Source organism: Rousettus aegyptiacus, unplaced genomic scaffold (genome assembly GCF_014176215.1).
Source record: "Rousettus aegyptiacus isolate mRouAeg1 unplaced genomic scaffold, mRouAeg1.p scaffold_m13_p_15, whole genome shotgun sequence".
NCBI classification, from domain to species: Eukaryota; Metazoa; Chordata; class Mammalia; order Chiroptera; family Pteropodidae; genus Rousettus; species Rousettus aegyptiacus.
The window spans coordinates 50,510,716-50,582,519 of NW_023416290.1; the positions used below are offsets into that span (position 1 = coordinate 50,510,716).

Consider the following 71,804-nt stretch of genomic DNA (forward strand, 5'->3'; position numbering starts at 1 on the left):
TCCAGAAGGAATGCAGCCCTGCCAGCCCATTTTAAACTGTTGACCTGTAGACTATAAATAACATCATAAGTATTTGTTTGCTTTTAGCCAATAGGTCCGTGATAATTTGTTGTAGCAGCCTTGGAAATGAATACAGGAAACTTCATAGCCCATAGGCCAAAGGAGTGAGAGAAGGGAGGCTGTGACCAGAATCCACTGGGAAAGCCACATGGAGAGGGTCAACTGACCACCGCCATGGCCTTCGGGAGAGGGCGGCAGCTAGCTGGTGGCCCGGCAGGGAGGTGTCAGCAGGAATGAACGGTCTTCCTCCCCTCGCCTCACCCTCCGGATCCCTTGTCTTCCTTCCATTGGCCAGACCTAACCAGCAGCCACAGGCAAGGGCCCCACAGATGGTGTCCATGGGTGTCAGCCTCCCAGGCCACGAAGGGGATGGAGAAGGGTGGAGAGCAGATCTGGAGCAGCAAATGGAAAATATCCAGCCTCATGTAGTTACCAGGTTGAGCGGTTTGCTCTGTATTTGGAGCTTACAATAAAGTAGCAAGTTTGGAGCGCTGCCCTTGCTTGCCTTTGCCCTCTCTTTTGTGAGTTATGTAGCCTTCTCACCTCTTTTATAGCACAGATAAACGATGTCAAGGCACCTGTTTCTAATATCTAATTCACTCCTCGGTGCGATGTAGCAAGTTTTCAAAGTAAATGACACAAATTGAAGTTAGTTCATCATTTTCTATAAAAATAGATGACCAAAAAGCACGTGGCATCACAGTATCACAAATGAACTCTCTTCGACACTGTTTTCCCCTAAAGTAGATGTCCCAAACCATTTATCAACTACATCAGGATTCCCAAGGATGTTTTAAGATTTCACAACTTTGGGGATTTCACTTTTGGAGATTCTGATTTAGCACGCCTGGAATGAGGACTGTGGAGCTGTTTTCTTTTTAACATGTGCCCCCAGAGATGATCGTAAGCAATAGTTGCCTTAAATCTAGACCATTGCTTAAGGCAAAATGACTATAGACTTCTTAGTTACATATTGTGTGAAAGCAGAATTTTTATTAATTTTAAACCTACCTTCTACAAAAGCTTACCCAGTTCTACCTCTAGTCAGCTCGATTGTGATTGGAATTAAACTCACCAAATAGAGTTTTGATTGAGCAGAAAAATCCATTTCGTTAATGGTAGTTATACTGTTTATGTGATGAACCACTGTGATGTGGCAGCCACTGAACCCCATGGGCACTGTGGATACAAAAATGAACGTGTCATAATACAGGTTTTCAAGGATTTTTTCTTTTGGGAGGGACAGCTCTGCAAACAGATAATTATAATACAGCAAGATCAAGTCTAGTGTGAACACGGTGCCTCAGGAATTGGGGGGCGATGCTCAGAGAAGTCTTTACAAAGAGGTGACATTTCAGCTGGGCCTTGTAGGTTGTATGGGAGTTTACCAGGCAGACAAGATGGGAGAGGTCATTCTGGACAGTGAGAACAGAGCCTGCAACAGAGGCATGAAGTCAGGGGCTAATTGAGGGAGCTGCATGTGCTTTGGATGAGCTAGAGCAGAGGATGCTATAGCTCTTGATGAGGCTTTGAGAGAGGCAGAGGCTGGATTATAATTGGCCCTGCTGCCGTAGGGGTGAGCTTGCATGGTAGACCAGTTAATAGGAAGCCTCAAAATAATCTGAAAAATTATTATAAAATTGACAAAAGTAACTCTTGCCAAACCTTCAAACAACCCAGAATTATTTTACATTGAAATGTGAAAATCACCTTTCGCTGCTCTCTTCTGAATCCATTTAAACTGGTACCCTGCCCCTCCGCCCCAGGCCGCCCCCCTTGCCAGAGTTGGCCACAGTCAATGGTCTGGGGTGTCCTTGTTGATGTGTTACAAGTTTTATTATGTCAGTTTTCAAACCTACTGCTATAGACTGAATTGTGCCCCTCACCAAAGTTCACATGTTGAATGAACCCTGAGCCCCAATGTGACTCTATCTGGAGATAGGGTCTTTAGGAGGGAATGAAATTTAAATGACTTTATGACAACATGGATAAATCTCGAGGGGCTTATGCTAAGTGAAATATGTCAGACAGAGAAAGACAAATACTTTATGATCTCACTTGTCTGTGGAATCTAAAGAAAAGAAAGGAACTCATAGATACAGAGAACATATTAGCAGTTGCCAGAGAGATGGGGGGTGCCGGTGGGGGGTAGGTAAAATGGGTGAAAGTGGTCAAAAGGTGAAAACTTCCAGTTACAGCATAAATAAGACCTAGGAGTATAATATGCAGCACGGCCACTATAGTTTTTAATGTGTTGTGTACTTGGAAGTCGCTAAGAAAGCGAGTCTTGAAAGTTCTCATCACCAGAAAAGAAAATGTAACCCATGCGTGTTAAATAGACTTATTGGGGTGACCATTTTGCAGTATACAGAAATATTGACTCATCATGTCGACGTGAAGCTAATGTAATGTTATACAGGCATGCCTTGGGGATATTGCAGGTTCTGCTTCAAACCACCACAGCGAAGTGAGTCGTAATCTTTTTGCTGGTGGAGGGTCTTGCCTTCAATTTGTAAAAAGAATGCAACATCTGTGAAAGTACACTAAGTCAAAGTGAAGTAAAGCAAGGTATGCTTGGATGTCAGTTATATAACAACTGACACGTCAGTAAAATATAAAGATTAAATGAGGCAAGGTGGTCTGCACCGTGAGGCCACAGAGAGACGGCAGCTGAATGCAAGCCTGGAAGAGATCTCACCAGAAACTGAACCCTGCCAGGCTTTGACCTTGGACTGTCCAGCTTCCAGAACTGTGAAAAAATAAATTTCTGTGGTTTAAGGCTGCAGTCTATGGCATTTTTTTTTTTTATGGTACCTGGAGACTAAGACATCCACCAAAAATAGAAAAAAATAGTAAAAAGAATTTTTATTTAGCTATTACTCAGATGCAACAATTATTTATTGAATGATTTTAAGCAGGGGAGTGATATGATTAGATATGTCTTGTAGAAAGACTTCTTGCGCAGCAAAGTAGGTGTGTTGAAGGGATTTGGGCTGGAGATGAGGGGGCAGGTTAAGCACCTCTTGCAAAATTCGAGGCAAGTGATGCTGAGGGCTCTCATTGGAGAGGAAGCAGGGGAGAAGGAGAGAAGCGGCTGATTAGGGAGAGATTTAAGAGTAGACTTGATAGGTTATATGTGTGGCAATCATGAGTCTGTGTTTCATTAAGTCTTAGATGCCAGGGATTGTAAGATGTAGCCCGAATTCAAAGACATTAAGAATGAAAAGAATGTTTATCTTAGAACTGATAAAATGCATTAGAATTAAAAGCTGGACCGCTGACCCCACCATGGGAACAGTGGACACGAGCTCACAATTTATTAGCGTGTAAAAGAGAAGCACAATTTTGGTATCCGAAATCCTGATGCACAGTGTGGATTGATGAATATGCCTTTTATTTATTTATTTTTTTAAGCTTCTCAAATTGAACTCTTGCTCTCCTTGATTAAAAAACTCGTTTTGTGGGGGAGGGGATTTACGTGGCTGGGAACTTTATAGGAGCCTCTCCATTTAATGAAATGCTACCCAGACGCGATGATGTCATTTATGAGACCACAGTCACGCTCAGTTTGTGGGCAGCCAAACTCTGTTTATTTAATAAAAACGGATGTTGTGAATGGTGGCGCTAGGGGACCTGGCTTGCCGCTTTCTTTTCCAGGAGCTTTCCTGGGCTTCCGGAGACGGAGTGGATTCCACAGACAGATGGAGCTGTTATCCATGTTTTCTCTCCCCAGCGACAGGCCTGTGAGTCTGTGATTACAGAGGACCAGCATCCCTTGTTTGGGAGCTGGGGTGGTTACATAAACACTGAGAGCAGGCATAGCTCGCCCAGGCTACACTTTAAGGGCTCAAAATTCCCCTTAGCGGGGAGTGGCATCTAAAACCAAGCCAGACGCTTGGCTGAGGGGCAGGGACAAAGCTTTCAGCAGAAGACTGGATGTAGGGTTACAGGATCTATATGCCAGCATAAGCCCCAGTGGCACCAGCCAGCAAGCTGATGTCTGTGTGCCCTGGACGTTGCGATGAATTTTTATCTTTTCTACTTGTAATTGGATCGAAAAATTCATGCGAATATTTGTAAAAAGTTTCAGAGCCAGACTTTTGGGTTGCAAGTTATTTTAGGACCACATTTTATTGGTCACTGTTTTGGAAAAAGTATTTTTGCCTTCCCATTCTTGGAAGTGCCCCCAGAATTGGCCATTCTAACCCCTACACTGCACAGCGAGTGCCCACTTTGGGTTTAAGCAGAGTCTAAGTTTGAATCCCACCTCTGCTCTGTGTCCCTGGGCAAGCTGCTTATCTTTTCTGTGCCTGCTTCTATATTCTGTGACATGGGAACAATAGTACCCATTTCATAGAATTGTGTGGATAATCAAGCATTTAGCATGCTTAGAGCAGTGCCTAGCTACGTGATATAACGTAACAGCAATAACTATAATATTGAACACTAACAAGGATCATGTTTATTCTGTGCCAGGCACCGTTCTACATAAAATAGCTCATTTAATCCAACCAAACATCCTATGAGGTGGGTACTCTTATTATTCCTATAGTATAGATGAGGAAATTGAAACACAGAAAAGTCTATTCAATATGAGTATCATTGTGTCTCTGCCGAACCTCATGTGTACTTGGTTGTAGAATATGAAAATTATTGGTTTATACGCCTGGCTCTCTCCCATTAATGTGTGGCTCCTCAAATATGATGATTCTGTCTTTTTTGATTCAATAGACCTAGGGCCAGGCACACAGTAGTTAAATAATATTAAATAAATTGGAACTAGCTTACTAGGAAGGCTCAGTTTGAGGTATAAACATGAAAATATTTTTTTCCAGTATTGGCTCCCAACCATCTCATATGGCTTTGTGGGAATGGCTCCCTGGATGACCTTTGGACTAAATTCTGCAGCTTTTCAGTGCCTGTTGGTTATTAGCTGGTCTCATTCCAGTATCTGAGCATCAGTCTGGTTTATTTTATAACGTCTCTCTCTGATCTGATCTGTAGCTCTCCTCTTCATTGGCTGCAGTGTGGGGTTAAAAACAACAAACAATAAACTAATGAGATCTGACCAAAAATTGGACAGAAAGTTCAAAAGGGTCACAACTATTTGAAATTTATATCCATCATTACTAATGATGACTCTCCTAAGTGTTCATTATGCTTTGAAATATTGGTTAATAAAAATAGTGCTTGCCTATACTTCATAGATAAATAAATACACGTATATTGGGTTTATGCTTTAAAAACATTTACCGATGGGATGGATGGAGGCTACTGGTTTTAGTAAAAAGCAAATGCTAGCATTTGGCGGGTGGTCATTGATTTACTTGTTATGCTTCTCTTTATAGACAGTGAAGTCGCCATGGTTTTGGTGCCTGGGGCACATAATGCGAAAGCAAGAACAAGATCCATACTGATGAATGCTTATATAAAGCGTAGTGTGTGTTAACCATTGCTCTAAGCACACACAATGACTTCATCACATACGAAGTGTATCAACTCGGTTGCTCCTCGCAGTAATTCTGTGATGCTGGTGCTGCCATCATTCCCATTTTACAGATAAGGCAACTACGGGGTGTCCAGGTTTAGCCCTGTGTCCAGTACAGCTAGGAAGTGGCGACGTGGGGTTTGAACCCAGGCGGTTTGGCTTCAGCTTCTTTGCTCTTGATGGCTGTGCTCTGTGTGCTGTGCTGCCTCTCTGAAGGAAGGCGGGGCTCTTTGGAATAATTTTGGAATTAAGAAAAAGCTAAATAGTTAAACATAATTAAAACGACTGAATGCAAGATTACAAAGTCCTAGGAGAGGGAGCCACTCAGACACTTGTGTGTGGGTTGAGTGACTATTTTGTTGCAGTCTTTGGCATATGCCACGTGAGTTTTCGGGACGTGGTAGTTGGCCGACTGCCTCTTGCAGCCACTAGATTCTGCGCTCCCTGTGCTTTTTCTCCCTTTCCCTCCTGCTTGAAGCCTCCTCTAGATTCTCCTTGTCCTTATTCTCTTTCTAGGAGCTTGTGTTAGTCAGGATTCTCCAGAGAAAGAGAACTGATAGGATGTGTCTGTCTGTCTGTCTGTCTGTCTGTCTAGTATCTATCCAGATGTAGATATATAATATCTCAATAGATTTTATTCCTTAAAATTTTAAGAAATGAAAATTTTATTCTTTAAAATCCATCTAGCTGTAGAGAGTTATTTAAAGAAATTGGCTCACACAATTGTGGAGCTGGCAGGCCCGAAATTTTCAGGCAGGCTGGCAGGCTGCGGACTCAGAGAAGAGTCGATGTTTCAGTCTTGGGTCCATAGGCAGGCTGGGAGCAGAATTCCTTCTTTTTGGGGAAATATCAGTCTTTTTTCTCTTAAAGCTTTGGCTGATTGGATGGGGCTTCCTCACGTTATGGAGAGTACATGATCTTTACTCAATGTCTCCTGATTTAAAGGTTAATCACATCTAAAAAATACCTTCATAGCGACCTCTAGACTGGTATTTGACCAAGTATTTGGGTACTGTGGTCTTGGCAAGCTGACACATAAAATAACTGTGACAGGGCTCCTTGGAGGGACCTGGGGTTCATTTGGGTTTCTGATAGTTTTCTAGGACACTGGTGGACTCAGGCATTGGGGTCCCAGGGACACAGGGAGCTTCAGTTCCTTCCAAAAGGGAAATTTACTCAAACTTCAGTGTTTCTTTCCTTTTTTTTTTTTTTTTTAAAACCCTATCGATACCACCATTTGGGCCCATGTGGTAAGTCTTGGTCTCTGGTGCTTAAGCCACAGTCCCTGGCTCCCGGACCCCAAAGGAGGAGGCCCTGTTCCCACTAGTTCAGCAAGAGTGTGTTGGGGGCTGGTGTCTTACCTACATCCTTCTCCTTTTCAGAAGCACGAACTCTGTCTTTCTCCGGCTTCCTCTGGTACCTCCCTAGGGCCCTTGGAACTTTGGAGCTTGTGTTGTCGTTGACATGCATGCTCTTGTCCCTCTCGGTCCCCCACCGGGTCAGTAAGTTTCCTTGGGACGAGCGCCAAGCTCACACTTCTGAATGGCTGTTCCGGTGCCCAGGGCACTGCTGCTCCGTAAACATTGCTTATTGGAGAGAATTTGAAATGCTGATTCTCTGCGATGTCTCGTGGGCATAACTGTGATTGACGTCAGCCTCACGTAAAACGGGAAGGCGACAACTTCACACCTGTCACCGACGGGCAGAGCTGCCCTGTCTAGTTTTTGCAGTGCACTTACCTGGGCTGTCAGAATAACTCTCGCTGCTGAATTAGGCGATAAAGACAGTTGTGCCTTTCATTTGCGGACAGACCTTCGCTCAGCATGGGGTGGGGACAAGCAGCAGAAGGGGCAGTGGGAATTTGTCTGAAGGGGCAGAACCGATGGTGAAGAGCTTTGTAGGGATGGACTGCTGGTCACATTAGAGAATCTGTCAGGCTAACTGTTTCCGCTGTAGCGAATTACCACAAATTTAGCAGCCTAAAACAACACGTATCTGTAAGAGGTTCAGAAGTCTGACATGGGTCTCACTGGGCTAAGGTCAAGGTGTTGGCAGGGCCGCGTTCCTTGCTGTAGGCTCTCAGGGGGAATCATTTCCTTGCCTTTCCAGATTCTAGACGTCGCTCTAATTTTTTGGCTCAGGGCGCCCTTTCTCCATCTTCAAAGCCAGCGATGGCGGGACGAGTCCTCTTTTGTCACATCAGTCTGACCTCATCTGCCTTGCTCTTCCACTTTAAGGGACTCCGTGGTCACACTGGGCCCACCCAGAGAGCCCAGGGTAATCTCACCATTAATTACCTTAATCACCCCTGCAATTTCCCCTTTGCCACTTAATGCACCATTTCACAGGTTCTGTGGATTAGGATGTGGACGTCTTTGGGGGCCTTTATTCGGCCCACCTCAGGAGCCTTATGATTTCCATTTAAAATAAGAAATTAGTGTAAGGTATGGCTTTAGATGGAAAGATATAATAATTTGACTAATTTTAGTAATGTTAGAGTTGTTTTTAGAGAGTTGAAGATACATTTATGCTTAATTTATTAAACCTGTAAGTTATTACTTGGGAATGTTTTGCTTATTAGGGTTGAGGCTTATCCAAGCAGGTATGTGAAATGCTTATAAAACAGCAAATTCATTAGATTTATAATTGCAGCTTTAAAATGTTTAAAAGAATTTTTATTGTTTGTTAAAGGGACTTATTTTTTAAAGGAACTTTAGTCTGTTCAATTTGAGTTTATCAAATGGTAAAGAAGACCCTCTTATTTTGTATGACAATTTACTAGACTTGTAAAGATTTAGTCGAACTTAAAAGAAACTCTAATGAAAACCCTACATTTGTTACTCTATCAACTACCATTAATTTTTTAACCAAGAAGGTATAACGCTGTCTATGCCCATAAACTCATGCTGATTCTTATTCTAGTGGAGGGTAAATATGTGGTCCTAAGGGAGACTTTCAAGAGGATTTTATGTGCGGGTTTACTCAGCCTGGGCATTGTGCTAGGTACTATGATACAGCCAGAAGTCAGACTACAATGTAACAAAGTCCATAAGCAAAAAGCATTATGGGAGCCTACTCATTGGAAGAGGCTTCAGCAAGGAGGTAGCCCTCAGGAGCAAGAGATGCTCACCAGACAGAGGGGCAGAGGGCCAGGGGAACAGCATTCTAGGTAGATGGAACAGACAGAACAAAGAATGCACGAGATATTTAGGCAGTGGTGAGATTTTATGATCCTGGTGGAAATGAAAAAAAAAAAACATCTCTAGTTACTCTCATGCACCTTTTATGTCATTTTCTAATGGAGAGTTAGTGGCTGGATCAGGGTATGTTCCAGAGTGAATGAATCTAGTAAATCAGTCACCCATAAGTAAGTCACCTGAGCAAGTCACACCCAGCTGAGAACACAGTGCTATTCCTGACCTGATTTTCAGATTCTCGTTGCTCTGGAAATCATAACTGCCTATCTTTATTGAACTTCTAGTATGTGCTCGGCTCTAAGCACTTTACATACATCAGCTCACTTAACTCTCACAACCATAAGAAATAGACTTATCCCCATTTTGGAGTCGAGGAAATTGAGACAGAGAGGGGTTTAGTAAGGTGACAAAAGTCGCACTGCAGGTAAGTGGCAGGACCATGACCTGAACCTTGCACGAACCGCCTCCTCCTCTCCCCAAGCCCTCACCCTTCGAAGGCTGGCTCCCCCTCACCGTTTGGGTCCCAGCTTCGACACGGCTTTGTCAGAGTGGTCCCCCACGGAGCAGGTCCCCCTCGTGTAGCCTCTTCACAGCATGTGCTACGAATTAAATTATTTTCCTACCTTTTTTGGTCTTTCCCACTCGAATCGAAATTCCATTAAGGCAGGGACCTGATTTGTCCTGTTGACCATTCTGTTCCGCATGCCCGCACACAGACTAGCATATAGCAGTTATTCAATAAGTGTCTGTCGATGATTAAATCGATATTGACTTCATTATTCCCTTAATCATTGTACTATACCAACAGAGAGTAGAAATATCCCATTTACACATAAGGCTGTATTTTTGATGCAGGTTGGTACTCGGCAGTAAGCTTCTTTTTCTGTGTATTCCTAGAAATTTTACAACACTGATAAGTTTCTGGGAAAAGAAATATAAGCCTCACTAGGCAAAAGATAAACATACTCAGTATGATAAAAAGCCAACTGGAATTGACACACACTAAAAATGCACCAGTGTATGTTTTTGGAAAAACATTTATTGCAATTCAGTGTCAAAAAATTTTTACAAAAATATGCCACCGTCTGGTACAAACAACTATAAAAAAATCAGTTCGTCATGCAAGAAGAGTGTGCAAATAATTTATACAGAAGGACTCAGCTCACACAATATTAAATAAACACCTTTGCATGTAATTAATTGGTCTAACCTTATACTTTTGGTTACAATGTTCAACCCTCTATAGTATTTTTCATTAAAAAAGTAAAGCCTCTAAACCTAGGACATGGACTTTAACATACATCCTCTTTCGCCAGGATGATTGGCACTTGGTGTAATAAAGATGGTGCCGAGAGTTCTCAAGTATAGAGTACCACTTGGAGCCTTCTGTTTAACAGACTCATGTATCATTAATTAAACAAACATTTCTATACTCAAAGACAGAGAAAGTCATGTTTAAAATCCAGAAATAGCGTTGTAGCAGATGGAGTTTCAAGAAGTTCAGTGTTTCGGAGCAGCCATCCATTTTTGGCCAAATGGAGCAGGGCCTAAGTTTGAAGAGATTTTTCAGGAAGCTTTGTTTGTTTGCTGAGTGAGTTCAAGGACACGTTGAAAAATGTCAGCAAAGTCAAGAGTATCGTGGTCCCTGGCTCCTCGCTGCCTCATGGAATAATCGCCTTTGTTTAGTAAAGACAAGGTTTAGCGGAGGGTGAGCTTGCACTGGGATGGGCGCTCATGGGATGGAGATGCGGAGCAGGAACTGGGGGGTATGGAGGTGGAGGGCATAGATGAAATGTACCTCTTAGCCTAGGGGGAGAGGAAATGCCTGCTTGGTAATCATCAGAACCTCAGTTTCTAGGAAGTAAGCCTGCTGCCCAGCCATTATCTGACTTAAGGGCACCTTTATCATTAAAATGTAGGTACCCAGGAAAAGTGAATCTGTCAAAACATGCTGCTTACTTTACGGCAAGCCAGCTGCACGCACTAGGGTGCTGTGCTCACAACAGAGTCAGTCCGAAGTCTGTGAAAACGTTAGGTGGCTCCTTAACTTCTCCAGGAGGAACCAGGGACTGAAAATGTTTGGAAAAGTTAACGGCCAGATGCCTAACACTGGACCTTAGCGCTCGCCTTTCACAGTGAAGGTCTTGAGAAGAATCAGGTCGGGTGGCACATGTCTCCGGCCACACCAAAAGGTGCTGGGGAAGGAGACACAAATTCAGGGCCTCAGAAAGTCCCAGGTTTATGCTCAAGTCCATCACAGAGTACCAGGCAGGCTGAGGCATATCCCCTGAATATTCTAGACCCACTACCTCACCTTGAAAGGCAGAGGGAGCGCCAGACATCACCGTCCTAACCTCCCTTCCAGCGCTGAAGTCTGGGGTAAGAGTTTCCTTCCCTTGGAAAACCACAGAGGGTTTACTTTTCCTTAACAAAACAGAGAAGAAAGTATCTACAGAAAAAGCTGAGTTTAAAGGAGTTACGACCTTGTTTGTTGAAGACATCAAGGGCCCAAGATATATCAAAGAGTCACATGTCTGTGTTTGCCTAGAGGTTCAGGGTGTTTCTGAGGTCTGTTTAAACACTAATAGGATTTTAGGCCAGTATCCAGTCAGAAGGGATGGTTCACAGACTCAGATAGTTGGAAACAGATTAAAAAAAAAAAAAACAAAACAGATGTCAACATAGAAACTGATGATAAAGTTTAGTTAGAAAAAATTCACACATAAAATTATAGTTAAAAAAAATTCACACATAAAATAGAATGTTTGCATAGCAAGACATTATTGCCCTACAACCTGGCATAAAAATATAAACTCAGGTGCATATGTTATGATAAACATTGTATTTAACACTAAGGATGATAAACTGTCAAACACGTCTTGAAATGATTGACCTTCTTGTAAATCACACCTCTTGCTTAGACAAATGAAATTCCAAACTCTCTTCTCTCACATAAAAACAACAGGAACAAGGAGCCTCTGTTAATAGCAAACCCATCATGAAAAAGTTTTTGAATCCATAAGGATGAGAGCTAACGCAACACACACTTGGCTGACTTCGCCATCACCACGTGAAACCTGCTCGTGTTGAGTTTTGCAGTGTAAACCCAGCTCATCTAAAATATCTCCTCCAAGCCCCTTCGTTGTAAAATCGATCATCACTAAAGAACTGTCATAACACAACTGGCCCCCTGGGGATGTTTTTACTTTGTTAATTTCTCCCACTTGCCCTCCTATGGGATTGACCCACCTGCTCAAAGTAACAGCAGTGAGTAATAAGGCTATCTATCTAGTGTAACATGTCATTGGACTTTTTCTGGGTCTTGCTATAAAGTGAGCATTCCTAAGCTTCACGTATTCCTTCTCCTCGAAGGCTGTGCTTGATTCCCAAGAAACTCTAGGCTCATTGCTCAGAAACCTTTGCGTTGCATGAAATTATAACATCACTGCCTCACCCTGCCCTGGACAAAGCTCTTTTGTTGTCTAGAAGTCGAAATCACTTCATGTTTGAGATCGACTTCAAATTCCACGTCACAGGCTTGGGGGACGGGTAGGTGAAGTACAGTGCAGAGAATAGAGCATTCTGTTTCTTCCAGCAGTTTCCTTGGTCATGTCCCTGCTGGCTTTTAGATCAGCAGTTCTCAGGGATTCTTGGTTTTTGTTTCTTTGGGTTAGATTGTTCTGGGAGGGTTTACCAATAGAAGTTCTACAGATGATTAGTGCCCAGGGAACAAGAATTTTCTTTCTACCTCACTTTCCTCACACGTGAGGCTCTGGCCACGCTTCACCGCTACCACGTGGCACCAGCATGGATGCTCAATGGCCGCTACTCTTGTCCCCATGGCGCTCACCCAAACCACAGCCTCAAAGAAATGCACTTGTATTCCTTTCCCTCTCCCTCTCCACCTGCCATTTCCTTCCTTATTCTCCTTTTCCAGCGAAGGAGAACCCACACAGGTTCGTCTCTTTTTTTTTTTTCCTTAAAAGTTTCCCTCGGCTCTGTCACACACCACCTCCATAACGCCAAAGGAGATGGGAGAGCCCAGGGGCACCATCCAGGTAAACATTTCAGAAAACCGTAGTCCTGTCCCTCCTGGAGGGCTCGTCCTGCACAGGTGTGCCTTGCTGCATGGGGACGGATGCACAATCAGAGCTTTGTGCTGACCGTCTGGTTGAGACCGGCCGGCCAGCCTCGTGCTGACCGTCCAAAGTGACACTTCTGGGACTGCAAACCCGAAGGCGCCTGGGAGCTTTCACCTCCTCGATCAGCACGAAGGCGCGGAGATCATGATGAGTAGGTGGGAAGATGCGGAAGGCCTTGAATAAACCGGAAATAATCAGAGTCCAGGGTTCCAGAACTCTCCCAGCAGCAACAGACCCTGCTCCGCTCACATCTTTAAGACAGCTGAGGCGTTTTGAGAGAACACGTCCAAATTATGGAAGAACGAGCTTTTTCATTTTCAATGTGACTTTTGACTCTGGGGAGGGGAGAGCAAAAATCACCGCTCGGTATGACAATGGCTCGTGGCCCTCCAAAGCTCCAACTTACCCGATAAGGTTTTATTGTTTAATTTTTCTCATTAGGGAGAATTTAAATTCAATTTTTCCCTTCTTGGACGGTGATAATGAAAAAAATATTGAGCAACCCTGGTGTAGGCACCAACACCGCAAAGTGAGGCGCACTGAGCAGCAGTCGGTTCGCTTCCAAATGCCGGTACTTGGGTGGTGTATTGAGGGAAAGGTCACCAGCGGGTCCCCAGGCTTGTTTCACACACGTTTAACCACCTTTGCCCTCTGCTGGGCACCCCAAGCTCAACCCCTAGGGATTCACTCTTCCGCAGTGTTAACGTGAACCAATGGGAACCAAGTTCCTACTTCTGCTTCACTTATTTGCCAAGGACATGCAGTTTTATTTACAAAAAAGAAAAAGAATACAAAGCAAATACAATGGCAAAAATATGTACATTGTTGTAGAAAAGCAAAGTTCTATAAAAAGTAAAAAACGAAAACACTCCCTGCCCCCTCCCAGGACTATTTGACAACAAACCGATTAAATCCTGAGATTTCCTTTCTTCCACGTAGGTATCTGCTGATATTTGTCTAGCAAGATCCCCTGGGGTATGAAGCAGGTTTAGGATGGACTCACAGCACCTAAGTTCCCTATTTGATTGGAAGTCCAGGCTTTATTTTATCATCCTTGCTTGAAGCCCAAGCTCAGGTTGACTAAATTTTGATGTGGAACATAAAGAAAGCTCCTCGGTTCATCACCGGTCAAGAGGAACAAATGGCAGCCGGTAAAAGGTTTCACTGATCTGTCAAACCTGCTTTACAAGCCTTTATCAGCATTCTGGCTCCAACCAGTCCACAGAGATACGCTTACGCTTATCCGTGAAGATACCCCAGGAAGCAGGCAAGCCAAGAAATTAAACAGGAATAAGAAAGTCTTCACAGCTATGGGCGGCTAATTCTATCTTCTCTGCGGCAGGACTTCCTCTGGGACAGTCTGTAATTGGCCTAATGTTGTCCCCCGTGAGCTGTGACATGAGAGGAACAAAGGCCTTACACGTTCGGTGGTTCTAGAAAGGAAGCAACTCCAAGGAGTGCCCCGTTCCCTAAAAAGGAACAGGGCGAGGACTGCTTCCTAGTTCACGTCCCATTTTAAATCACTTTTTTACATGATGAAAAGCAAGAAAAACAGACACTGCCTATTGGACAATGCGCTTTGTCAGAGAGATCACTGTATGCTTTCCGAGGTAGACTATTGTGTGATATCTTCGTAAGATAAGGCCCTACGTCCATGCAGGTCTAAGATGCGCGGTGCTTCTCTGCCTTTTCAAAGCAAACCCCAAATCAAAACCAGAAGCCCAGGGAATTTTCATCTGCAGCTCTTCGTCTTCTTTTTTAAACGAATTTTCACATTGCAAACAAAGCGCGTTCTATCTCGTGTTCGAGTTCTGCCCTCTTTTCCACATCTCTGGGGAACTACACAGGAGGGTCCGTGATCGTCGCGAATTCCATTTTCACCCATGACACAGAACTCCTGCCCTTACCGTCTTGCTGGCGAATCGTCGAGAACAAAAGTTTATTTACAGTATTTCTGCTTTTCCATACCGATTCTAACGAGAAGTCCATATTCTTAAAATTCCCAGCCCGCGACTGCATCTTTCCCCTCCAATGTCCTCTCCATGACCCATCTCAGAAGCTTCGAGCCAATGTCTCGAATGTACACTATTTACAAACGGCGTGTCCAACTCTGTCTTCCCAGCCATCCAACCAGCAGGGGAACCTCTCTGAAGTGCTGTCGCGTGCTGGGATTCAGAACTTGAACAAGTTGATAAAGTCCTGGGGTGACAGTGAAACGGAGCAGCTCTCTGGGTTATTGGCTGTGCACGGGTGGTCAGTGCCCTGCAAAGGAACACGACGGTTAGGTCTGAGTCCTCAGAAGCATCTCGCCGGCCTGGAGCACCACAAGGCATTCCCCAACCTCCAAACAACATTCCTCTGTCAAGGATGCTGTGTGCGTGTATGTGTGTGCACTCGTGCACAGAGAGAGGGGAGAATTTGGGGGTGGGTGGGTTGCAGGAAAAAATAAACAAGGGGTGAGGGGAGAGCAGGGGCATGAAGGAAATTAAGGTCTTTGAAAGTTTCTCTTCACGGGGACAGAATTGGTTTGACCTTCACCTTCAGCTGGAGGCTGCAACAGTGAAGAGTAAGGGACGATTTGGCATTGTAATGCTGGCACCACTGGCTCTTAGTTGCTGGGCTAGGGGTCTGTGGCCGTCACCTCCGAGACACATACCTTCCAGGAAAGAATGTGACAGTGTTTGCAGAGCTGTAGGGTATCTCCATACTGCTCCTTCCGCGGGTAACATCGCACAAGTTTAAAATACATCTTCTTCCAATCCAACTGTCCTTTGTCTGACAGAATTAATCGCTTGCGGATCTAAATACCAAATAACAGTCATTGCAGCAGAGTTCATTGGGCAAAGGGTTTGTGGTTTTCTAGTTCTGAAAAGTTCTGCTCCCACCCTGTAGGCCCCTTTTCCAGCTCCGCCCTGCGACGGCTAGGGGAAAGAGCCCAGATAGAAAGAAGTCTAAAGTTAAAAAAGTAGCTTTTAACCAGTCTGTGAAAGAAACAGGTGGTTGGTGACATCTTTCTAGTGACCTCCACTAAACTGCATTTGGATGGTCCTTTACAGTTTAGGTGACCTTGGTAAACACCTTCAGCCTTTTCTTTGCTACAGGCTTGAGTGATCACTTCCAGGGAGCTGCGTGGCCCAGTGGCTATTTTAAATATTAGAGCCTTCATGAACAGAACTTGTTGAACTCACAGTTCTGTGTAAAGAAGCTGGGGAAAAAATCGGAGGCCACGTGAAGAGGGGAGAGAGGCCCAGAGCTGGTGTGGGAGGCTCAAATTCAAATTCAAGGCGTTTCCTCACCCACAAAGCCACTTCACTAATTTGCATGTGTCACGCAGCCATCTGTGGCCTCAGTCTGTTCATCTCTTTGAAGTGGGCATCACGATATCTACCCTTTCCTGGGTCATTAAAATAAAATGAAATAATACCTGTAAAAGTACTTTAGCTGTAAAAGATCATAACAGTATGTTACTTTGTTATAGAAAAGAAGGACCAGTGCCAATGTGTGATTTTTTTTTTGAGAATATTGTAAAAATATGACTAAGTTAAGAATTATAAGTGTTTCTTTCCCCCATCAAAACCACCTTAAAAAAAAAAAAACCCTCACACGCATTATTTAGAAACTCCTTAGACTACTCTTTTCCAGTCAAGCCAAGAAGGTCTAGAGGGTGGGCGCCCACACTTGGAGCTTGAGAGGGGTGCCCAGGAAGCTCGAGGGTGGGGGGGCAGAGAAGGGAGAGAAGGAAGGAGCGCCGGCGGGGCCCCACCCACCTGCCGCTCGGAGAAGTGGTACTGGCAGAGCCTCTTCCACAGCAGCCGGTCCTCGCTGAGCACGTGCAGGTTGGGGCCCACCTGGCCCAGGCTGACCAGGTCGCGCCCGTCACTCAGCCTCTGCATGATGTTCAGTTGCAGGCACAGAGGCAGGTCGGTGAAGGTGAGGCCTTTGAAGGCAGGCTGCAGGGAGAAGGGTTACGCTAAGCCGTGGGGACTCGAGCAGCAATTCGCTAGGCGACACCCTCCAAGGATGCATCTGTCCCTTCGCCCTCCGTCTTCAAGCTGGTTTATTGATCAGAGATCAAAAGCAGTAATTCTTCCTGCCCTAAGTGCAGGAACGGGACCCATGGCCGAGATCACAAAGAACCACCTGTAACGGCTGGAGCTGAACGCTGCCAGAGGGATTTTCCTCTTGCACAAAGTTTTCTGCTTTGACTCTTAAAGATTCTCCCAGCCGCACACGTTGGATTCTTGTGCTTCGCTAAGTTGAAGGATTCGCTACCTTCTGGAAGGGCTCACCGCACTGGCCAGAGCACCGCTGCCTGCCACCCCAGCCTCGTATCTCACTGTCCCCTCTTGACCACTGATCCCCCCCCAAGCAGGTTTTCTCAGCGGCACCCAAACGAGCTGCCCACAAGGCCCCCACTTCCCCAGTCCTCTCTGCCTGTCCAAAAGTTACTCCTCCTCAGAGCCCGTCAAAGCCACTTCCTCCGAAAGGCCTTTTTGGTCTTCGTGACTCCCTGGGTCTTATTCTTTGCGTCGTCCTAGAATTCCTACAGTTTCTTTCAGATACTTCTTGCAAAACGTCTCCTTTAGTTATGTAATGAAACGCTCTCCAACAGAAAGCTGGAAGGGAACATTCCTGCAAGAACGTAAGCTCCAAGGAGGCAGGAATTTTGGTCTTTTTTCATAGCTGGGTCCCCAGTGTCTGGAAGAGTGCCTCGCATATAGTAGGCACCAAATAACTATGTACGGAATGAATGAAACCCGATAATTAAAGAGAAAAACAGCAGCAACAAAAAGACCCTGTACTGACGTGTGTGCGCGTGTGTGCACTTGCATGTGTGTACACCTGTACGTGCACACCTGTACGTGCACACCTGTACGTGCACTTGGAAAATGGCTGATCAAGAAAACCCTTTGGCCTCAATGCCACCATAGCTGAGGCATCTCTGTTCAAACCTAGGGCTCCTTGAACATTTCGAAACTTCATCTGCGGATAATACACTGGAAATTAATCATGAGCTTCTCCAGAAGCTTCTTCTACTATATCCTTGATCTTATAGTTAAGCCCTTTACTGCTTAAAATTTGATGACCGCATGTTACCCCACCGGGCCCTAGATCCTTGTGGCCTGGCTCTGATTTCATAGGCTTTGCAGACTAGCTCAGCGCCACCTCTTTTGGTGGCCAATACAAGCTGGCGCCGGAGGTGTGGCAGTGGGTTCATTAGGCTGCTGAGAGACCCAGAAACAAGCCAATAATTCTAGAACAATCTTAAATGGGATCAAGGAGGCATGCACAATGTGCTCTGGGAATAGTCTGTACACAGGGCTCCTCACTAGCACTAGTATTTGCTGATAGGCCACTAATGGCAACTAGACGCTGCCATCTGGATATGGAGTCAGCACAAGTCACTTGAGACTGGTTCTTTGCCCTTCCCTTGATTCCTGGGTGAGCTCTTGAGTTTGCACTACTGACATTTTTAGCTCGGTGTTCTGTCACCTCTTGGGGGTCACAGGGAAAAAAAAAAATACAGAATGAAGAAACCCTTCCTTAGCTCAGGGGAAACTCTCCTGGGAATGGTGTTGAGTTCCTGCCTCAGAGTTTTAGAGAATCAGACTCTGTGAGAGACACGCACAGGGTTCCCGGGGGGCGTGCGGTCTTAGCAGTTCCATCCTGTGTCCCCGCAAAGCGGGACAGGCATGAAGAGGGAAGGTGGGCAGTCGGATGGACAAGCGACGGATCCCCGGTACCCTCGGGAAGTCTGGGTCTCAGTTTCCCCATGTCCGAAATGAGCTGGTTTAGAAGGTTCTGAAGATCCCTTCCAGCCCCAACGATCTGAGAGCCGGAGCCGTTTCAGACCCCTGCCTCATCAGAGGTGCCTCTGACTGGGCAATTTTTATTGCTCAGGCTGCTGGGTTGAACTTTCGATTGTTTGCAAAACTCAGGACTTTGCTGGGCTGCAGAAGGCCCGAGACCTATTTGTCATTTATCATCTGCTGCTGATCATATGAACTAATAAAACTGCCATGAGCTTTTCTTTTTTGTTTCCAGCACTTCAAAGCGTCTACTTTTTTGGTTAAAACTCCCAGGCCAATTATTATATGAACTCCTATTAAAGTCCACTTGGCAGGGTTCACTCTCAAATTTTTAAACCTGAACTTTTCCAAAATCCTTGCCCAGACCCCATGCCAAGTCCTTACTCCTGATAAATGGTTAACTGCTTGCATGCTTTCTTCTTTTTGAATATATAAACATATATGAGAAAAATAAGTCACTCTTGCTCCTGCAATCAAGCATTTGGCTAAAATCCTTTATGTCCACCCTGCCCGCCCCTCCCCTCCCCTATGTTTTAAAACCCTGCCTTGCTCCCAGCACACTGTGATTCTATTTAATTTTTCTCCCTATAAACCATTTCTCTTTTTCCTCATCTTTTATTATGTTAATTGTTTCACCAATAAAAATTGGCTCCATAGGATTAGATATGAAATTTTGAAGGAAAGCAAGATTATGAGCTGGGAAGACACTGATAGAATTTTGGCAAATAGAAAGAAATCACTGTAAATGTCACCTTAACATTTTTGTGTAATAAGATACTTTTCTTTGGTCCAGCCTGTTAAAAAGTAAGCTTTCAAATACAGTCCAGACCGAAGTAATTAAGGCACCCCTGCCTTTTCGATCTTTTCCTCTGGAGAGTTGGGCGTTTGTGTGGAAGGCTCTTTAGGGCTCTCTGGGTTCCCTGCTCTCAAAATCATGCAGCTCAGAGCCGAGGAGTGTTGGGAAGGCTGGCATGAGGGAGGAGAGTGTGTGTGCCGAGTAGAAGCGCGGCCTCTGCAGACAGGCCTGGGTTTGATCTTAGTGCTACGTCTTACTGGTGGTGGGGCCCTGGCCAGAATATTCCTAACTATTCACAGTCTGATCGTTCTCATTTATAAAATGAGGGGAAGCATATCTCATTATAGTGTTGCTGGGAGGAATGGATGAGATAATGCATGGAAGTCCTTAGCACAGTGCCCAATAAATATTAGCTATTGTAAGGACTCCCACTTGTAATTATTCACGAGATGAGTTAATTAATATATGTCAAGGAATAGAAGGGTGTCTGCCACAGAGTGAGCCCCTCTTAGTATTAAGCTGATGCGTATACAATACTTGCTACATGTCAGGCACGGTTCCAAGGGCTTTCTATGTATAAACTTATTGAATCCTTCACCAGGGCTATGAGATACGCGTTGAGACATGAAGAGGCTGTTAACTTGCCCTGAATCCTGCAATTGGTAAATTTTCATCATCATCCATAATATAGAGGAATATTTTCCAATTGTATTTCTCTGAACTTTGAACAAGTACTTCAGGCACATGGGGGGAGGAGGCCTCCTTTCAGTCATTCATTCACTCGACTAAAATTTACTGACTGCCTTCTGCTATGTCACGTAGAGGGAACAGAGCAGGGAACAAGATGGTGACATCCGTCCTTCGTGGAGTTGATGAGCCAGTGGACGGAGACCGGAAGTGAATACACGTATGAGATAATTCCAGGTGGCGATAACTGCTCTAAAGAAGGTGAAACGATAGTGGCTTCGATAGACTGGGGAATCAGGGCAGGTAGCAAGCTTAAAAGCCTCAACACAGGACCAAGCAAGGAGCAGAGAAGAGCTCGCCCTGGCTGGAGTGCGGTGAGCAGAAGGGGGAGCGAGGTGAACCTCAGTGTTTGATTGGTCCTGTGTGGGATTTCATTGGATTTAGAAGGTCTGCAAAAAGCTGCATCACTGAATAAATAGTTGGAAGAAAGCTGGATTGAAAAAAAGTTTGGAAACCACTGATGTTAGGAAAGCTTTGCCATTTTAGGAATAAGGAGTCCAGGATTCTGGCCTCAGCTCTGGCCCTAATTGCTGTATAACTCATGAAAAGTTCCTGGGCTTCTCTGGTTCCACCCCATGAAGGGTAATAGCAACTGCAATGGCTACCTCCCAAGAGCGTGTATGGATCAAGTAAGGGGGACCCTGGGAAGTAAGCCCATGGAGGTGTAAGGTATGTGGGTGCATGTGGCCAAGGGGGGCTCCTGTGAGGTGGACAAAGGGAACAGAGGCCAGCTCTGGGCAAGTGCAACCAGCCAAATGGGTGTCCCAAAGTTGTTGGAGGGAAGATGCCCTGGGGACAAATGGGATTTACTCATTTATATCACTGGCTGCGTGATTCTCTCCTACGCTTAGAAAAGCAGTAAGTATTAAGTCCAGGCTATAGAGAATGACAGGAATCAGGCAGAAGATGTAAGTGGGTTTTCTGTGAGAGAAAAGCTGGAAATTTGGGTCTCAAATTCACATTGTCAAACTATGCCTACACTTGAGAGACGGGAATGGGATAAATTATTAAAATAAATCAGGTAGATGTTCTTAAGAAATACTCGTATTCTCTTACAATAATCAAATAATTGAGATAACTTTTGAAAGATTACCTGGGCTTATGTTGCACATTGTGTGTGCGTGTGTGCGTCTGTATGTGTGTGTGTGCATGTGTATTATAGTCCAAGTGATTCTAAGGAAGTCACATAAGCCCTAGGCTTCTAATTATTCCCTCTGTTTCAGAGTTTAAGAAACTAAAGCACAGAGAGACTATTAAAAGTAAAGTCAAAGATTTGGGATTTTGAAGACATTGGATTTTAAAACCTTCATATTGTAAAATAATTATTCAAAAGAGGTCAAAGAGGTTTTTTCATGTTCCTTTCTCCAGAGGTGGGGCAGACCCAAACTTTATCAGGTTGGGTCCCGGAACCACTGGAACCACTTAAAACAGCCGTGGTCAGTGATTAGATAAGTAAGCCAAGTGCTACATGAGCCGCCTAAGTGTGCCTGTCCATTAGTGAGCCTTAAGAGATTATACCAACATCTTTCTCACACTTTTTGTGAGCCTTGGTCCTCCTGCTCATTATTAAGAAGAGCTGAGGGCCGAATTATGTTTTAAAAGCTAAAAGCAACTACTGATAGTAGTTAAGCTGGAAATACGAGCTATTTTTGGTTTTGAGTTAGAATCGCTCATGTCTTTTCTTACATGTATGTTCACAGTCTTTAATCAAGTTTCCTTTGTCATGACTTTGGATAACTGGCACTAGAATTTTCTTTTATTTATTTATTTATTTAATAATTTTTTTAGGAAAGGCAACCCTTGGTTGACCTCACAGATTGCAAGGACCTTGTCAGCTTACAATCTCTTATTTTTTATTTTTTACGCCTACAGCACCTGGTCTTCCTAGGTGGTCTCCCATCCAAGTACTAACCAGGCCTGACCCTGCTTAGCTTCTGAGATGGCGCTAGAATTTTAAAAGGTTGATACCAGTTCTCCAAACCACTGTCATCATAGCTCTGTTGTATTCAAGGCAGCACCCTAAAGCTGTAAGCGACACATGCCTTTACGAGGAAATGGGCAAAGAAGAGAGACCACCAAATTGCACTAAAGATGTCAAGGGCAGAGCCAGCATCTTCCCCAAAGCCGGGTTTCTGGTTTTCCCACCACGTTCAGTCGGCTGCCATCTTTCACATGCTTCGATCCTGTTTTGCCAAGTTCTCCTTCCTACCCTCCCTTGGTCAGGCAGCCCCCGCCCCCCGCCAGCCCTTCTTCAGCACCCCGTCCAAAGCATCAGAACAGAACGGCCCAGGCTCTCCCATCACCAGAGACAAGGACCTGGCAAACCGCCCGGCATCTCAGTGGAGTAGGGCACTGAAGCCTTTCCTGCGGGGGTAGGCCGGGCTTCTGCTTACCCTGGTAATCTGGATGTTGTTTAGCTGCTGCTGCCAGTGTAGAATCGTCTCCATCCGGTACACCCACATGTTAATGTTCCCGACCAGCACACACTTGCCGACTCTTTGGACCAAGGTACATAAGGACGTGTAGAGGGTCTGGAGTAGCTCCCTTATCAGTCTGATGTTTTGCTGGTCTTCAAGGACTTGAGTGGGGAAAGAAAAAAGAAATACCGCTTATGCTACTGAACTCTGTATTTTGTAAGTGGGCCTTTGTTTTTCTCGCTTCTGCTCGTGTTCCCTGGGCACTGCCTCTGGGCATCGGGTTTTCTTTCTTGCTGGAGTGTTTCTTCTCCACTTGGCTAAGCTTCTGCCCTCGAGGTCACTGGGTAGAGTTTCAATTATCTAGGTCCCTCTTTGTTCTTGTCTCCTGGGTTTTCTACAGAGGCTCATTCTCTCTCATTGTTACACCAGCGCGCCCAGCTGGCCCGACCTGAAGGCAGTTTCTTTTGCCCTGCAGTGCTATGTCCCTTTTAGGTGGTCAGCGGTAGGCACACGGGGTGAGGGTCAGGAGCTTGGGTTCTAATCCTGCATGGGTGACTCTTTGTACGATTATGGATAAATCATTCTTCCTCAGGGGCCTCAGTTTCCCCATGAGCACAATGAGTCAGTTGAGCCAGAGATCTAAGGTTCCTCCTCACTCAGATAGTCTATGAATCTATTCTGCCCTGTTCACATAGCTCAATTTTCTAGGAATTTGGAATCTAGAGGCTTGGTCGTCAAGGTCGGGACACGTGTTTACGCTGAGAAGCCTGAGAGGCTCACGGCAGGGCAAATGGATGAGGCCAATAAAAGGACGGGAGGTTGATGGTCTCAGTCTTTGTCTGAACTGGAATGTGGCCCTTCTGAAATGCATCTGGAGTTATTCCTTTCTATACGCTCACAGTCCCTTAATTCTAATGACATGTCCACTCTATTGGAAAATGCATCTTCCCGTCCCCATGCTATAAAAAGGGGTGAGAGTGAGAGACAGCTCACCTTTCAGAACCACTTTTTCCAAAATGTTCATGAAGTTCTTTTGGGCAATGCCACTCAGGGATGTGAGCTGTGACTTTGCTATCAGTTCCAACAGCTGTGGATAAAAATAGAAGTTGCCAGGCTTAGAATACAGAGATATTTTTCTCTTCTAATCTCTGCTTTTGAGTCACATGACATGTAGATACAGACTGACGGGGAGAGATAAATGGCAGGCAGGGACACGATGCAATAAAAAGCAGATGCGCAAAGTCAAAGACAAATGGGGGTAATTCGAAACCCAGGAATCAGGATGGATATTTAATTGCTTTTTTTTTTCTTTCCAAAATAAAAGAGTTTGGCTTCGACTGGGGCTAATTCATTCTACTTGTCCTACTTCAGCAAGGGAGGCTGATGTACTCCTAAGGGAACAAAACCTCCTATGACCTGCGAATGTCTGAGTTCCATACAAACATTCCCAATGGTAATTCTTCTGCCTGCACTGAACTTCTTTCCCACTGGCACTGACAGTCCTCAAGGCACCTCAAAGCTCGTGTTCAGTATCAGTGTGCACTTTCCAAGGAAGTGTCAGTTCTTACTCAGATGTCTCCTGCTTATGCAGCGTTTCATAAAAATGTCTATCGATTAGACTCTTTCATTGCACCTTCTGTAGAAAGAGGCTGATGACCGGAAAAGAGAAATTCGTGGATGTATAGGATATATACATAGTTCTACTTAGAAGTTAAGACCTTTGTTTGCAGCTCTAGGTTCAGGTTCAAGTCATGGTTTGACCACTTATTAGCTCTGCGACTATGGGTAAACTCCTGAATTATTTGGTGCCTCAGTTTCTTCATCTGTACTTCTAAAAATTAAGAGTTCTCAGCAGTATGGAGAGCTTTCAATGAGAGCACTCACACACAGCCCTTAGCAGAGTGGCTGGCATAAATCAGGTGCAAAGTAAAGGTGGGTTGTTTATTGAGGAAGTATGTCCCATTCCCGCCACCCCCATTATTGCCAAATGAGAAGAAATAAAAATAATAATTTAAGTTGGTGCATCCGTAGCCCAATCTTTCTTCCTTTCCATAGCAAAATTCTTTACAGATGTGGCAAGGTTTTTAAAAATTCAAAGATTCTATTATTGAAAAATGAAACTTTAGACTGGAAAGCGGTCTTAGAGATCACACAGTCAACCTGTTTAACAGATGAGCAAAGTGAGGCTTGAGAGAATAAACCTTACGAACTACTCCATCAGCAGTGAGAGGCTCGGCAGAGTCCTTCTCACCCCGCCTCATGTTTTTGTGGAGTTATCTAACAAAAGAACTGATGTAAAATGAAAACAATTAATTTTACCAGAACCCACCAGGCCCCCAAGTAAAATTAACTAGCGTTAGACTTGAAAAGAAAACTAGACTTCGAGAAGCAGGCCCCCTGCTTTATGTTAGAGCTCGAATCTCTGATTCCAGGAAACTTCCCAAGGGCATTTCATCTCCTGGCCAGGCCCCAGCCCGACTTTTCTTCAGGTCGATAAACACTGAGTACGACACTGTGCTGGGCGCTGGCATCAAGGCCGAAGAAACTAGCAAAGTGACACTCCAAACACTGAGCTGCACAGGAGAACTGAAACCTTTGGATCCAAGCCGCCAAGCAAGTCAAAGAACCTCTGCTTCCAAGACATTTGTTTAAAAATTTTGTCCCCATGGAGCCCCTAGGGAGCCTGTTAGACCATGTACAAACTTTTAATTTCCTGAGCGTAATTTTACTTTAAGTTAAAAAAAGAAAACAAAACCCAAAACCTTTTCCAGCCTGGCTTATGAATCTCTCACACATGCAGGCAGAGATGCCGTCATCTTCATCTGATGGGGAGGAGGCGTCGAGAAAAGGCTTGAGGCTGGTTTGTTAAGATTAGTACTTGTGATTCAAGGTTGTAAGTCAGGAGCTGACCAAGTAGCCACCAAGAAAGGCATGAATTCAGAACATCAGTAGAGGCCCTGTCCATGGGTGGTGACCACACTGAATGCCCTCTGCCTGTCTGGTTCAGCTGTCACCAACTAGCACGTGACAGTCAAAAGAGGAGTGAATAATGGCACAAAGGGACTGGCCAAACCTTTCATTTATCTCCCTGACCAACAACAAGATTCAGAAGGCCAAGTCGATGGTCTATTAATACCCTGAGCCTCACATGACCAGTGCAAAGCAAGATGAAAGAAAACAAAGCCTTGAGTCGCTCTTGGAAGGGCAGTAGACTGAGCGCTGTGACTCATCATAGGGTGGGAGGTAGGTCAAGGGGGTGGGAGGAGGGCGGGCAGAGCTCAGCCTGAAATCCATCCAAAACCCAGATTCCATGTGACTGCCGCCTCAGGAGGGTGTCAGTTTTAATCCTGTCTAAAAATGCACCAATCACAAGGACAAGAGCTATGACTATGCATTTGAGGGAAAAGAAAAAAAACCCTTTGGTCTGACTGAGATGATCTCTGACTAAGGAAGAGGAGGAATACAACAGCAAAAACTTGTCAATTGGCAGCAGAATGACATGTTAACTACCTCCTAACCTCGAGGGAGGGTCCCTCTTTTTACCTGCAGGCAGCTGTGGGAGCAAGAGAAAGAACCTGGAATTGAAAGAGACTTGGATTCTCTAGGTGGGTGACCTTTACATCGGTCATTCGTTTGGCAAGTATTTTTTTTCAAATGGCCGTTCTCGCCTAGTGTTATGGTAAGTGATGTGGATATGAAGACACATGATCCCGACTCATGGAGTTTACTGTCTAGTTTATGGTGTAAGTCATTTAACTTCTTGGAACCCCAGTTTCTTCACTTCTAAAATGGAAATAAAAAGACTACTTACATCACAGGGTTGTTATGAGAATAAATGAGATTAACATGTAAAAACTCATGGTAAAAAACAAACAAACATCTTATCATCATGAGAATAAATGAGATTAACATGTAAAAACTCATGGTAAAAAACAAACAAACATCTTATCATCATAAGATGTTATTTCTTCCCCTTCCAAACCTCAATCTTTTAGTGAAGTTTAAAGTTGATATTAAAGGTTAGCAACCTTTCTCTCTGTATATATCGTAGAGTTCAAGAGAGAGGGGTACAGAGTCAAACTGCCTGCCTCGGTTTCCCTATCTGTAAAATATGCATAATAGTAGTATCTATTTCAGAGTTGCTGTGAAGATTAAATGTGTTCATAAAGCAGTCAAAACAGTACCTGGTACCAAGAATACACTCAACAAATTATTAATATATTTTATCATAATACAGAGAATATTACTAGGTAAAATTATTGCCAGGGAGGATATAGTGAATTAGTAGGGTAAAATACGACTGGCATTAAGACTTTTAGAATCCCTGTATTTCAATTTTATGTATTATCAACCATATGCTTAAATGCTTTCAAATTTTAATATTCCTGTCATTTTTATTATGCTCGTAATATATTTAATAGCTCCCTGCTAATAAAAGTTAGTGTCGATACGTTTTATGCCTTACATAGTTGTATCGAACGTGAAGTCTTATTTTACTACTAATAATGGGTGTTTATTACATGCCAGTAACTGTGCTAAGCACTTTACGTGTGTGATCTTGTTTAATCTTCAATGAAAACCCTAAGGGGTGGATTCTCCATTTGACAAAAGAGGTTGCTGCAGCTCAGAGAATTTAACTCACCTAAGACCAGGACTTCAGCTCAGATACATCTAACAGAGAATATGTATTTTAATAGTGTCAGGACTTTGGTTTGTTAAGATCAATCAAATTTACATAAGGGCCAAACTTTGCTCTAAAAATAGTAGCAATACCATGTGTTATGTTCTGGGAAACAGAGTCTAGAAATTTTATATTAATATATTATGACAGTGAATCAGCTTTTAACATTAAGGGAGAAATAATGTTAACATGTTTAGGATGAGGCAATTGCCTTGGGTAAACCGTTTAGGTCTCCACTCCATATTGGCATAATGCTACAGGCCCCAAACCAATAGGTAGTGTTGTGTGAAACTCGTGGTCAAGAGAACAGAATTTATTTATTTTATTTCTGTGTCAAGAGAGCTGAATGCCTAGGAAAGTAGAATTGTACTTAGCAATTTATTTACCAAAATGGCTTAGCCAATTGGAGTCTTTGCCCCTAGCCACGAGAGAAAAAGAAAAGCAGGCGAAAATGTCTTGTTTGGAACTGGCTGTTTGTTTTCTGCTGGGCAAAATTTAGCCTGGGTGCCAGTAATTTGTGGCTATGTTTAAGGAGAGGCAGGAGGGCGAAAGGGGACGAGGAGTGAGGTTCTTGGCTCGTCCCGAGTTCCACGGTGTCGTCACCGTGTGGGCAGTGTGGATATCTGGCGTCCTTTCCAGTGACTAGCTGTGCAGTATAAGAATGGTTTCTGGCTACCGGAAGAAGGGATGGTGGTCACCCATGACAAAACCACATCCTGCCCCTCGGCGCTGGCTCACACTGAGCGGGAGAAAAATCTAGCTGCAAGCAATATTGTGAAGCAAATCTCAGAGCGGATGTCACCACACTTTGAAGTGGCATGAGGAAGATGAACAAGCAGAAGGGAGACCTCTCTCCTATCTGACTCTACCCACAGGAAAAGCAGGGTCTGTCCCTTGTCTTCCCTTCAGTTCATCAGCTCACGCCACTGCTCTGCTGGAAACCCTCGAATGGCTTCCCTTTGCACTCAGGAAAAAATCCAAACTCCTTCCCGTGACTGGCAAGGTGCCCCCTGCTCCGGTCCCTGCTCCGTCTCCAGCCTCGTTTTCCACAGCTCTTCCCCACTTCATTCTGCGGGGGCCACAGAGCCCACCGCTGGTTCCGCAAACAGGTTCAGCTCATCCCCACTTCCCTGCCTTTGCCTTTGCCACATCTTCACGTGCTGGCTCCATCCCATCTCCCAGGTCTCTGTTCACATGCCAGCTGCTCAGAGCTCAGAGGGACCTTCCGCGACCGTCCTATGTGGAAACCTCCCAGTCGTCATCTTTGTCTTACTGTGGCTTCACTGTCCTTCGCTGGTCCATTCATACCCATCCAAAATGATACTTTACCTACTTGCTGATTGTCTAATTGGGATATGAACCTCAAGACAGCAGAAGTAGTTTCGTTTACCACGCTGCCTCAGCCTGGCACATGGCAGGTACTCAACAAATAAGTGCTTGTTAACACATTAGCTTAGAATCAAGGAGTGTTATAGCTGGAGGGGACCCAGGACACGGTATACCCCGATTCCTCCTGCTATAGATGAGGAGGCTTGTGATGGGCAAATGACACAATCAAGGTTAATGGTACATGGTCTGAATTGTCGGGCTGGTGTCCCTGTGGGGTCTGGACCCAGCTGATGCCCTAGGAGGAAATTACTCAACTGGGGCTTCAGAAGTATCAACGAACAGCAGCAGCTGCCCTACCTGTTACCGTTTGAGACAAGACCACACTGAGGTTAACCATGAGGCTTACAATCAAGGATACTCTATCTTGCATAGAACGTTAGGATCATAATTTATCCCTGAGTTCTGTCGCCCCCTATGACAGTGTGCTCTGCAGCTGAACTACATGTCTGAGTGGAAAACAGGCACGGGATTACCAAAGGTAGGAAAGAAGGGTCACGAGACTTCAAGAAAGCCCTGCCATTTCTCACACGTTGGGTGCCCGTAGAAAAATTATGTCTCTTGCAATAAGCTCTTGGTTACATCAGGCAGTGCCTCTGCCTGCACTGAGTGCTGTGTGCTTCCAAGACCCTTATTTATTCAATGAATAACACAGATTAAAAACCTGGAAAGTTTTATCCCGACTTTGAGCTTGAACACTGACAGGTTGGAAGAGGGAAAATCTTAGCTACATTAATAATCTTCGGGCGTGTCAAGATTGGGTAAATATTATTTGCAAGTGAAAGATCTCTCTAACCGAGGGTGTTAAAATCCTCAGAAGGAAGGCCAAGTTTACGTGAATTAATTGTATTCTCGGCCGAGGGAAACGTGCCTCTCTGTCTTCTATCCATCCCCGATATTTTTGAACTTGCGATGGCGCCCCATTCCCTGCTGCATTAGTCTGAGCAGCTCCGTGGGACTCAGTGATCCTGCTTAAACTGGGCTCCCCATCTACTGCAGCGCTTCTCACCTCCGCCCTGTGATTCTCTGAAGTTGGATGTCACGTGGCCCTCAGCCCCTGGCCCACTATCGGGGCTCCTCACTTCCGTTCTCTCCTGTCTGCAGGCTTTTCCTCATGCTGTTTGCCCCTGCGGAGCCTTCTGTCTAGGAAGGAGACACTCGGGTTCTGCCTCTTCCTACGAGCTGTCTTCAGTGCTCCTTCCTCCATCCTCCAAGTAGGACCAAACGCAATCTTCAGTCGTTGTACCTTGTTCCCCCAGAGTAACCTGGAAGCTCCTGACAAGCAGGGGCCAGCTCTTACATGATTCTCATGTGGCTATGGCAACACTAGGTATACGGTAGGGGCTTAATACAGACATACCTGTTAAGGGATTTGAAGGCATTCACCCCAAGCAATCTGCTATGTATTGGGACCTAACGAGAGGATGCTGTCAACTGACTGCCAAGAGGGTGCTTCCTTTAGTGGACCTGAGGGGCCTCTGGAGCCTAGGTCTCAGATACTTAAAATTAACCTCTGTCTTACCCTCCACCAGAACAGCTCAGAGAACAGTGTCAAGTGCTCTCAGGAACCCCCTTGCTTGAATGGGAGAAAAGTCTGCTGAACTGGCACTTAAAGCTTTGCTCACCTGTCCAGTTTAGCATCACCCCCTACATAACAAGCATCTGATTTAGCCTAAAAACCCAGGTAGAATTTTAGTATAAAATACACTTCCGGTCCTGGGGGTGGGATATGTTTAGATTCTGAGTCTTCAAGGAAGACATTATCCAAAACGGGCGCACCTTTGATCCAGCGGTCTCCACGGTGGGGTGGGAAAGAAAATCAGGTAGAAAAATCATAAGACATCAATCTCGATGCTGCGTTTCGTCTTCGACTTCTACTTTTGAGTGTTTTCTAAGGCCTGTAATCAGGACCCTCAAGATGAGAGCAACAGCAACGACTGATGCCCAGTGTCCGTCGCGCACCTCGCATGCCCCGAAAGCACATCACATGTTCAAATTCAGTTTCTCACGGCCACACGATGGGGTACACACCATTATCAGCACCCTTTAAAGGTATGCGACTGATAAGTAAATTTAAGAAAATGCATACATGGAGCATGCGTGCTTTCATTGTTTACTTCCAGTTACGAGTCCATGGTCGGAAACACCACTCTCCGGTCTCTCAACCGGCCCCCATTTCTTTGGATGCCCCCACTTCTGTGGGTACCCTCCTGCTTCAGCAAGCACCTTATTACTTCTGGGGCTGTGTAGGCACCCCCATTTCTTCAGGTAGCTCTCTACTTCTGCATCTTCTCCATCCACATCTGTGGTTGTACTCTCACACCTGTGAGCGCCCCCGACGTCTGTGGGCACCCAGACATCGCGGGACCCGCTTCCCTGAGTGTGTTTTATGACCGAGAAGGCCAGGAATTCTGAGAGCTGCAGACTTCCTCCTGCAAAGTCACTGACAACCTGATCAGCACTCGCTGACGGACCCGCCCTGTGCCGGTACTGTGAGTGCGTGCCCTGTAGTGGGTTCTCACAGTCCCCAACAGCTCTGCGGGTCATTTTCAAATGTGCTCGTGGCTCTGTTATTTTGACTTTGTTGCCACTGAGGTGGCTGGCCTCCCCCCCTCCATCCCAGCTTCTCAGTCCCAATGGAAAAAGATACCACCAGTTTTAAGATCCAAAGTGGCAGAGGCTAGGCTCCATCAAAGGCAGGCCGCCGAGTGTGTGCAGCAGCAAATTCATCCCAGGTCACTGTGGCAGAGTGACCTGGTGACGGGGCCAGGCCGCTCTTGCACATCACGACCCGCCAGGGGCTCGGCAACGGCACGCCTTTAATTGAAGGCACTGGGTTTGCATTTGAATCATCATGCCATATTTTAGCCTTCCATTTGCCAAACCGCCAGTCAGTTTAAACTAAAACATGTTTTTGGAAGAGACTTTTAGGGGTGGTAGGAATGCATAACTTGCTGGAAATGTTCAAATGGACTTAGGGTGGTAATGCAAAATAAAAAGTAAAAAAAAAAAAAAAAAAAGAATGTGCATCGGTTTAGGTTGTGAAGTTTGTCTTTGCTGACGGTCAGAGACGACACGGTGGTAAGCTTTTGTCTGTCTTCACATATTTCAAATCAAGCTACCTAGCACATACGGGTCGGTTCATTCCAGTCGGGAAACTGGTGCTCAGGGTATTCCAGGACCTCTCTGGTCTGAATGTGGCATCTGCAGTTCTCATCTGTGTGACCACATTCTCATTCCAAAGACAGAGCTGGGAGGACCGGGTCAAAGGCCATCATGCCATTCAAGCAATTAAAGCTCTCTCCTGTGCACCTGCCTCAATGCGTCTTGGTTAAAAACTTGGTTTGCAAAATACAACATTTGGGCTTCCAAGTAGTTTCTGAGCTGCTTTTGCAAATCTGAAACCACACTGGGGGATCAGCTAGAGGATAAATTTCCGTAGCAAAGCTTGGGCGCCACCTTCGACTAATTCTATCAGATGCTCCAGAGGTGGGCTTCTGTAGACCAGCTTCACAGGTGACTCTGGGAACCACTGGGCCACAGTAGGGTCACCTCACAGAGCCGTGAGCCAGTGTGAGGTCTCTGAAACCCTCTCCTGGTTTACCAGAGACCCGCTTCCTTCGCTGGCCTCTCTGTGCCCTGGGCGAGTTAGTCAGCACTGACCTCCTCGTGGTTACCCAGTTCCCACCCCGCCACCAGCCCAGCTCCTGGAATCCTCCCCAGCTCCTCGGGGGAAATTCCAAAATGTGCTGGTCTTGGGGCATGGTGTAAACCAAGTTCTTTTAAATGACCTTTCCTAAGTGAGTAATTGGCTGCTTCTAAAGATTTTAAATCATCTTTTAAACCCCCAGTTAAAATCGTATTTAAGCCACTGGGGGTGTGTATGGAAGAGGGTACTGGCAACGAGTGTAGCCCGAAGCCAGCTAAGGTCAGGTAAACAGCTAAATAGAAAAACCTCAAAATTTTTGATTCCAAAAGTTCCACGCAATTTTTGTGCTTCCCGATCAAAATTATGACATCTTGAGATAGCAGTGTCGGCCATCTCTTTCATTCCTCCACATGTCTCTTTTCCTGAGGGTGACAGCCAGCATGAACGCGACATGTTATTTAAAAATGTAGTTTGCCTTGAAAGAGATTTAAAAAAAAAAAAAATTTTTTTTTTAAGGCCTTCAAAACTGGTTCAGTTTCTTACTGGAACTAAAGAATCGCTGTGGCACTTAGGAACCATTAGTTCGAGGTAGCAACATAGGAATAACATCCTGGCAGGCTACGCTGCAAAGTTGGTTTAAGGATAAGGAGACTATATGAGAAGTGTATTGAGTTCCTTAGAAGAAAAGCCTCAAAATGCAGTGCCTATCATTAAAATGTTTTAAGCTCTTCATAAAAATAACATATTATTTCTCAAATTACAGAGGGCTCTAACAGTGAAGGGGAAAAAAAGATTGCTCTTTCCAAAACAGAAAGATTTTTCCACTACTTCTGAACCTAACAACTCTGAAAGCATTCAGCAGTTTCTCGAACTTCAAAATTATTTAAGAGAAAGTGCTCATGATACATCTTTTGCAATTAGAGATTGTCAGACACAAGTTCTCTGTGCTGTGTCTTAACTGCAAGATTCCTCAGATTTTTTTTGTTTTGTTTTTTTAAGTAGAAAAACATTTTTATCAAATAAAAATGTTGATAAATGTTACGGGGAATCAATGATAATTTTGGTAAGTAGGTAATAATAAATATTAGTAGATGAATTTATATAATAGGTCCCGGTCTACAGAGTCTTTTCATATAAACTATATCTACCCTTGAAGTTAAGGTTGTTGCAAGTCCCTCTTGCAGAGGGGAAAGAGCCTCAGAGAAGATGAAAAGGTGAGAATTGTGAGCTGGGATCTGACCCGAGGCCATGTGAACTTTCAATCCTTTTCTTACATAGAATTCATCGCTGAGGTTAAGAGTGTGGACTCTAAGACTGCCCAGGTTCTAGATCCTGGATTTGTACTTATGTAGCTTTGTGACCTTGAATGAGTCACTTTATCTTGTTGTACCTCCATTTATTCAAACGGAGACAATAAAAGTACTTACACTTCAGAGAGTTATTGAAAGGATAAAGGATGATAATGCACATACTTGCATGAAATAGAGTTTCACTATCATGATCTGTGCGTAGTTTTGTTATATTATGTTCCTTTGCTTAATTTTATTTCTTGTGAAAGGAAAGACAGGTAGGAAGGAGAACCATCTAAAAACTGTCCACTTGGCTGACCAGTTTGTAATCAAGAAGCCAGATCTGGGTGTCTTTTTCTAACACCTAGAGGATGGAAACTATTCATATTCTTAGCAACAGAGTTTCCAGTCTTCCTGGGCCTGTCTCCAACCAGCCTGGACTGGGCTGCAGGCTGCAGTGACCTCCCTGAAGTGGCAGAGTCAACTGAGTGACATGAGCATTTCATCATTTTGACCCTTTTGGATTAGAAGAAGGGCTTAGCTGAAGGGGTACAGATCTGCTCATGTGGTCAGGGCCGCAGCTCAGAGCGTCTAACCTCCAACGAGGCCTGGGTTTCTGTCAGGTCAGCTGGGCTGGCAGCCCTGCCTGCATCTGCCCAGATGACAGGTGAACGATCCAGGACTCAAGGGAGCTTGAATGTCATTTCTCTGGCCGAGTCTCTGCAATCATCTGACTCTAGGACATGGCACCGAGAAGCACAACAACCCAAGAAAAAGAAAATAAAATCCAAACCAACCAACACCCACAGGAGGAAAATTCCCTCCTACTTCTGAGCCTAAAATCCAAACAGCTGCTGCCTCCCAGGCTGAGCCACTGACGAAAATGCACAAGGGAGCTCGGGGGGAAAAATAACTGTAAACCAGCTAAGAAGAACCACCGACTTGAAGGTCATGGTTAGACTTATTTGCTTCACTATCCTCATCACTGATGTTTTGCTAAAGCTCATTAAAAATCTTTTTTTTTTTTTTTCTCAACATAGAGTTTAAAGGGAAAATAAGTGACCCCAAAAGGTAGTTTCAAACTTTAGGTAAACACAGGACTAAGTATTGTTGTCACATGGGAGTGGGCTGGCAGGGAGCCACGGGAAAGAAGCACTTAGGTGCTTTGAACTCATCCAGTTTTGTGGTCTAAACCCAGAATGCCTTGGGGTCACCTAGAGTCAGCTGCAAAGGACAAGGAATGGGACAGTGAGAGCCATTGGAGGTGCAGAAGGTTTTTTAAAACAAGCCAAGGTGCTTTATGGCTTGCTTCCTGCTGAATCCTCTCTTGCTATCGTTGCCACCAGAGCCAGGGCTGGCTGTGGCATGCTCCCATCTGCCCCTGGGGGCTGGGGGTGCCTCCCTCCAGGTATCACGGTTATCACGGCAGCCCATCCGCCAGAGCCAACCTCAGGCACATCCTAACAGGATCCAGATTACAACCTGAAGTATGTTAGGAGAGAGGGAAGTTGAGGAGTCCATTTCCTGCTTCTCTTAAAATTCCCAGGGTCCTAAAATGTTATGTCTTTAAGGGAAACTACTTTAGACAACCTGAAAAGGCAACTCAGCTTGAGAGAAAGGATGGATAAGCCTTCGGGTGCTTGAGACTTACCCGTACGACGTAGTTGAATCTCCTGGAATCCAGAATGGCCGTTGAGAAGTCCAGCCTGTTGAACGCTTCCCCTAACGTGCAATAACCATGACGCTAAACACGAGAAGAGGGGGGAACTGAGGTTATTCCAGAACGATCCACCTGGACTCTACCGAACAAGCTCGATGCCTACCTTAGGTAGCCACGGCCATTTGCTCCTTTCCTGTGCGATGATATGCCTTTTCTGGGAACCTCCCTTCCCGAGAGCCACAAACATGGGGGTAGTGCAGCCGGCAGGCACTTTGGTCAATGAGTCACATGTTAAACACCCCTCTTTGTGACGTGCACCATTTAGGTCCTTGTTCTTGGTACACACCAGCCGGGGAAAATCATAAGTAGTTGCTTCTCAAGGAAAGGCTGGGAGCTGGATATGTGATGTGTGAGAGGATGGTGGCGGGTCACTGTCACACACTCCTGAGAGGAGCACGAGACCCGCCTGCCGCTCCGCCTGCCACGTGCCTCAGCTCTCCAGTGCTTTTCTCACTGTGATCATCGGCAGCATTTTTAAGGCTGCATGAGGAAGCGCAAGTTTTGATCTTTGACCTACGAACCCACAGGGAACTGGCAGTGGAGAGCCCTGACTCATAGTCCCAGCTCTCCTTTAAGTATGGGTGGGCTCCAGTGTTATTGCTGACCCCCTCTGGGCCTCAAATCACAGAGGAATGTTTGTTCCCCAAGGTCTCCGAAAGCGTAATGCCTTGTACCCTGGTTGTCTGAGCAAATAAATGCCCGTGCAGAGAGAAAACACACGTACAAGCGTTTTATAAAGTGCCATGCAAATGTAGGTATTATAGCATCTTGTCCCCTTCCACATCTAGCTCAGTGCCTCACATAGCACAGGCACTAAGACATCTGCTGAATTTAGTGACCAGTCATTCCAGGGCTAAAACTTAACTGAATTGAAGTCTAAAGAGAACAAAAAAAAGGGACTGTCCCGAGGGAAAGGTCCGGGCTTTATAATAATACTTTGGAGGTGGGCATATTAATCTTTATAAACACGTTTACATAGATTATCTCACTGAATGGTTGGGGGGAGGGGCGGGTCCACTTATTGACTTTTGCTTCTCTCTCTCTATCCTCAAACTCTGGTGGTTGGCTATTTTTAGTGGGCTCCTAGTCACCATCCACCCACACCCAGAGGACAGTCATGATTTGAAATCATATTGCTGCCCAATTTCCCACCTACTCTGTTGGGGAAGGCATTAAGCTATGCATACCCTTTAATGAATTTAATCAACAGATGGATGCTCACCTCTTTAGTACTTCCTTTGTGAACATAGATCCATTTTTCTTGGTGGAAATCTAGGGAGACAAAAAGAAAAAATTACCCAGCTTTAAAATTTGTAACATACTCAAGATTTTAAACTGGTTACTTTTTCATTTATTATAAAGTGTGAAAAGGTGTGAGAAAAAAATACAAGAACCCTACTGACCATCTAAGAGGATGCGAATGCCTAATTTCTGCAGTATATAAATACTGGGGTTATAATTTACTTTGTCCGAAGCACTCCAAATCTTTGATATTCAGATTTAGTGTTTCATAGCTCCAAATTAAAAAAAAAAAAATCTAATACCTAAATACGAGTTTGTTTTAAATGCCAAGCCTACAACTTATATAAGGCTATAAAGCGTAGAAATAAAACAGATAACATGAGGAAACCATGCAGTATAGATGGATTAAACTAAAGATCTGTAATTCGTACTTATTAATAGAACTTTATACTCTCTTAATACATACAGCATCTAGAAATATTACTAGTATTTATACAAGAAAAGAGAAACAAATCTATTTTCAAAGCCTCAAAACACAGTTCAGAATAAAAGCGCATACTGGATCCGATTCAGCTGACCATACCGCTGTATAAATAACTAAATTAACTATGTCAAATATAAGTGACAAGCAGGGAAAAAAATGCCCCAACTAGCAACTGACTTATAAACAAGACTATAAAGAACACATTAATCTCCCTTGTAAAATGCACAGCCAGGTTTCTGAGAGCAAAGTTCCCAGAATCCTCTGTCAATGACACAGTAAACACTGAAGCAGATGTCGAACATTCGAGGTGTGATTTTTCCCCCCTAAGAACCAATCATAACGATCTTCGAATGGCTTTCCCGTTAAGTTCGAAACGGCTTACACTGAGTTTTGGTTTTGCTGTTCAGCATGTCCTTCTTTCTCTTCTTGGCTGCAACATCGTAGTTCAGGCTGTTGAAAAGATTCTCCTTATTATATACTTCCTTGTTGCAGTAACTAGGAAAAACAAGACAAGAGGGCATGTGTGTAACAGCTATACTTTAATACAAGCTGTTTCTATAAATAACTTACTGGGTTATAAAACACAAACATACATGCTTCGCAAAAAAACAATAAAACTGCTCAAAAGAAGTCTATTGCAGGCACAGACTTTCCTCTGTGAGGATCGAATATTGTCACATGTCTGTGGAAGGCAGGGATGGGTGCCTCTGCTTCTTTTGAATTCCCAACAGTGCCTGCCATTATATCTGACACACAGCCCTGCTCTCTTTAACTAAGGGTACTACAATATTACTTTAAGCAAAAATGATGAATGGAGGGCAAGGAGAGGGGCCGTTACTGGTATCACTGGAATACACAATGCCTTCCTTTTGCAAAAGCATCCACCCCAAGTTGCTTTTTAAAAAGATGTAATTCACGTGCCATACAATTCTCCTACAGTGTACCCAAGCTGCTTTTTAAACTCGCTGCTTCTGTCGTGCCTTAAAAAGATGATCGCATTTACAAAAATCTGACTTACGAACTCCATTTCTAGGCGATGTTTCGGGTACAGTGCTAGTCGTTTAGGTTTCACGGAACTGAGTAACACTAGGCACGAGGCTGTGAGGTGAAGACTTTGGGTCCTACATGGAACAAGCTGAGTTCACAATGCATATATGAATGACGGCTGAGAAGACAGAACTGCCCAGTTCCCAGGTCACTGAAGGATGCGGAGGTTCATCTTGGGTCATGTGGGTTATTTCCTTTGTAGGCCGAGCCATCATTTGGGGTATGTTTGTGTGTGTGTGTGTGTGGGGGGGGGGGGCTGGCTGAGTTCTAGTCTACTGTACAATATGATTTCAAAGTTTCTGGAAATTTCTGAAGTTTCCACGGAAGGGATGTAGGAGAAATACTGAGATATAATAAGAAGGTAGGTACTCAACTCTCCCAACCCTCATAGGGGTATGTATTTATTATACGCAAGGCAAGTTTTATAATGCCAGTTAGTAAAACGTAAACTAGGTTTTTAAAAATTACACCAATATATTAGAGTACTTTAATTTTCTGAGTTCCTCTGCTGAATTTAAAATATGATTTATATCTTTTTTTTTTGGACATACATCTATTGGGTAAGAGGAGGTATACCTGTACTTCTCCATTCCATGGACATTGTGTAAATGGTAAAAAAAAAAAAAGAGGGTTTGAAAAAAGTTCCAGTATCCTGTTGGTACAACAGTCTCTCAATTAGCGCTTCCATAAGTACAATGAGTATCTTGCTAAAATGCCGGCATGTGACATCGCCAACAATATACTCAGTGTTTCTGGACCCATAGGGACAAGCTTGATAGGTAACCAACCATTTGTTAATCTTCCCTCATAAAGACCTGCTCGACGTCATTTACTGAGTTTTCTGGTGTCTTTAGCCTTCTCCTTTTCATTCAGGAAAACAAGATATTTTTAGGTTTCGGAGAGAGTACTGCAGAAATGTCCTCTCTTAGAGGTACTTTCTTTTTTTCTTTTTAATTTTTTCCTTCAGTACAATGCTCAGACGTTTATATAATTTATGAAGTGATCCCCCCAATTACCACAGCACCCATCTGTCACTACTCACAACCATTACAGTAATAGAGGTACTTTCTTAAGCAACCCAAGGGCGAAGGTTTCGGGCCAGGCTTTGTGTCACACGTGAGCTTGTGTTTGTCACTTGCACAAAGACAGGGGTACAAAACTACCCATCAGTCAGCTATCTGCTCTGAGGTCCGGCAGGAAGAGAGGGGCGGAACGAAGGGAGGGCAGAACTCTTGAGTCCTTAAGGCTCACTTGAGAAATGTCAATCAAAGCTGAGGAGAAGGGGACAAAATGGAATGTCCCCCGACTGGCCCACGCAGACGAGAGCTTAAAAAAGCAGGCGGGCCATTCTGTGGGGCCATTCCTTAGAAGTTTTCAATATTTATATTTCATCTTATTGTTTTCTAATTGAAAACATTCCTCAAAGGAATTGGAGCACTTGCTTTCTTCACAGAAACGCCAATAACCTGCTTTAAGCCCAAGTGACTCATTTCCAAAGCTAGTTTCAGAAGAATCTGACATAATCGACGATGCTCTCGCACTGCAGAATGTAGAAAAGCTTTAACCCAAGAGAATCCCTGAACTTTTTGCTTAGTTACTAGGTTTTGGAAGGAAGGGCTACAGGGTTTATGTATGTTGCTTGCTTCTATGTTGTCTTTTAAGTAATAATATATTCAGTTAAAGGCTATTTTGAGAGTTCAATTATGTCCATTTGAAGAAAATACAAAGCCAATGGAAAAGCGCAACAGAAAATTTTAACAAGCCACCACCATTTAAGAACCACGACATTTATTTTTAAAATAAGCAAAGCCATTTAAAGAGGCTGCTTTCTTCATCAAGTTCAATCATAGCCAGTGAGTTGCTATTTTGTAGTTAGTTCTTACTAATCTTGATTTTTATAGGCACAGGCCTATAATAAGAAAAAAGACCTCTCCAGTCCTATACCATCATCACATTCCAAGGTACTTTAAGACAATTTTAGAAAAGGTGGAAAGATTTCAAAGTAAGACCATTTTGGCAGCGGAGATAAAGGGATAGAAGGAAAAGAAAAGGGGGGGAAAAGCCCGATTTTTCATTTCATTTGCAATAAGAGGCCATTTAAGAAAGCTGTGGCTGCCCCAAAGGGCTTAGTTGTAGGTGAAGGCCAATGACATTTCTGTGCTGATTTGCCCCAGTACATACCCAAATTGTCAAACTCACTCAGCTAGTACCTAGATAGCTTGGTGAAACAAACAGCCTACTGTATAAAGCTCTTAGAATAGTGCCTTGTATACAGTAAGCACTCATAAAAATCTAACTATTATTTTTATTTTCTTATGCACCAAGGTAAACTTCCTGCTTCCTGGTTCAGCCTTAGCTACATTGGAAAGCAAAAGGAAAGTTTTCAACTGCAGGACTTGGAGAAGGGTGCTGAGACTCAGATAGCTAAGATTACTCATCTCTGGGGAGGGGATGGGGGAATGTCATTGGTGAGAAGGGCTATCTGAGGTGCCTCAACCACCACTTCCTTGAAGCATTCTTGGATCGTCCCAATTCATTTGGAGCTCTTTCCTTGAATTTTTAATCTGTCCCACCAAATTTAGCACTTGTCATTCCTTCTCTATCTCAATGTAGTGTCAACTTTTTGAGAAGGGGCCCCGCTTCAAGCTTTTCTGAAATCCTCCTACGATCTCAGTTTGGGGCACTTAGCTGTGATGGACTTTGTACCATTCTGCTGCTGGAGGAGGATGGGGCCCCAGGACCACAGAGAAAATGGCCAGTAGGGTCCAGAGAAGGTGTGCCGCGCAGACAAACTATGGTCAACATGAAACAATAGCCCCCGCCAGGCTAAAAACACAATGTGCCCTTCATCCCTGACTCTTGTTTGGGCAGCTCACACAATGGTCCGTGGGATTAGAGAAGTGTACCATGTCTCTGCCGTCCTCTGTTTTACACCCACCCCCACCTTTGAAAGGGCCTGCCTTTTGTTGTCTCCTAACAGGAGAGGCATTCGACCTTACCTGCGTAGGTGGGCACTCAGCCCAAACCTGACATCACAGAAAAACAGCACCAAGACTGAAAACAGTGGGGATATTTGAGACTACAAACCCAGGTCTCAGAAGGCCAATGCTTTAAAGAAGTTGGCAGAGTTCTCATGCTAAGTAAGAAGGGATTGTTTACAATTGCTGGGGGAAGAAAAAATACAGGCCTCTGCAAACAAACAGCCAGCTGCTTTGCTATGAGATACCAAATGATTCCTAAACTCTGACTCATCAAAGAACCAGCACTCTACCTGTATAGATCACCATTTGTGATAATGATGGTGAGTGAGACAGCTCTAGCTCAGAAGACTGTGAAATGGGAAGAAAGCAGGGAGACTCATTAAGGGGACAAAGGGGCAGTGAGCTACGGGTCCCTGCCTAGGTTAAACTTTTTAGTCAGTTGCAACCATCTTCAGGTCTGCTGTACTGTGGAAAGAGGCATCATTATTTACTGCGAAAGGAGGGTGACAGCAACTTCTCTCCTGGATCAGGGACAGTGGGAATAGTTATGAACCAGAGGCTCTGTATTCTGAATCCTCTCCTGCTGAATCCAGGAACCTGCTTTTCACTGAGGAGCACCCTCAATTACTGGGTGAGCCACTACAACATGGCTCACCAGATCACTGCTGCACCTCCCTAGAAAGAATCCGAACTGCCACACAGAAGTTACCCAAATATTAGGTTATAATCCTTAGGAACGAGGAAGAAGGAAGGAGGGGCATAATTGACAAAAGACATAGTCTGGTGATAGCAGGTAATCTTTTTATTTTTCTGTAAGTTAATTATCTGGTTTTTCCATAAATAAAATTGCATTCCCTAACGGTGGCAGAGACTGCCTAAAAGTATCTTTAACATAAAGGTCAATTTGCTGTTGTCTCTCCTTATAGGCCTCCAAGATTAAATACTGTCCCCCCTACCACCCCCACATTGGGAGAGGAAGGGACTTTGATGCTTTACAATCACAAACAGATGTGTGTGTATGTGTGGGGGGTGGCTCAGGAGGTCAAGCTGTCAAAATAACCATATTACCCTGATAGCTTTCTTAAAATGAGTGCCAAGGCTCAACCAAACAACCACTGGGAAGTTTCAGTAAGTGGGACCTGGCCTCACAGAACTCTCTATTGAAGTCAATTTAAGGGCACACGGGGTGCGGAGTGGGGGGAGGTGTTTAACAAAAGGTGGTGGGAGAGGGGCACCGAGGGTGACCCCACTGCGCAGACGCCCTCTGGACCCACTTTCAATGCTCTCCTCACCTGGGCCAAATGCCAGGGATCTGGAAGTCACCCGTTGGGATCCGGGACTGACAGATTCCAGACCGCCTGACTTATTGGTTGGTGCTTCTGCACTATTAACCAAGCAGAACACCCAGCTCAGGGGACCTCGGATTTTCTACCCCACTGACAGAGCTCAGGGGGAACCTCCAGTCCAGGGGCTCAGCTGAGGCAGGTGGACTTTCTGCAGGTGACAGGCACCAGCTGAAAATCGGGTTGCACTCATTTTGCAAAGAAAACTGACCCAAAGGGTCACAGAGGAAACAGGTGCAAACGCTTAGCCTTCGCAGAAGGAGACGAGGGTTCCATCCTCTTCCCTCCTCCCCCCTCTCCCCCCGCCACGACCGCCTCAGCGCGGCGGCCCTGACGCCTGATCACGTCTCCACAAATCCGCCGTGCAAGCGCCGGTGCCCCAGGGACCGTCTGGCCGCCCCTTCCTGGTTACTCATCCTCTCTGCCCACTCTGTGGTCGCCTGCCCACTCCGTGCGTGGGACGAGCCTGGCGGCGCTCGGGCGGAACCTGCGTCCAAGGCAGTCACGCGACTGTGCCCACAGCCCTCGGGCGCTTGGAGCCCCGCCACCCGGGCGGTGAAAGGCGCGGGGCCCACTCGCCCGCGCCCCCACGCTAGCGAACTGCGCCACTCTGGTGTGTTCAAGGCAGGGGACACTTCAAGGTGTGTGCTTAAGTGTGAGCGTGTGCGGACAAGCTCCACGTTTGTGGACAGATTCTCGGAGGGACCTGGGGTTCTGTGCAGGGTCGCGCCCACTCGGAGGCGCTGACCTTGAACAAAAAGGGAAACCAAATCCTCCGCATCCCGCGCTCCGGCGACCCCTGCAGAAACTGGGCCGCTCGCTCCCACCTCCCCGGCCAGGGGCCCCCTCCTCGCCCCGTGCCGCGCCCGCCGGCCCCGCGCTCCCTCCCGGGCCTGCTTCGCGGGGCCGCAGGTCGGCGGCGGAACCGCGTACCTGCTCAGGTCGCTCACAAAGCTGCCGCTCTTCTCGTCCAGGAAGCGCTTCCAGCCGTCGGCCGTCTTCACCCAGCTCTGCCCGGGGGACCGCCAGTCCTGCCCGAGGAACGGCATGGTAGCGCGAGCAGACCTGGCGGCTGGACGCGGGCGGCCGCGGGACCGGGCTGGCCGGGCGGCGTCGGGGACGCGCCGCGCCGGGCGCACGCTCGGGGCGGGGGGCGCCGCGGGGTCGGGGTGCGCAGCCGGGAGCCCGCGCGGGCGGGCGGGAGGCGCGGCGCGGCGGCGGGGCGCGGGGCGCGCGGAGTGCGGCGCCGCGGTCCCGGCTGCCGTATTTATCCCCGGCCGCTGGCCGCCGGGCTTTGTTGCCGGAAGAGCCGCCTGCGCTTAGCCCGGCCCCCCGGCCCCGAGGCCACGTGGCTTTGTTTATGGGCTCGGCCTGATTTCCGCGGCGCCCGCGGCTCCCGCTCCTCCGGCGGGGTGTTGCACAACAGCGCGCGGGTGGAAACTTGAAGCCGCGCGGCGAGACCAAGACTCTCGTGGCCGCTCGGCTTCTGTCGCCTCTGCGCTCCCGCCCCGCCCCGCCCCGGGGCGCAGCTGCCATCGCCCGGAGAGCAAGCCCCGGCGCTCGGGCGGCCGCGTGCAATCCTCCCGCGGCTCCTGGGCTGGCCAGGTGCGGGCAGCAGGAGGCCCGGCGGCGTCTGGGGCACCGCGGGGCGTGGGTGGGCAGGAGGGACAGCTCCGCTCCCGCTCGCGAGCTGTCATAATCGAGCCCCGCATTCTGGGCCGCCCTCCGAAATCCAGGCCTGGGCACAGCGCCTGCGGGAGCAGGGTGTGTGGGGGGGCGGGGGGCAGGGGAGCGCGGCCTCCTGGTCCTTCTCACTGCCTAGACCCCGCTCTGGGACCGGGGAGGGACAGCCCCCGCACCCTACCCAGCCCCGAACTGTCGTTAACGAGTCCGTTGTGAGGCCTGTTTCCCCAGCGACAAAGGAAAGGGGAGAGAGAGGCCAGGCAGCATCTGGTGGGAGCGAAGTGCAGGGGCAGGACCCGTCCCCATCCCAATCCGCCGCACCCTGAGCCAGCTAGCTGCGCTGGCGTCAGTGGCGCCTGGCTGGGCAGACAGCGACCGGGGAGCAGGTTAGAGATGTCCTAGTCCGCTCACTGTACAAACCTCCTCTAAGGCCCGGGGTCGGGGTCGAGGGGGCTGGCCTCCTCCCCTACCCGCCGCTCGGCATCCTTTGAGCTATTAAGTTTTAGTTTAGGAGAGAGGGGCCCAGAATGGCCCTCCGTCGGACTGTTGGGGACTGAAGGAACTGCACCGTGAATGCCAGATGAGGGCACTGGGGGCCCCAGAGAAAGGTCAAACCGGTGACTTACCCAGGGTTGCAAGGCTGGTTCGTCACAACCCTTAGTACAATCTGAAATTACTCTGCGTGCTTTCACTTTTTCTTTTTCTTTTTTTTTGATAACGATCGATCCCTTTCTGCAGGATGTAAACTCCATGAGAGCTAGTCCCTCTTTTCTTGTTCCCAGCATCTCAGCACCTTGCCAGGCCCAGCCAGAGGAGACAGACCTTCAATAGCTGTTTGTTATATGGATGTGGGAGGCCGCTGGCGTCAAGGCAGCTTCTTGCCCTTCGTGACTTCTAGTTTCGCTGCTCCATTTGGCAATTAGATCTCACAGAGCAGTCACAGCAGTGTAAAAATTCTGTGCTCAGGAATTAGCACAGAATCAGCTTCCAACTTGATTCATCCATGTTCCTTGCTCTGCAGCCACCGATATCTTCCATTCCACTGACTGTGCGGTCTTTAAGGCTCAGAGTAGACAAAGAAATCATGCGTGCCTTGGGAGGTTATATATTGGAAGGGGAAGATGTTTTTAATAAAGCCTGTTTTCAAGTAGCCTGTTTTAATAATCACTAGTTACATGTCAGTAAGCTACACCTCTGTAGAAACCAAAGACAAGAGAATTTGGATTCTCATTCTGGTAGCCCAACATACTGCCTGTATAACCTGGATGAATGACTTCAATTCTGGAGGCTCAATTTTCTCAGCTGTCAAGAAAGAATAAAGCCTATAAAGCCTACCTTTCAGAATTGTTTAGAAAATGTGGTAATAGGGATTATTTGGTATCGGTTCTTTCCTCCTCTTCGGTAGTATTATTTACCCTCATGACCCATGGCTTGTTAGTAATGTACACTCCCCTGATGTTGACATTGAGCTTGGCCATGTGACTTGCTCTGGCCAATGGGATGCTCCTGGATGTGATGTCAGCAGAGAATGTGGTGTGGGTGCTTGTCTGGTTGGGCTTGTCTTCTTATGTTTCCACCAAGGCCATGGCAAGAGCATACCCTGAGTAGCCACTGCTCCTCGAGTCTTAGTTCCAGGATGGGACACAGGAGCAGACACCCCAGTTGCCCCACATATACATTAGCAAGAAATAAACGTTTATTGTTGAATGCCACTGAGATTATCGTGGTCTTTTATTATACAACATCATTGTATTAATAGCTGTCTACTAGGTTGAGAGGCTGAAAGTTTGTGTGTGTATTTTTTTTAATTTTTTAAATTCAAGCACAGGTAGAAAAATTGCAGGCTTTTTTGGTCCTCTTTAGTTAAGAACTAAACTCAGGAAGCCACAGTGTTTGCCTCTCGTCCTCCAGCTCTACCCTTCTCAAAAAAAGGAAAAAAAAAAAAAAACACATCCTGGCTATCCAATTTTAACCCGGCTCAGCTTCATCTGAAGTATGAGTGACTGCTTCAGATTTCTCACATCATTTCAAATCTAACTTGACACTTCTTCAAACACATGGTTTCTACGAGGAGGCCTTGTAATGCTGAGCTCCTCAAGATAAAGACCGCGCTAGGCCATGTCTAGAATAGTTACCATCACATCAGATGTTGGCTTGACTTTTCAAAGGCTCCGTGACTGGAAGCCTTTATCATGGCTGAGCATTTGAGAATCACAAAGGCAAAGTATCAGTGTTATAGCTTTGGATTGAAGATATAGAGGCAGAATGAGCCGTGTGCGCGACGTGAGTACCATGGCCATGAATTCCATAGCATGGACGCTGAGCCATTGTGCTTTCCCAAACAGCTTTGTAAAACAGATTGCCCGGATTGCATGCTGGGTATTTTATTTTTTGATTTTTTCTTTTTTATGTGTACTTCTCTCCTAAGCAGCTGTGAACTCTTTGTTGGTAGGGCTGTGTCTTAGTGGTTTGGTCACCATAGTGCCTAGCATGGTGCTTGGTACATGCCAGGCAACCAGTAAATAGTGCAATAAATTGTTGAACTATCCTGGGATACTGTTATTCCCACATCTTCACCTGTTGACATCTCATTGCTTCTCAGGACATAGAAAGGTGGGGAAGAGGGAGGGTTGGCAACCCCCAATTCTCCCCTGCATAGCTGACTTCTCCGTGGTGCCTTACCAGTCGGTGAGGCAAATAGGGTAGGTGGTCAAAAGGTAGCATCTTAGAAAAAATGTTTTAATGTGTTTGTTTCTCTAATAGCAGATGCTAGCCATGCTGAAGATACTGTGCCAAACACTTTGCAATGATAATTCTGTTTAACACTCTTTACAAAAGCCCATGAGCTGGGTATTGTTATCCCCATTTTACAGATGAAAAAGCTGAGGCTCAGAAAAGTTAAATAGCCTGACTAAGATCACCCAGCTAGTATGTGGTGGAACCCAAGCTGGTACCTAAATCTATTGCCCATTCCAATTGGAGCCAGATTGACTGGGTTCAAATCATAGTTTCCCATTTAAATAGCTGTGTGACCTTGGGCAAGTTACTTAACCTCTCTGTGGCCAAGCTTTTCTCATTTGTTAAACGGGAAAAAGGATAGTTCCTGCTTCAAAAGGTGTTATGAAGATTTACTGAGATAATATGTATAAAGTACCTATAATGGTGTCAACACCAATGGCATTATTATTATTATCTTTATGCGAAGTTTTCACTTTCCATCTTTTACTTCCTTAAGGCCCTATCTCCCCCACCACATTTTAAGTTTCGAGGGCCTACGAGCATAGCTCACTAAGCTAATTTCCAGATATGAGAAAATGTGTCAATTGGAGCAAATCGTACAATGAAATGGTAATTTTCATATGATTAGTTACTATTTATTGCACTTAAACTATGGAAATGAGTCTTATTCTGTTTAGAGGACTAGATTTTCAAAGGTAAACCCAGTACAATTTTAGCCTGCCCACTGCCTCATAAGGCTGTTGAGAGAAATTGTTTGTAGAAAGAACTGAAAATCTTAATAAAGTGCTCTGTTGTTTCTAAACCAAAATGACGTTTCTTTACAGCTTTGTCTGAGAGAGTGACTGCTTCTCGCTGAAATGAAATGGCATTTTTTTTTCATAGTTTCTTTTTCTGAAAGGGTGTTTGTGTGTATGTGTGTGTGAAAAAAAACTTATCAACAGTAGTTGTAAGTTAAAAATAACTTTAGCTGGTGGGTACGGTAGAGGCTTGGATCAACCAAATCTGTTGGCTCGCCCTGTCCGAGTTGGAGTGAATTTTGTGCAGGAAGAGCTGGGGGAACTCAGCATGACAGTGTTGTCACAAGGAATGTGTGTTTAATGCTGCAACAATTTGCATATGACCTTGCACCCCGTCTGTCTAGGGTGGAGCATCCTTGAAACAGTGTGAAATACGTCTGTTAGGTGTGTTTGAGCAGAAACTGCTGGCTGTGTGTTATTTTTGGGTCTCTGGCTGCTATGAGTCCTGCCAACTAAAGTAAAGTCGGTCAGACACATGTCACTGAAAATATTCTCATTACTTTAATGAGAATCATTTGGTATTCTTCAAATGTGGGCCTGGTTCTGTTTTTGAGAGAGGGTCAAGGATGTTTTGCTATAATCCTCCTCCTTTCATACATAGCCCAATTGTTCAATTTTAATGAAAGTTCTTTTTTTTTTCCTTTTAATAACTAGCAAAAATGCTTTAGAGACAAGACTGCTAACTTTTGTATTATAGGGAAATGAATGAAACCACATATTTACATCAAGATCCCAGACTTCCAGTGTCTTTCTTAAAAATACAAACTTTAAAATGAGGATGTTACTGTGAATTTGTATGTTAAATTTGTTGTGGACATAAAGCTTTGAATACTACATTAGTGCCTGAAATTGGTTGAAAGAAGTCTTTCTATGGTGTTTCAAATGACATTTTTATCCCCATTGTACAGATGAAGAGACTGAGGCTCAGATATGTTAACTACTTACATATCTGCTTAAAAATCAAAACAAACTTTTAGGGGTTACCTAGTGCAGTTCTCTCCTTTTACCCATGAGGAGGCTAAGGCCCAAAGAGAGACTCACTTGAACACAGAGCCAATCAGTAGCATGCTTGAAAATTGGATGCCATGAGACCAAACCAAAAGGGTTAGAATATTTTATTAATCTCACCATACTGACCGATGTCCTTGAGAAATGTAAATTTTAACGTAACATTCAAATGCTATGACTTACACATTCCAGTGATTAGATTTTTATCAGGACTTCTCATTGATGAATTTGGTCCAAAGAGTACAAGAAAAATAATACTAGGTATTTGAGTCCTTAAAGAGGCTACTACTCAAAGTCAGCCAGGATCCTAGAGAAATAGCAGATGTGAACAATCAGGTGCCTTATAAGTCCTTGCCTGGCCACCAGATTGAACGCAGATCGGCAGCTCGTTATATTTTGACAAATCGTAATCACTGCATGTTTTGACTTGTCAGCCTATGATTGGAGAAGTGGTTTGCGAGTCATGTTAAATGTGTTTCCTCACATGCGTCAGCTGCCGATTTGTCACTTCACCTCTTCGGTTTTTGCATTTATATACACACATGTGTTATCGAGATGGTAGTATGATTCCATGACATCTTTTTTGTCATAGGTGAAGGGTTGAAGGGTGATCATTAACGATAATTACACATTTCCACTGGGAAATAGAACAATGCAGTTTTCTCCTGCCCTTTTGCATGGGTGGTTTGCACGGCTCTGCCTGTCTTAAAACCACCATTTTCTCATAGGAAGTAAGTCTGTAGATGTATTGTGCTCACTCCTGTATGTCTGTTGCCTGGCACAAATGAGCTGTCAGGGTATGTGGAATTAATTTCAAAGCGGTAGCCTTAGAAACTGTGGACCACGAACTGAAAACCGTTTTACTGTTTGTCTCAGACAATTCAATAAAAATAAAACAATCCCCATGATTTCTTTGAAACAGCAGTACATTTATTTCAGTAAGAAAGAAGCAGTTTAAAAAGAAGTACAGAATGTTCATCTTCTTTCCCATTCTGACTACTGCCTGAGAAATTCAGTCCCTTAAGAGACCTAATATTTTCAAACCAGGGTTTACTGTTGATAGTAATTTAAGAAATAGTTTAGTCTTTTAAACATCTGCTTTGCTAAAAATGGTATTCCATAAAAGCCTTTGCAAAAGGTCTTCAAGTTGTATGTTTATTGAAGAGATGGTACATAAATTAGTGTGTTTTTTTTTTTCTTCTATCAGCTAAGCCAAAGGAGTGGTTATCTTTAGTTCTGTTTTTGATCATTTTACAGGCTGTAAAGTTTATTATGGAACATCATTCATTCATTGTCTCAACAGGGATACGTCACACCCTTGCTATGTTTCTGGTACTCTTCTAAGGCAGCTTGGGAAACACAAAGACGAACATTTATTCTCAGGGAGTATACAAGGCCATAGGGAGACAGAGGGACATAAAGATGGATTCCTAAAACTGTGGGGCGTGTGCAGTGATAGAGATTTGCATAGGGATTGTTAGGACACCCATGAAGATCAGGCACCTAACTCTACCTTGCTGGAATGTCAGACGAGGCTTCCTAGAGGTGCTCTTATGCTGGGTCTTAAAGGATGAGTAGGAACTGATGAGACAAATGGAGGTAAAGGTGGGAGTGGCTTGGGCTTCCTGGTAGAGGAATCAGTATAACAATGGCAAGAAGGAGGGGAGCAGCATGGGGTGCGGTGAAGGGCTGAATGTGAGGCTGGGAGTGAGGAGCAGGGGGTGCAGATTGCAGAGGGCTCTGTGGGACCTGTCAGAAGCCTGGGTTTTTTTTCCGGAAGTGATGGGAGCCGTGGAAGAGCTGTAAGTAGGGGAGCAACATGGGTAGATTGAGCTGTAGGTAGGTATCTCTTACAGGAGGAAGAAATGGATGGAAGAGGTACATGACAGGAGACGGGGGACAAGTTAGGGGAGGCCACTGTTTTCAGGCAGCAGTGATGAGCACCAGAACCAGGAGAGTGGTAGCCGGGGAGGTGAGGCAGGAATGAACTTGAGACGTGTGGGAGGCAAACACTGCAGAACTTGGTAGTTGATCAGATGCAAGGGATGAAGAAAGGGAAGTGCCAAAGAAGGCTTCTAAGAGTCTAGTTTAAATGAAAGAAGAGAGACGAATAAGTGAATGGAAAACTGAGGACTAGAGTCTCTCATTATGAGACCTCACTTTCACTGATTTTAGGGCCAAGAACAAAACAAACTCTGTGTTTCTTCTGCCTGGGGGGAGATTGCCTGTGTTGCTGACAGGACTTCCTCCTAGTTGCCCAGGCCTGCCCTGTGAAGAGGAAGAAACTCCTTTTGGGACAACGTTCCGAAGGGATCTTCTCTTTTTGTCCTCACCTGTCTGATCTATCTTGAATAAGAAGGTTTTTCTCTGTCAATGATTATAGCACACGGTCTTGTACCATGAATTGAAATGTCTCTTTTCAAATACCTTAAAAAATGTTATAAATATATATAGTGTATTTCTCACTACATATGAAGTACAACAAACTTTGTTTTAAACAAATAATCAAAGAACGAAATTTCCTAAAACTAACAAATGAATGAGCAATGGGAATGTGCTGAAAATTTGTTATGTATATAATCATCCAGTCAGTACTGCTGGCTGGTCCCCTGATTCAGGTGGATGCCTTATCGTGTTTTGATGGGAGGTCATTCTTATTTCTAAACACAGGCCCTAAAAGGACCAGATCTCGCTCCCTGCTGTGGTCCATCCAGGGGTGGCACAAAGTGACTTAGGCTTGAGGGATCACACACTCTCCTGGCGGAGTGATGGGAGGAGCCCAGTAGTTCCTCGCTGGAAGGCATCCTGGCCAGTGTTATGGGAGGATGCTGACCCCCAGTGGTCCCCACTGCAGCAGCTTTGCCATGGTCCTTGCTGTCTGGTCTTCTCGGGGGTCTCTCAGTTCCCACACTTGTTTCTTTAGCCTCTTGATGATGCTACGGACCCTGACATCTTCCAATAAAACCTTTGTGCTTAGGAGAGTCGAGGTTGATTTCCGTTGCTTGCAAACGACAATCCTGACAGTGTGGAACTTCCATGTAGGAGAGGTATTTAGAGACTGGGTCACATACAAACACACACCCTGTCCTCCACCTATTACTCTGCTAAGCCCCTGCAAGCCTCATGTGCTTATGTGTGCATTTGGGCCAAGGGTTGAATTAGACCAGAGAGGATGATTTGTAAGTATTAGGACTTACCAAAGAAATCACCTGCTGAGAAGACTGGACTCAAGCCCAGACAGGGGATTTTAGCTTGCACAAAACTGGCAGATTTAGGCATATTGAGACAGAAAAGAATGTCGAGTTGTCCATGTGTGAAAGTAAAAGATGAGGAATTGAAAAGCTTAGAGCCATAGATTTTTCTAATAAATCCATGTCATGAGCATCATCAGGGCAGCAAGGCTGTGCGCAAAGTTCCACTGGTGATAGTTTATAAATTTTTCTAAGGTACCCATTTGGTTATAAACTGTTTCTAAAACTGATGCTTCAGATGTAGAATTTAGTTTGAAGGCAGGGTGAAGGGAGTAACATTTTTTTTTTTTTTAGGTGAGACAACCCTTGGTTGACCTCACGGATTGCAAGGACCTTGTCAAGCTTACAATCCCTTATTTTTTAAAATTTTTTATGCCTTCAGCACCTGGTCTTCCTAGGTGGTTTCTCATCCAAGTTCTAACCAGACCCAACCCTGCTTAGCTTCCAAGACAGACAGGATCGGGCTTGTTCAAGGTGGCCATAGACTAGGGAGTAACATTTCCTGAGTGCCTATCATGTGCTCGACTTTTATCTACATTGGTTTATTTATCACCCCACCCCCCACCCGACCCCAACCCTACACAGTGGGTATAATATTCCCGTTTTATTCACAAGGCGACTGCACAATTGGAATCACGCAGCTCACAAGTGGCAAGAATTTGAATCCAGGACTTTTGACTCCAAACCTTGGGCTCTTTCCATGACACCATTCTGCCTCCCGAAGGTTACATGAGGGCAACAGGGAAAATGGGGACAGAGAGAGTGGACTGCTAGACCTTAGGAAGCAAATTCTTCTTCCATGTAAATGAGATGCAGGACCGGAAATACAGCTGACCTGTTATTAACATAGCTGCCACTGTGTAGTCCGGAGTGACCTCGACTATCTTGGCATCCTACACAACATCACCTGTAAGTCACTAATGAACTCACTTTATGGCAAAAGAAGTTTAGTGCTGGGCTCTAGATGACAAAATTAACTGATTTTACTGTGCAACCTATCACTCAAAGGCTTGGCAGAACTTTGAATGACCATCTGAAGACCGCTGGGAAATAATGTCCTAAATGGTTGGGGATCCTGTCCTACGGAATTTACATAGTGTTTCCCCACGTCCAGAATGCATGGTCTTGGCACCGAGGGAGGAAATGGGAGAGGCTGCATCTCACTTTAGACTATTATACCTAACAACCCGCTTAGAGCACTTTGGCTCCCCATGCCTGAAATCTTCGGTGGTTTGGAGGCCCACCAGGAAGCATAGACATAGTTCCATTACAGCTGAAGCTAGAATTGTCCCTGATTGTTTGAGGTTCCTCATGCCATTGAACTAACAGATTACTGTATCACTAGAGCAATCAATCCTCATTATCAAGGGAAATTAGTTTACTGCTACCCAATGAAGGCAAGAAAAACCATATCCGGAGCCCAGAAGACTCAGTGGGTTAGTCCTTAGTACTCTCATACATAATAATAATGGTTAGTGGGAAAGTCGAACAACCCAGCAAGTACAGCTTCATTAGGGGCTCGGATCCTAGGGAAATAAAGGGTCGACTCATTCTATGAGTTAATAAAATTCCAGCAATTTGAGGGGCCAAGGGTAGGGAGAAAGTAACATGGTGATGGAGGAAGAATTTTTGATTTTCATTGCCTGACCAGCAACTGAGGGGTGGACTGTAGCATTTCTTCTCTCATTGATTATAACTTTCTGCTTGCTTTTCTGCTACCTCGTGTGAAGGGGATGTTACAGTCTAGGTTCTGAGTGAGAGTGACTGAATCGACATCTTCTTACCATGACACGGCAGTTTATGGGACTTTATGTCTCAGTAATGTAGGGGATGGGAATTTCTTCGTTGGAATAAAGGGCGAGATGGCTGCTGAACGGATGCCAAAGGGATGGGCCACGGAGGTTACTCTCCATATCCCTCGCTACCCTTCCTTCCTGTCCATTTGCGGTCCTTCTCTAGGCCCAGGAAGGCTGAGCGCCACGAGCTGCCTCACCTGGGCTCTGTTGCTGTTTTCCAACTGGCTTTGGTCAATGAGCGTTACCTGCAAAAGCTCAGAGAGTGAGAGAAGCCAGAGTATTTCTTCCCCTCTCCCTCTTTGTTTCGGCGCCATAGCCTCAGCCCTTCCGCTTCGGTGCCTGCCAGGCAGCTCCTCTGCCCTCATTTCAGCTCTCACTGGATTCTGAAAAATCACTCTCCTCCTCTTGCTCCTGGAGACCTAGAGGTAGCAACAGCTTCCTGCTGCCCTGGTCTCTTGTAAGCCTCCCTTAACTCATCTACACCTCTGTAACTGATCCCTTCATTAAGACCTCTTAGGTTAAACCATTTGAGCAGAGGTTGGTAACCTGCTGGGCCCCTGTGTGAAACAAATTGGAAGCTGATTTCATTTTATTGAGGCATAAAATTATCATTTTATTCATTTGATTGAAGCAGTCTCCATTTTCCCAAAGGATATGTAGTGGTGTTTCTTGAAAAAGCAAGGGTTCCTACAATATTAAAATCAATGGGATCTATAAAAGTTTGACTTACATGCAGCCTCCCAGGAAGAAGTCATGCCAGGAATAATACAAAATAAGAGGGGGGCTATTTTAAAAGTCTCTTTTACCTAAGAAAGTCAGGCACACCTACTTTCCTCCTAGCATTTCTTATGGCAAGGTACATCATTTCTGTCATAAATGAGAAAGCTGATTTTACAGACATGTGGGAGAATTTAGCTGTTACTCTGCCTTTTTCAATGACTGTTATCAAGTCGTAATCCATTGGGATTTGCAGCAACTGGACATTTACTTATTCCTTCTCCAAGCTTCCGTTTGGTACTTACTGAATGCCACGCAAAGTCCTGCCATTGGCGAAACAACGATGAATGGCCTTTGTTTCCCGGGCGCAAGCTGGACACAGTGAGCGAGCCATGGGCAAGTTCGTTCAAGTCTCTGCTTTTGAGTGTCCCCATGAGTGAAAATAATACTTTTATTCATTCAACAAGTATTTTTTGAATGCTCGCCATGTGCCAATACTAGGTGCTGGAGGTATAAGACTAAAAAAAAAAAAAAAATGCATGAAAAAGAAAAAAATAAACTCTCTGAAACACACAAAACAAAAGAAAAATGAAAATAAGAAAAAGAGCAAAACACAATTCCCCCAAACAAACAAACGATAAAACCCCAGCACCCCAAAACATACCAGATAGTCTCTCAGTTACGGCATTTAGTGTCTATGGACCTACTGCAGAGTTGCTGTGATAATTAAATGAGGTGTTTCTGGAGCAGCAGGCACATAGTAGATGTTTGATAAATGTAAGAGGTTCTGATCATCTACTGGGGAGACAGACTCATTGCAATAAAATGTAATGTTTGGCATTTATGTGCAAAATGGTAGAGGAATATAGAGGAGGAAGGAAATTTTCTGTTCTGGGGAAATCATGGAGGGCTCCACACGGAAGAGCTGTCATTTGAAGGACAAACCTCACTTCACTGATAAAAGGACAACGGAGGATGACATTTGGGCAGAGGACAAAGTCATGCAGGAGTGAGAGTGCCCAAAGGCGTTGACTCTTTTTGCTGGCACAGAGGTTGCATTGCAAGGAGACAGGAAACGAGGCTGGAGGGCAAGTGAGGGCCTCATCGTGAAGACCCTCCTCTGCCGTGTGAAGGGAGAGAGGCCTTTGGAGGGGAGACAAGCATCTTCTGTAGTGTTCAACCCTAGAACACTGGAGAAGTGTTGAAACCAGCGAGTCCATCCTCATGGATGGGCCCTCCATTTTTTTGTTCTATAAATAGTTTTAAAGGCTGAAGGAAGCCGTAGGACCTCCTAATGCTAGGGAAAACAATGGATCCAGAATGCAGTTTCAGAGTATTAAGTCTGTAAGTACTGGTACAGGATCGCTATGCTTGAAAGGCATACCTCCTTAGCAGGGGTCTTTCTAGAGAAAGCACATGGCTCGTGTGTCACAAAATTAGTTTCCTTTTGCAATATAGCAAAAATGTAAGATACGACATGAAGGACCAGTGCTGTAAGCTTCTGGGATGGGTAGACGCCAGGAGACTAAAATCAAATGCTGTTTTATTTTTCTTATCTATTTTCCAGAACCAAAAAAAAAAAAAAAAAAAAAAGGAAGAAGAGCCAACAACAGATTGACAATCCACAAAATAACATTTATTGAGCACGTAGAGTGTACCATGTACAATGCTAGCTGCTGCTGATTCAAAGATGATTAAAATGAGCTCTTTGGTCTGGGAGAGGCTCACAGCCTAGCAGAGCAGACAGTTCTGTCTGCCATGTATCAGGCAAGGTGTTGGGCTCCACACATTATCCCATGATGACCGTGAGAGGTTAAGTATAGTTATCCTCATTGTCAGCTGTGAGAACTAAGGTTCCCCAAAGTTGAGTTATGTGCCTGAGTTTTCACAGCTGGGATATCGGTCAGGGTCCCTGCAGGAGGGAGACACACGGCGCCCTCGGATGGGGTAAGTGAGAGCCCTTTCGTAGAGGGACCGTTTACAATGGTATGAGCAGGGTCAGGGAAACCAGCGAAGGATGGCGGGACACCACTTGGTTAGCAGTGGGGAGGAGAATTCCCACCCCTCCTTCTAAAGGGATAAGAGGAGGGAGCGGTTATAGGAACCCAGAGACTGGAGCTATGATTGTAGGACAGGGCCACCAGATGGGAGCCGTGGCCTTTGGTCAGGAGATACAGCCAAGCCCCAGTGACTTGGGAGAAAGGAGCCCAGGGGAATAAATACCCTCCCCTCACTCTCTTCCTTTCCTTCCATCTCCTGCTGGTGTCTCCCATTGATAAACCCAATTGGAAGCTGCAGAGCAAGAGAGCCCACTGCTGCAACCTCCAGGAGGCGCAGAGCAAGACAGAGAAGGGCAGAGTGCGGTGTCTAGAAAGCCAAATGGAAACTACCCAGCACAGCTGGTAAGGGATAAAGAGGAGGCTTAAGCCCTACCTTTTTTTCTGACTGCATGTCCCTTGCCTCATTCACTCTGCCATGTTAAAGCAGCAGCTCTATCACACTTACGTGGCTCACCTGCACAATTACCTGGAGGATATAGAAAAAATCAAAAGGGTTAAACCGCGCAGAATGGAGAGGTGGACTTGTGTTGCTTTTGAGTACCCTGACATCCATGGCCCCCGTTCTTTTGACAACAGCACCCCTCCTTGATACCTAACACATGGGCAATGGGTAGGGCTGAGTCGTTTGCAGGTGACAGGGTGGGCATGTGGCCCAGGGCGAACATTTCTCTGTAGGACAAGCCTGGAGACTTGGTGGAATCGACCCTGAATCTTATAGCTGTCACGATGTCCTGTGACAAGTGCGGAGTGTACACCGTCAGCAAAGTGGACCAGGAGGTTTCAGGACGTGCTAGGAGAACCGTTTATGTCTGGGTTTGTGGTGGTGGGATCCTGCCTGTCCAGGGTGAAGTCCCATTGAGACTCCCTCGGTGACATTTTTTATGATTGCAAAACATGCCTTTGTCAAGATATTTCATCTAGATCTGACATCTGGGTTCTGGAGACAATTTCTTACTGGGCCACCAGCACCATCTTGTGATACAGTTCCTGGGTCATGTATCTTGTACAGTTACCTATCAATTAACCAATCTATCTACTATCTATGTATCTTATATGTACCTTATATAAATACATCTTGTTACAGGGTCTAGAACATGGTGAGCAGTGTGTGGGCTTGTGTAGTTACTTCTCTAGAAGGTCTAGGAGGACCTGAGGATGGGACACAGCCTTGCAGCTGTTGGCAGCTATCTTGCCTCCACAAGGGATTGGAGCTAACACAGGACAGCACGGCCGAAGATACAGACTAGACTGACCAGTTCATCCCACACTGTCCTGATATTAAAGCTGAAAGTCCCATGTCCTGGGTAGACTGGGATAGTCTCCACCCCAAGTAGAGAGTGAGAGTGTGTGCGTCCTGATGACATCATTTGAGCTCCCGGATCCAGCCCCGCCTGTGGACTCTTCACTGGCTTCTGTCCTTTGTAACCAAATGGGTCCTGACTAAGCCAGGGATGGGCAGCTTAGGGGACAGCAGCGTCTGTGTGGCTTTGACCAAGTCACTAAAGTCTTCCAGAACCCCTTAATAAGATGAGTGAGTAGATGCCTTTCATGTTCTCTTCCAGCTCCATAAATGTATCCATCCAGTCTTGCAACCTCCTCCTCTCTCTTTTTAAAATTAAAACAAAACAAAGCAAAACAAGAAAAACCTGCTGTGCAGTGTTCCAAAATGCAAACAATGAGCTTGAGTTGATGTTATCATCCCTTAGCACAGTTTTACCTAGATGACAGTGAAGACTATTAAATTATATACTTGCAACTTTTATGGTAAATTTCATTCTTGGGAAGCAAGCTGGAACACTAAGCATGAAATACTCTGCCTAACGACGGGGACACATCTTGAGAAATGCGTCATTAGGTGATTTCATTGCTGGGCAAATATCGCAGTGTATTTTCATGAACCTAGACAGTATGCCCGCTATATACATCTAGGCTATATGATGTAAGGCTAATGTTCCTAGGCTACACACCTGTACAGCATGTTACTGTTCTGAATACTGTAGGCAACTGTAACACAATGGTATTTGTGTATATAAACATAGATAAGATACAGTAAAAATACGGTACAAAAGATAAAAATGGTATGCCTGCATAGGGCACTTCCCAGTAACAGAGCTTTCAAGACTAGAAGCTGCTGTGAGTGAGTCAGTGACTGAGCCGTGAGTGAATGCGAAGGCCTAGGACATTGCTGTACACTACCGTAAACCTCATAAACACTGTACACTTAGGCTATACTGAATTTGTAAAACAACATGAGATTAAAGGAGGAAATGATGTGATTAAGAGACGTGGCAAATACAAGATGTATGAGGCTGCTGCCAGTGTAACACGCACTGTTTTACAGCAAACTTTTTTTTATAACTAGAAAGAGCATACTCTAAAAGATTAAAAGTACAGTAAACACATAAACCAGAAACATAGTTGCTTCTTATCATTATTATTATACACTGCACATAATTGTATGTGCTAAACTTTTACACAACTGGCAGCACAGTAGGTTTGTTTACACCACAAACACATGGGTAATGTGTTTCACTAGGACGTCACCACGGCTAGGACGTCATGGCAGCCAGGATGTCCCTAGACAATAGGAATTTTTCAGCTCCATTGTAATCTTATGAGACCGCTGTCCATATATGCAATTTGTCATTGACCTGAAAATTATTATGTGGTGCAAGACTATTTATTTTGCTTGTGATACTAAACAGCTGGAGAGTCTTCAAGAATTAGTTAAGTTTCTCCCAGGCAGTGACAGTTCTCAGGGTGGAGCTTCCACAGGCAACCTGAGGCAGGTATGTGCTAAGCCAGTGGTCCCCAACCTTTCTGGCACCAGAGGCCGGTGCTCCTATGAGAACTTCATGCCTGATGATCCCAGGTGGAGCTGAGGCGGTGATGCTGGCGCTGGGGGGAGGCTGCAAATGCAGATGAAACTTTCCCCACTTGCTGCTGGTCGCCTCCTGCTGTGTGGCCAGGTTCCTAACTGGCTACGGACCAATACCAGTCTGTGGCCCCGGGTTTGGGGACCCCTGTTCTAAGTCACAGCTCTCCAGAGCAGAAAGAGACCTAGTCTGGGAGTCAGAATTCTTGGGTCCCAGAATAACAACTTAATACCTAGTGGTTTAGGGTTGATGATGCATTTTAACATACATTATCCCCTGGGAGGTATTCCCTCCACCTGTAGCATTCTTCCTCTGATGCTGGGTTTTATTTCACTAGTTCCCACTCACTCTTTACTTTAGGTCTTTTCTTCGATGTCCTTTGGAGCATCTTGCTGGCACCCTTAGCATAGCTCGGTTTCTGTAGTGATCACGGTGAAGCAGGATAGATATTGTTTGTCAAGCACACCATCTCATACCCTCTTTTTGATAACGGCCTCTCCTGTCCTCTGGGGGAAACTTTTCCCCCTTCTGTGTGGTAATGGTGTGCTAATCAAAATGTCACTCTCCCTCCACACAGGTGTTGCCAGGTAACCAGGCTGAGCCAATTAGAGTGACGACCACCTGGCATAGTGATTAGTCTGTAGAGAGGCATGTGAACTAAGCGAGGCCAATCGGAGTCTTCTCTGTTATTCATCTAGAGAGACCCTGAGCGAGTGTGTGTCTTTCTGATGGAGCTGTTAAGCCAGAAGCATGTGCATCTAGGGATACCAGAGGCTCTTTCTTAGCAGTACTGAGGAAGCCTATCAGCACTAGGAGAAAGAAGACACAGCGCAAAGGGGAGCGGTGGTGAGTAATAGAATAAGAATGAGAACGCTCTTTAGAAATATACTCCACATACCATGAAGTGGACACTTGTGAAGTATACAGTTTTGTGGTTCTTACTTCCTTCATGGATTTGTGCGACCATCGCTCTTATCTAATTCCGGAACATCTTTGCCACTCTGAAAGGAAACCCGTAAACTTTAGCAATCGCTCCCAATTTCCCCCTCTTCATACCCCCTGGAAACCGCTAATCTACTTTCTGTCTCCACGCACTTGTCCGTTCTGGACATTCCCTGTAAATGGAATCATACAGCATGAGGTCTGTCCTGCCTTTCTTCTTTCACTGAGTATAATGTTTCCAAGGTTCATTCCTATCACAGCATGTATTAGCACTTCATTCCTTTTTATGGCTGAATTATATACTGTTGTATGGATGTACCACATTTTGTCTCTCCATCATCGGTTGCTAGACATTTGGCTTGTTTTTGGCTGTTATAAATAATGATACTATGACTTTTTCATAGACTCTTACACGATCGTAATAAATTATTTCTGTGATAACTTGTTAATGTATTTCCCCATACTCATCAAGTCTATGAGTATGGGAGAGCTTAGACGGTGCCTCACAGCTAGTGGGTTTTCAATGATTACATATTTGCTGAGTGAATAAACGAAAGACATAGGAGTATGATCCCCGTGTTACAGATAGGGAAGCTGAGGGTCAGGGAGATTAAGTAACTTGCCCAAATCGTGTGACTAGTACACCCAACAGACTTCCTAATTATAAACGACAGAAACCAACTCTGGCTGATTTGAGGAGACAAGTAATTCATTCAAAGGCTATTGGGGGACTCACAGAATCACTAGGGAGACCGAGGCCAAGGTCATGTCTGAGAAGCAGCCTAGTGAGGACCCTGCTGACATCTCCCCTGACCAGAGGACATTGCTAGTGTGCTAATGCCACCATCACTGTCCCTGGACGTCAGACACTGCTGCTGCTGGCCTCACCAGAAAGTTTTTTCCTTCGGCCTTACTTCTTTGTATCACCAGTTCTGACTGATGGGCCCATCTGATTGCCTGTAACTTAGCTGCAAGGGAAGCTAGGAAAGGAAGGATCCAGCTTTTTAGACTTCTGTAGTGGACGTGGGTGCTTCTTTACCCCAGCTCTCCTAGAGCAGGAAGATTTAGCGTTGGGTAGAAAAAAATAGTCTTCACTCTAGTAATAGGTGGAAAGTCAGGTCTCCAAATTGAATACATTATAGTTGTTTGACAGCTTCTGACAAAATGCCCGGTTCTCTGAACCTGTCGAGTCAGTGAAAGCCTTACTCCGTTATCGTTCATTTACTCCCCACTCTCCGAATGTCAGATGCCAAAGCTATGATAGGTCATCATGTACTCAAGAGGCCTATTAATTGCTTATCTACCCCTCCCCTTTTATTTTAAAAGCAAATCCTCCCAGAACACAGTACCTTTAAAATGTAAGCAGAATTGAATGCCTTAAAAACATAAAACAAAACAAAGCAAAAATACCCAGAAAAGCACAAGCGCTTCAGGGTCTGATCTTACTGTGCATTAGGGAGTTTCCCTGTTGCTTTAGACCTTGAGAGGAGTGGCCTGGTGGCAATGCCCGTCTCCCACCCTCTGCATTCATATTGAGAACACTATGGCTTTTTCTCTGGTTGATGTCCCCACAACTTTTCATCTTCAAGGGAAGCTGGCCCCAGACCATCCGCCCGGTGCTCATGGAAACAGAGATGCCGCATCATCCGAGAGACTTCATCCTGAATGAAGAAGTTATTAATTAGGTCTGTGTAGATTTGTACCCACTCTCCTCTGCCCTTGGGCACATAGATAATTAAGCTGCATAATTATTCAAACCACTAAGGAGGTGCTAACCTCTCTGCATTTAAGCCAAGGGACCTCGGGTTTGCTAGGCCACGGGGGAGGATGTTTCAGAGGACAAGGCCACCTTTCTTCATCTTACGTATTCCGGCAGGAGGGATCTTAGAGATAATCCAGTTCCGCCCTGACCATTTTAAAGAAATTGGGTCCTAGAGACATAAAGAGCCCATACAAGCTTATATATCTTAGAAGGGGCAGGGCCAAGACAAAACTTTAAAATAGATGTGAAAAAAGTAGTGAAAATTTTGCTTGTGACCCACAAGTTTGTTATGACATCAAAACAAAATACATGTGGAAACACTATTATACAAATATTAGGTAAATTTAGCAGAACTTTGAGCAAGTGCTTAATCTCTCTGCTCTTCAATCTCATCACCTGTGAAATGGGAATAATATTATCAGTTCCCTGTCATCAAGTTGTATGAAAATTAACTAATTAAAACATGTATATTACTTGGGATAGAACTTGGCACATCGCATGTACTCAATGAATGCTAGCTATTATGTTCGTTTATTGAATATAACTCCCAAAGGAAACTTCAATTAGGTCCTGCTACTTGGCTGATCAACTAAAAGTTAATTGACTAGTTTATTCCCCTCCAGATTTTCTTCTTGGAAATTTTTCCAAAAGCTAAGTTCTCACTGTCCCATTTTAATGAGCTTTAGGAACAGTAGAGAGGGCTGTCTTGGAGAGTGAAGAACTTGGCTATGTCATCTTTCTGAACTTGCAGCCTCTGGGTGCTGTCTTGCAGGTGAGCTTAAATCCTGGCTCTGTTAGGTGCTAGCTGGCTGCTCACAGGCTGACCCCTTTCTTTCTTTGGGCATCCATTTCTATGACTGTAAAAAGAGGGAGTAAATGGGCTATTCTTAGTTCTAGATGACTCTGTAGCAGGTGCGGGCATTGGAGCTGAATTTATTGACTCCCTAGAGCAAGAAGGTATAAGTCAAGCCCGTGGATTCTAGGCCAGAGTCCTGGGTTCAAGGATTGTCTTCAGTGACTGCGCAAGTTATTTAATCACTCCAAGCTTCAGTTTTCTGATCTGTAAAATGCGGAAAATGACAGTACTTCTTTCAAGAGTTGTCATGAGGATTATATTAGTTAATACACACTAGCTACCCAGCACAGTGTCTGGCATCCTATAAGTTCCTACTGGAATATTGGCTATAATAATGATGGCCTCTGGAAGGTGTTTGTTTTTAAAGCTACCTGCCCCCTCTCCAATAATAGCTTCTTTCCTCTATGTTTTTAGTCTTTTTCTTTGAAGTCAAGTACAAAGTTTTGGTTAACTGAGAGTTCTGGTTGATTGAGGGCTAGTTAATCAAAAGTTGACTCTCCTCCCACTTCGTAGTTCATGCATATTCATGACAGAACTTGCAAGGGGCCTGCTGGGCATCAGATGGCACTTGTCTTGAACACATTCATTCTGAGGGAAGTAAATAGATGTATCTTCCCATGAAACGGCCACCGCTCAGAAACCCTTAAGGCAAGCCGGCCTCTGGGAGATCTGAGTTAGACAATATCTTACCAGAAGAAGAGGCAGCTTCTTCAGAAAAAGAAAAATATATTTAATATCATCTTTTGTCTGAGTGCATCAGGGAATATATTTTTCTTGGAGGTAAGTAAAAAAGAAGCAACGGCCCCATTTACACAAAAGTAATAAGTAGTAATAAAATCTCCTGTGAACAGCCACTTCTTAGTAACCCGGACCCAGAAGAAGAGGGTTTAAGTCAAGGGTGATGCATCACATAAAAACACAAAGAACGCAGAGAACTGGTTATGATTTATGACGTGTTTATGAGGCTGAATATTTGCTTTTTAAGAGCCTCCTTCCCATGGCCTTGCAAGGGGAAGCAGCTCTAGAGAATTTTTCTACTCAGCCTCCTGGAGAGAGACGAGGAAAGGGGGAGGGAGGAAGTAGAAGGGCTGCTTATCTGGTGATGGAAGAGCAAGTGAGCAAGTGACCTTGCTCAGGAGTCTCAGCCCCTTTGCACAGGAAGTCACCTACAGGGTCTTGGTGTTAGCTCCGCATCTGGGCAAGTGGTTCTTCTGGAAGAGCGGTCTGAGAGGGGGTTCTGACTCCAGCTAGCCCTTGGGTCTAGGCCATGGAATCCTTGGCACATTGGTAATGGAACCATTTGTCTTCTTGGCTCTCCTTCTACAGCCCCTGGTCCACTCTGTAACCTCACTTTCTGGTGACTTCTGCCCATGCCACCTATCCAGTCCCCTAATAGCACCCTCTCCCAGACCTTCTTTCAGTGGGTTCTCTGCCTTCACCATCCTTGCATTCACTGAGTCTGTGACTCTGTCTCGGATCAACCAATTATAATGCCTGACTGCTACTAATACTATGCATTGAGTACTGACTATGTGCTTACTGCTGGGTGCTTTATAAATATTACATAAAATTTTTACAAAACTCCATAGTGATGGGTATTCGTAGCTCTATTTTTCATAAGAGAAAACCAGTGCTCAGCTTGGCTACTTGATTTATCCAAAGTTGTATGGCTGGTTAGCAGCAGAATCAGAATTTAATCCCAGACCTTCTCTTCAAGATTTTGGCTTTTTCTACGACCCAGTGGTCTTCTAACTCTGTGTCACCATGGGGCTTTCCTCATAACAGAGTCGCATAAAAGATAAATAAAGGTTGAGCTGTCCTGTGGGAAGCAGAGGTGGGTACTCTTATTATGTATTGACAGTCATTCATTTTTAGTTAACTGCTAGGTAAAATTTATGTATTAATTGATTTGGTGGGGTTGAGTTATTTTTGAGCAAATAACTTTCTGTTGTAAGCAAGTCCCTGGCAACTGACTTACCCTCTGTGGGTTGGTAAATTGGGGATTATGAGGCCTCCTGGTAGGTTATAGTTAGGTTTAGAGGAGGCGATGATGTAAATTGTCTGGTACATGGGAGGTGCTCTGTGAATGGCGATACTTACTATAATTTCACACTTGATTTTAGTCAAAATACCAAGATTACGAGGATGAATTTCTCATTTAATGATGACCTAAGAGGATGTTGCTTTATTCAAAGATGCCAGAATCCAGATGGGTCTTACAGACTCTTCAGCCCTGCACGACAGAGAAGGGCCCATTGGCCTGGGAAAATGTAAAGGGTGCTGGTAGATGTTTAAGTCTGGGGCCGGATACACACAGCTGCTTTTATGAGCCCGGCACACTATTGGCAGGGAGTTTTGAAATGGGGCACTTATATTAGCAAAGTAGCTTCCCAGGTGCTTTGTAAAATTCTTCAGTTGAGTCGCAGTATGGGGGCTCTCATTCTGACACCAGGCTGGACAGTGAGTGACTAGGGAATAGTTCTTTTTCCTCAATTTCTTTCTCAGTGACTGGACTCCCTGAAGGTAGTATTCCTGCTTCAGGTTACATATCAAGGAGTGTCTTTTGCTTGGAACATAGCCAAGAGCTGGGCTGGGCTGGGTGGGTGGGCAGGGACTCGGGCCTGGAAAAGCTGTGCTGGGGAGAAGGAGATAATGACAGGCTCTTACAGTGGCCACTCAAAGAAAGAAAGCTGTTCTCTCTCTCTGTCTTAGATCTTCTATTCCTTCTGCTGCCACGAGCTTCCATATGGATGTCTTACGAGAGCCATGGAGGTCTCCAGTTACCCCTGGCATGGATGAGTTTCCTGCCGATGCATAAGGAAAAGGGAAGTCATGTTGCCAGGCAGACAGGAAGACTTCTGGTTACCTGGGCATTTTCCATGCAAAGCAAGTGACTCGAGGAAATCACATACGCCTTTGGACTGAGCTAGGTTGAGTGAGGCCAGGATGTTTGAATATTGATGAGGGTGCATAAAAGCTGGAAGGGTCTCCCGGGTCCTGATCATGGACTTAGAGTCAGAGCATTTGAGAGCTTGGATTTAAGAGACACTCCAGGGCTCTGCAAAGTTGTGGCTTGCCCCAACAGGTATTTCTTGAATATATTAGTCAAGGCACTTGGCTGCAAGTGAAAGAAACTCAAATTAGTTTAAGGAAAAATAAAAGAGCATAGAGAATTTATTGGCCCACATTCACGAAAAGTCCAGGGGTGGTTGTCGGGCTGTGGGCACAGTCAGGGGGCCCCTGTCCGTTTCTCCACATTTCATGTCCTTGCTCATCTCTACACTGTCTACACCTCCAGGCAGAGTTTCCTCAGTAGTGACAAAGGTGGCCAATGGCATCTCCTAGCTTCCATTTGTCCTCAGAGCTGGTGATGCTAGAAATAAGGGAGAGCATCATTTCCCAAATTCCAACCCAGGTACCAGGAATGACACGATTGACCTGGCTTGGTTGGCATGCCCATTTCCTCAAGCAATAGCTCCATCCAGGAGAATTCTGACTGTCACTGCCTGAGGCCGAGAGGATGCTGGCTGTCCCCGAACCACCTGGACTGCACATAGGGGAAGTGGATCGTGCAGAGATGCTTGGCAGAGAAGAAGGCTTACACCTCCACCATGAGCACCTCACAAGCCATCATCATGGTGGAAATGGGGGCCAGTACACTCATTTGGAAGGTCACTCAAGGACTTGTTGTGGAATTTCTTCTATAGTGATAGAATTTTTGTCATGGTTGCCTGTGGTAGGCAGAATAGTGCCCCTCAACCCCAAAACATCCCTGTCCTAATACCCAGAACGTATAGATATGTTATGTTACATGACAAGGGAGAATTAGGGTTATAGATTAAATTTAGAATGTTAATCGGATGGCCTTAAAATAAGGAGATTAACCTGGATGATCCAGGTGGGTCTAATGTAATCACACGAGTCTTTAAGTAGGGGAAGAAGGTGGCAGAACAGTCAGAACCAGAGAGATGGCATTGGAAGAAAGACTCACCTGGCCAGGGCTGGCTTTGAAGATGGAAAGGAATCATGACCTAAGGAATGTGAGTGGCCTCTAGGACCTGAAAAAGGCAAGACATGGATTCTCCCCTAGAGCCCTCAGAAGGGAACCCAGTCCTGCCAACACTTCGATTTTAGCCCAGTGAGACCTATTTTACACTTCCGACCTCCTGAACTGTAAGGTCCTAGATTTGTGTTGTGTGAAACCATTAAGTTTGTGGTAAATTGTTACGGCAGCAATAAGAAACTAATACACTGCCCAGAACAAAAGGGACATTGCTCAGCCTTCTTTGCATCCCGTTGTGGCTATGAGTTCCAGGTGTAGACGGAGCAGTTGTGTGGCAGCTCCTGGGAATCGCAGGTAGTCGGCAGCATCCCCCCTTCCCCTTTTCATCATTCTTCCATCCTGCTGCCTACCGTGGATGCCAGTTGGACCGTGAGGATGAAGCCACACCCTACAGAAGGTGGAGGTCTGAGCTGGAAGGAGCAGAGCCACAGATCAGCCTTGGCATTTTTACTTCCATACTTTGACTCGCGTAGACATAAATTACTATGTTGTTCGAGCCGCTGTAATTATGGGTGTTTTAAAAACTCACAGCTGGAGCCAATCCTAACTATGGTGGAAAGAAAAGACATTAACCCTGACCTTCCAGGAAGTCCAACAGACCCAGTGTCCACAAGGTGAGAGAGGGCCTCGAGGGTGTTTCAGCAATGATGCGGAGGTCCTTCCTGACCCCTGACTCTCCCCACCCAGCGTCTTTTCCATCAGGCACTGTAGTCTTGGCTTCACGGCCCTTGTCTCCATTCTGTCTCTTGCCTTTGCTGTTGGTATCTATTCTTAGGCCGCAAGCCTAACCGATTCTGATTCATCTTGATGCGCTGGCTCTCTGAACCCCATGCCGCCTTGGTGAACACCCATGATCTGGCTCCGAGGAGGAGCTCACGTCTACCCTGGCTGGCTTCCCCCTACATCCCATGCAAATAAAGATAAATAAGAATGCAAGGTTTAACTGGCATTGAAGACCTTGTCTCAAGGTCTCCATGTGTGCCTTCGGAGGAACTCCTAGTTACAATAGTTAACATTTATTGAGTACTTACCATGGGACATAAAATTGACTGAGTACTCTGTGTTTCTACTTCATTGACTCCTCAGAACAGCACGAGAGGGCAGGTGCTAGCATTATCTTATTTTGCAGGTAGAGAAACGGATGCCGTATGAACAGAGAAGTTAAATAATACGTCGGAGGTTACTGAACTGCTAAGCGTCAGAACCAGTATGTAAACCAGGCAGTCGGATTTCAGAGCCCATGCTGGGGTACAGTAGGTGGACTGCCCCCAAAGCCCAGCTGCTGTCAGCTTCTGAGCAGTGCTTCGCTCAGCAAAATGTTTAGATGATCGTGATAATGGCTCAGGGCAACGGGAAGACCGCCATGTATGGTTTTGCAGACTGTGCACTGCACAACTCAGAAGGTGCCATTCACATCGTCATCTGAGCTGCTTGTAACCCCTGCAGTTGTCAGTGGACAGCCTGCATAAAGACATGTGGTCACTCTGAGGCCTCGGGACCTGCCAAGCCGATAGCAGGAGGTCACATGGAAATGCCAGGCACTCAGTTGGGGAGTGATTAAAAACTGCGCTTGGAAGTTGGTGTTGAAGATTAGGGATCAGAGAAGCAAGCCAAGGTAATAGCAGATAGGAACGCAGAAGGCTTTTGCTGAGGCAATCTGTCAAATTCTGCTGGATGGTTTCTTTCACACCCAGACCTGCACTAGATGCCGCTTTAAAAAGGGGGGAGAAGTTAATTTTGTTGTCGTATCATAAAAATCATACATGCTTCTGAATGGACATTTGGAAAATATAGAAAAGTTTTAATAAAAAAAATAGTAGTCACCTGTTGTCCACGACCAGAGAAAAACACTGCTAATATTTCATTGTTTTTTTGTTTTTTTTTCCTTCAGGTTCTCCTCTTTCTGTTTCTTCAGTGATATATAGATAAATAGGTAGATAGGTATAGATAGAGATATCTCTGTGTCTCTGTCTCCCTATACCGGGGGATCTTAAGTGTTGAGGGGCCTCTGGAACATGTGGGCCAGTTCACAGTCATGAGCCTACTCCTACTTGCACAGGGAGCTCGGTGACCTCCCAGATGAGAAACTGGTCATCTTGAAAAGAGGCCTTGGAAGCGATGTGGTTCACCCTTCTGACTCCTCTTCATCACTCTCATTCCTCTGAAATGAAGAAATATTCCATGGCCAAAGCAGTACTTCGGTCAAAGACTTCACACTGTAATCCTCTCTGAGATTCACTAGGATTTTAGCTTACTAAATTAAGGCTCTAAGAAGGCCTGCAGCGAAAAAAAAAAAATCTGTTGAACTTGGTTTAGTCTTTTGTTTCTTGAACTTGTGTGGACAAGAACATCTTTTCTCGTTGATTATTTAGTCAGGTCTTGAGGAACATGTGTGGGGGGAGAGAGGCTGTGTTGCACTATACTGTCTGTCTAGTTAGGTCAGAAGGGATACCTGAGGACTTAGTCAAAGCCACAGTCCTCCTAGCCCAGGAATGGGCTCCCTGATAGGGCCACCAATGAAAGTATTGTAAGAGTGTGTGGTTATTCTCCACTCAGGCCAGGCTTAGAGGCTGGAGATCAGGCCTCTTAATGGCCTACTAGCTTAATATAATAACATCATTGTCCCCAAAATGCCCCTAAACTTTTGAAAAGCTCAAATAGCTTACACTAAATAAGTTTCGTGGGAGCAAGTTCTTGTTTATCTCTGTATCCTCAGTGCCTAGAACAGGGCCCGGTACATAGGTACTCAATCCAGACTTGCAGAATAAATGGAATGAAATTTCTTATTACTTTTGGGGGGTTGCAGAATTCCAAAATCATTTCCTCTGAGTGACAGAAAATCTTGAACTTTCCCCTTCCAGGCTCTAAGATTTATGATTTATGGTTTAGATTTAACAAACATTTATTGAATGTGGAGAGTATGTAAATCCAGTGTTAGACATGTTCCCATATAAATAATCTCTATTTAATATTTTCAGTAGCCCTGTAAGATACTATAATCTCCATTTTCCAGGTGAGGAGGCTGAGGCTTGGCGATGTTAGGTGTCAACTTAACAAAGGCGACATTCTTAATAAGTGGCAAAGCTGAGATTTATGACCTCATGGCCAGAACTGGGTGTAGTTTATTAATGGGTTGATGAAAACAGACTTAAGATGAACTGACTAGAGGAAGGCTTCACGTGAAGACTCCTCCAGGTTATAAAGGAAGGCACTTGGTTTTTTTTTTTTTTTTTGAAAAGTTGTCTACAGCAAGGACTGGTCATTATGACTATGCTAGGCACTTAGTGGGGTCCCCAGGCCACCTGTCATGTGTCTTTGTAGGAAATAACGGCAGAGTAACTGTGAGAATTGAGAAACACGAATAGTTCCCAGCTGATGGAACAGCTGAAGCACTAAGCCTCCCAAGCCTTGGTTACAGCAACACAGTTCCATAACACACCAGCGTGGCTTCGAATTGCTCTGTCAACTCAGCAGGTTGATTTTTTTTCCCCCCACCCAACCCTTTGAATGCCCAGACATTGATCTTATTAACACTAGAGTAACTTTTTCAGTTAAGAATTAAAGAAAGACAGCCATCGTAACACCTGGTTGCCCTCTTAAAACAGTAGCTGTTCTTATGAAACAGTAGCTGTTCCTAAAGCACAGAGTGGTGAATTACACTGCTTTCAAGAGAAAGCCTGTGGTTAGATGGGAGGACTGGTGGGTGATAGGTTGTGTCTCAGTAGATTCATTGGTTGCCAGAGCTGGGAGAATCCCTAGAGATCACCTGGTTCCTCACGTGGCAAAGGAGGAAGCTGAGGCTCTGAAGTCACCCAAAATCATGCAGCTATTGTCTGGTTATGGGCTTCAAACTCGAGTCTCCTGATTCTAGATGCAGTTTTCTTTATTCCCTGCTCTTTGAATACAGTCTTGGCTCCGTCACTGATGCTGTGTTACTTTATGTGCATGTTTAACCTCTTTATTCTTTGCCCATCTGTAAAATGCAGACGAACATAGTTACCTACCTCACAGAGTAATCGTAAAGAATAAATGAGATTTTGCCTATAGAGTACTTTCCCAAGTGCCTGGCATGCATTATTGCATAGTAAATTAGAGATTTTAAAAATTCTTTTAAAAAATTTCAATTACAATTGACATTCAATATTGCTTTTATATTAGTTTCAGGTGTACATCATAGTGGTTAGATATTTATATAATTTATAAAGTGATTCCCCAACATAGTACCCAATGGACACAGTATTATTGACTATATTCTCTATGCTATACTTTATATCCTGTGACTATTCCGTAACTGCCAATTTGCACTACTTAATCCCTTTACCTTTTTTACCCAGGCCCATAACCCGCCTCCCATCTGGCAACCATCAGTTTGTTCTCTGATCTGAGTCTGTTTCTGTTTTGTTAGTTTATTTTGTTCTTCATATTCCACATATAGGTGGAATCATATGGTATTTGTCTTCCTCTGACTTATTTTACTTAGCATAATATCCTCTAGGTCTGTTCATGTTTTCAGAAATGATAAGATTTCATTATTTTTTTTATAGCCAAGTAATATTCCATTGTATATATATGTACCACATCTTCTTTAACCAGTCACCTATTGATGTCCATGTGGGTTGCTTCCATATTTTGGCTATTGTAGATAACGCTGCCATCAACATAAGGATGCATGTATCTTTTCGAATTAGTGTTTTGGATTTCTTTGGATAAATACTCAGAAGTGGAATTGGTCATAAAGTAATCAAAACAGTATGATACTGGCATTAAACACAGAT

The 71,804-nt window shown here is 44.9% G+C and overlaps 1 protein-coding gene across 1 annotated transcript; it reads right to left on the bottom strand.

Moving 5' to 3' along the window:
- Positions 1–11,316: 11,316 nt before the first annotated feature.
- On the bottom strand, positions 11,317–43,643 carry FBXO32 (F-box protein 32). Its single transcript, XM_016166431.2, has 9 exons — positions 43,413–43,643; positions 37,491–37,603; positions 36,605–36,654; positions 35,314–35,406; positions 23,651–23,744; positions 22,634–22,818; positions 16,655–16,837; positions 15,544–15,687; positions 11,317–15,149 (listed from the first exon to the last, which is right to left on the bottom strand). The coding sequence occupies exons 1-9, from the start codon at positions 43,526–43,528 to the stop codon at positions 15,060–15,062; spliced, it is 1,068 nt and encodes a 355-aa protein (XP_016021917.1). The 5' UTR covers positions 43,529–43,643; the 3' UTR covers positions 11,317–15,059.
- Between the last annotated feature and the right edge of the window lie 28,161 nt (positions 43,644–71,804).

What these genes read in the sequence shown, in the direction of transcription:
- FBXO32 (XM_016166431.2), bottom strand. Translation starts at nt 43,528, where the DNA reads ATGCCGTTCCTCGGGCAGGACTGGCGGTCCCCCGGGCAGAGCTGGGTG. An exon ending in ACAAAGGAAGTACTAAAGAG is followed by an intron (nt 35,407 to 36,604) that starts GTGAGCATCCAT and finishes TCTCGTGTTTAG; the next exon opens with CGTCATGGTTATTGCACGTT. An exon ending in GGAAAAAGTGGTTCTGAAAG is followed by an intron (nt 22,819 to 23,650) that starts GTGAGCTGTCTC and finishes TCCCCACTCAAG; the next exon opens with TCCTTGAAGACCAGCAAAAC.